This window comes from Phascolarctos cinereus, unplaced genomic scaffold (genome assembly GCF_003287225.1).
Source record: "Phascolarctos cinereus isolate Bilbo 61053 unplaced genomic scaffold, phaCin_HiC Scaffold_4;HRSCAF=312, whole genome shotgun sequence".
NCBI classification, from domain to species: domain Eukaryota; kingdom Metazoa; phylum Chordata; class Mammalia; order Diprotodontia; family Phascolarctidae; genus Phascolarctos; species Phascolarctos cinereus.
This window is the reverse complement of record NW_027555847.1, coordinates 666,670,934-666,743,022: the sequence shown is the minus strand read 5'-3', so window position 1 is coordinate 666,743,022 and position 72,089 is coordinate 666,670,934. Positions and strand designations below refer to the sequence as shown.

Sequence of the window (72,089 nt, the reverse complement as noted above, 5' to 3'; positions counted from 1 at the left end):
ACTCCAGGTTCCTCACTGCTACTTCTGGCAGTCCTCTTTCCATTGACCTGTACTATCTCGGCAGAGGCCATTGCCTGGGAATTTACTGACAAAAAAGAAGCCATTTGATGTGAGGTCCCTCTTCCACCCTACTCCTCTGAACCCTTGACATCACTCCCCCATTCTCTCCTTTTCAGTCCAGTCTGTGAGGAAGGCCTCCTCGGCAGGGTTTCTCCCTGCCCTGCCCACTCTCCCCTAACCTTGTAACCTCAATCCCATTCCCTTCCCTATTCTCCAGGAGGTTTTCCTCACAATCCTTCCCTTTCTACCAGCTTCTTCCTTGCTGCCTACAACTATGCTCCAGTCTCCCCATATAAACCACAACCACATCCCTCACTTGACCTTACCATTTTTATGTCTATTTTTTTTTTTTGCTTAGGCAGTTGGGGTTAAGTGACTTGCCCAGGGTCACACAATTAGTAAGTGTCAAGCATTTGATCTGAGGCCGGATTTGAACTCAGGTCCTCCTGACTTCAGGGCCGGTGCTCTATCCACTGAGCCACCAAGCTGCCCCTCTTATGTCTATACTGAGACAGTTGGGTGATGTGGGTGGGTAGAGTGTAAGACGTAGTGAGGAAAACTTGAGCTAAAATATACCCTCAGATACTAGGTGTGTGACTCTGGGCAGCTTATCCGATGCCCTGCCTCAGTTTCCCCTCTATCTCCTGTTTACCATGAAAAATTTAGTGAATATAACTCAAAATATCGTTTGTCAGAACATTCATGCTGCTATTAACCAATGAAGAGAAAGCAAGTGAAATTACAGCTATGCGAATTGATCATATAGCACCCAGGACATCCCCCTCATATGTGCCCCCCCCCAAAAGCCACATTGTGAATCAGCATTCATTGAAAACCATAGCCCATGAACCTTCATAGCAGTTGCCCTGAGGACACAGTTCTATATCAAGGATATTTAAATAAAGCATCCTGGGAAATAAGCTGACCAAAAAAAAAAAGATTCCTTAAGCAAAATGAGGCACATGCTCCAAAAGGTTACCATAAATACCAGTGGGAAAAGATACACATTCAGGAAACATTTGTAGCCAGGGGACATGTGTGGAGAGTACATTAATCAGGCTATACAACAGGAAGCCAGATGGCCAACCATTGGTCAACCATGTCAAATCCTGCAGAGAGTTCAAGAACAATGAGGAATGAGAAATGGTCTTTGGATTGAATAATAAAGAAATCATTGTTACTTTGGGAGGAGCGGTTTCAGGTTCCCTGTGGGACCAGACAGGGCCATTGCTCCTGGTCTAGCAGGGAAGTTGGGTGTTTTAGAAAGCAGAGACCACTTGAAGATGTGGCTATCACTTTACGTCGGAGGAATAGAAACATCTGAACCCTATTCTAGGTCACACCTACTAACCATGGGTATCCCCAGGGCTCTGCTCTGGGCCCTCTTCTCTTCTCCTTCTATACTATTTCACTTGATGATCTCATCAGCTAGATTCAATTATCATCTCTATATTGGTGATTTTCTAATCTACTTGTCCAGCCCAATCTCTCTGCTATTTACATGTGAAAACTAAGGTAAATTGAGAGACAATTTGGAGAATGATCAATGTATTGGTTAGGTTAGCAATAACCAATAAATTGGGTCAATGGCCTCTCTCAATGACCAAAGACCCCAAGGCAAGACTTACTAGCTTTCATATGGTTTTGGGAAGTAAAGAACAAAGAACAGAGTTGGGTGGGTGGGAAAAAGAATGCAATTGCTTACAGGGTTGGCATGCATCATGGGGGGGAGGACAACATCCACCCATATGGGTCTAGTAGCCACTCCTGTCATAGAGCAATGCTAGATTGAGTTATAGGACCCATGTGCATCCTGAGGCTATTGATAGTGGACCAGGGATAGCAGACTCCCTGTCTCCTAGGAGGGAGGTAAGACCTTCCTTAGTTGTACATGGAAAGGCAAAGATGGAAAATATATTTTGTAAAAATATACCAGGTCAGCTTGTAGGCCTTCAAAGACAGCAAACAGATGTCACAAAATTTTTCATAAGCTGAAGGTATAAGGGATAACAAGTTTTCTTTTAACTAATTCAGAAGGGGAACTGAATTCCTGTAACTAAGAAATGTTCATTGTTTGAGTCTACCTGTAAGGTTAGAGATAGTGGACCAGACTCCCTGTTGTCCACTTGTATCTCTCAAAGGTAACAGATTTCCTTGAGGGGATTAGCAGAAGTGAACTTCTAAACTTAGTTCATAGGCAAAGAGACAAAGAAATGTGGCTTGAGCAATCGTACAAAATCGGGGCAGTAGTACAGAAGAGGATCAATTACAAAATAGAATCAATTATAAGATAATACAGAATCAATTTAATTTCTTCACTGCTGACCTCTGGTCTTTCATCTCCAACTGCCTATCGCACATTTGGAACTATATATCTTGTAAGACATCTTAAATTCAATATTTCTAAAACTGAATTCATGATGTTTTCCTTCAAATCCTCCCTTTTTCTTAACTTCCCTGTTACTGTCATGGGTGCTAGGTTTGAAACCTAGGTGTTCTTTTCTTTTCTTTTCTTTTCATTTTTACAATCTGTTTTCAATTTTTTAAAAATTTTATTTGTTTTAGTTTTCAGCATTCACTTCTAGAAGATTTTCTCCCCCTTCCTCTGCTCCTCCCAACCCAGGATGACATTCAATATAACATAGGTTATACATGTATAATCATATTAAACATATTTCCACATTAGTCATGTTGTAAAGAAGAATTAGAACCAAAGGCAAAAACCATGAGAAAGAAGAAAGAGAAGAGGAGAGAGAGAGAGAGAGAGAGAGAGAGAGAGAGAGAGAGAGAGAGAGAGAGAGAGAGATGCTTTCCCCTGTGATCAGGCTCCAGAATTCTCTCTCTGGCTGTGGATAGCATTTTCAAACACCATTAGTCTTTTAGAATTATCTTGGATCATTGTATTGCTGAGAAGGTAAATCTATCAAAGTTGATCATCACACAATATTGCTGTTACCATGTACAATGTTCTCCTGTTTCTGTTCACTTCCCTCAACATCAATTCATGTAAGTCTTTCAAGGTTTTTCTGAAACCCACCCGCTTATAATTTTTTATGGAATAATAGTATTCTAATACATTCAAATACCATAACTTGTTCAGCCATTCTCCAGTTGATGGACATCCCCTCAACTTCCAATTCTTGGCCACCAAAGAAAGAGCTGCTATAAATATTTTTATACATGTGGGTCCTTTTCCCTTTTATGATCACTTTGGGATACAGACCTAGAAGTGTATTGCTGGGTCAAAGTTTTATAGCCCTTTGGGCATAGTTCCAAATTGCTCTCCAGAATGGTTCGATCAGTTTACAACTCCACCAACAATGCATTAGTGTTCCAATTTTCCCACATCTTCTCCAACATTTATTATTTTCCTGTTTTGTCATGTTAGCCAATCTGATAGGTGTGATGTAGTACCTCAGAGTTGTTTTGATTTGCGTTTCTCTAATCAATAGTGATTTAGAACATTTTTTCATATGAATATAGATAGCTTTAATTTTTTCATCTGAAAACTGCCTGTTCATATCCTTTGGCCATTTATCAACTGGTAAATTTATCATTTATCAAATTTGTATTCTTATAAATTTGACTCAGTTCTCTATATGTTTTAGAAATGAGGCTTTTATCATAGACACTAGCTACAAAAATTGTTTCCCAGCTTTTTGATTTCCTTCTAATCTTGGTTGCATTAGCTTTGTTTGTGCAAAAACTTTTTAGTGTTCTTGGAAGAAATTTAAAATGAAATAAGAGAGATCAAGGAAAAATTAGGGAAAAAAATAAGGGCAATCCAAGAAAATCAAGAAAATTACGAAAAGTCATTCAATGGGAAAAGGACTTTCAAAAACTTAGGAAAATAATTCCAGTCTGAAATTAGGCTGAGTGAGGCAGTTCTGGCATATGTGGTGAGCCAGGAAGGACACCTTCTGAGTGGGAACCCTTGGAACCACTCCTCTGTGACTGAATGTCAGTGTGGGACCTAGTCAGTCTCTTGTCAGAATAGATACTGAATGATGTACTTGGTGGGAGGGGGCAAAAGTGAATTAGTATCAGCTGAGTTAGGGTGATGGTAATGGGTTTCCAAAAGACATCTCAAATTCCTGGATTGGGATCCCCCAAAAGGTCTGATGCCAGAGCTGGTGAAATTTAGTGCTCTACTGAGACTTCAAGCCTATAGTGTATACACATTGAGTCCTAATGCCAATTCCTACAAACCAATTTCAGCATATGATGATAAGCCCTCTACTGATTCTATTTTACAAATTCCATAAATTGTGAGTCCTGTGATCTCCAGAGAGTATTAAGAATGCTAAGGGAAAAATTATAGGAACTCAGAGGAGTGGGAAGTGTTCATAGTCAGATTACAAGAATGTCTGAATTCCTGAAATATCTCTTCCCTATCCTCTGGTACCCTAGAGATTGTCCTCCAAATCCTTAGTAGAATTCTCTCTACTGGGTAGTAAATCCCATCTTCGTAAAGCCACATTTGGGTACTCTGCAACCCTGACCAATCACAGTTATTGAATCATAAAGCAGGAAGGAACCTTTGAAATTATGTAGCCCAGATCTATTCTAGAATGAGGGCATGCCCTTTGTATGTCTAATATTCTGGTGCACAAGAGGATCCCTTAAATCCTTGGTCATTTATAAACTGAAAGGTCTGTTAGAAGTCCTGCCATTCTGCCCCAGGAAAGGTTAGGCACAGAATTGTCCAATATAAATTATTCTACCCCAGAGAAAAACTTAAGTTTTTGGTATTCTTGTTGGACAGAATGACATTTAATATTTTTTTAATGGCATGAATTTACTGCCAAAAGGTGAAATGATGTGTAATGAAGAAGGTTGGGGGTGGAGAAACTAGTGTCCATCTAAATGTGCAAACACACAGGCATGACCTATATACACATACACACAATCTTCATGGCCTTGCAAACTCATACATGTGCAAAATCTACAAAAAACAATCTATATAGTCATACACACAACATCAACACTTTTCTCCCAGTCTATACTTGCACAAAACAATCTATGACATACAACCTGATTTTAATACACATGCATACAATTTATACACACAAAACTACCTACCAAAGGCACAATCTTCACACTCAGACATCAATCTACTCAGTCAAAATCTATATACTTATGTTCTACACATACTAAGTAATCTGCTCTAAATCCTACACATATTAACAGAGGCATACTGGAAACCTACATACAGAAGTAGATACATGCCATCTAAAAAGGGCGGGGGGGAAATCTGGCTTGTTTAATCACACAGTAAATGGTGGAAGTGAGGCTGAAACCTTTTTTCCGACTCAATCTTGCACTTTTAATGTACTAATTGTCTTGTTTTCAATAGATTGGGAAACTGAAGCAAAGAAAGGGAAATCAACTTGTTGTCCATTTATGAATCCAAATCGGTTGACAGGAGTTACAGGAAGAACCACTCTCTCATATATACAAACCACCTAGGCTAGTCTGGGCCTGGTTCTCTCACCGTAATTCTGAGGTGAGTACCAGTTCCTCTCTTTCTTCTCCCTCTCCCAAATCACTTAACTGGCTCAGACTATTACCCGGTTCTCTTCCTTCAAGTCAATATGGAGGAAAGTCTCTAGTTTAGTGTCCTAGTGGTTTGGTCTTACAGTGTTCAACATTTTATCAATGTCTTAGCTAAAGGAATGGCCAGCTTACTTATCAAATCTGTAAATGACAGAAAGCTGGAAGCTACGTCTGGGTGACAGAGTCAGGTTTCAAAAAGATTCCAACAGATTAGAACCCGAGGCAAAGTCTAGTAAGATTACATTTAATAGAGGTAAAAGAAAAGTCTACCTCCATTTGAGTTTAAAAAACAAAACAAAAAAACACAGCTGCTTAGGTACTTGATGGAAGATGAATGGCTAGACAAATTTGTATGAAAAAGATCATATTGCAAGTTTAACATTAAGGAACCTCAGGGCAAGAAGCTCCAACCCCTACTCAACCAGAACTTTCTCTACAACATATTCAATGAGTAGCATTCCAACTTTAGCTTAAAGACCTTGGAGCTCTTAAGACATTACGTTCCACTTATGGTTACCTCTAATTGTTAGGAAGGTCTTCCTTAAATAAAGCTTAAATTGGCCTCTTTGCAACTTCTCCCCATTGTACCTAATTCTGACCTTTAGGAAGCAAAGTAATTTTCTCTTCCATGTGACAGCAATCATTGTTGAGGGCCGATCTTAAGAGTCTGATAAGGGTTTAAGATCCAAGGCAGAGTCTGACCTCTGCTCAGGCTTTCACCCCAAAGGGCTCAAGGATTAAGTGGTACGGCTCCCCAAATTCCTTCCTGATAAAGAGGTCTCTGAGATATCCCTTCTCTCTCTTTGAACCTTAGATTTACATATTTACTCCTCTATGCAGGTGGCGCCAAGGCGCCTGGGAAAACCTTGGAATCTACAGCCCAATCTAGGAACCCTGATAAGGAGGAAATTCATGATTGTTACATCCTTAGCAGATGTTCTGGGGAGTATCTCACGGGGAGGACTCTTTGAAATTAGGCTAGATCTTCCCTATATATTCTGTGCCTTCAGATGAATAAACTGAGTCAGTAATTCTACTCCGCCTGGCCCATGTCATAAGTTATTTCACGCCTCTCCGTTCAGTGTACAATCTGGTTGCGGGCAACAAATCATGTTTCTGCCCTAAGCTTTCTCCAGTTCCTTCAGCACCTCCAGTTCCATCAACCAATCTTCACATGGTATGGCCTGAACACCCTTCACTATCTTGTGTGCTTTCCTCTGGATATTCTCCATTTTTTCAATGTCCCATCAAAAGCATGGTGCCTAGAATTAAACACATTATTTCAGAATGTGGTCTGACCAGGAGATGAGTATATGAGAACTATGATCTCCCTAGTCCTCGATACTGTATCTTTTTTAATGCAGCCTCCAACTAAATTAGCTTTTTTTTTGGGGGGGGCACTGCCTTAATTGCACTAACTTATATTGATGTCGCAGTTCACTAAAGCCATCAGATCTTTTTTGAATGAACTGTCCAGTCACATCTTCCCCATTTTGAACTAGTGAAATCAATTGTTTTTAACCCAAGTATAATTTCTCTATTAAATTTTGTCTTATATTCAACTCAATGTTCTAATATGCCAAGACTTTTTGGGATCCAATCATCCAGTATATTAGGTATCCCTTCCACTTTTGTCATTTGAATAATTGATAATCACATTATGTGCCTTTATCCAAATAACTGACAAAAACATTAAACACCACAGGACCAAGTATATATGCCTGGGGTACCCTGGAGAGCTCTTGCCAAGTTAACCTGGAAGTATTATTGACTGCACATGGAGACTAGCCATCAACAAAGTTATGAATTCATCCAATTATATTACCATCCAGCTCATCTCTCTCCATCCTTTCCACAAGAATGAGAAAATTTGCCACTCAGTAAAAGTCTACACCATATTTACAATATTCTTCTGCTCTACTTATTTAGTAACCCTATAGAAAAAGGAAATAAGACATCATATGGCAGCTTAAAAAGCTGCATTAATCTAGCTACAATCCAAGATGAGGTAGTGTCATTGTACTTAACACTGTTTAGATCATATCTGCAGTATTATGTTGAATTCAGGGCATCAGTTTAGGGCAGGGGTGGGGAACCTGTGGCCTTCTAGGTCCTTGGGTTCAGCCTTTGGCTGAGTCCAAATTTTGCAGAACAAATTCTTTTTTTTAATTAATTTTTAGTTTTCAACATTTGCTTTTATAAGATTTTGAGTTCTAAATCCCACCCCCCACTCTCTTTTGCTCAACACTGCATGCAATCTGATATAGGCTATACATGTATGATCATAAACAAATCCTTTTATTAAGGGGATTTGTTCTGTGGAGTTTGGATTCAGTCAAAGGGCTGGACCCAAGGACCTAGAGGGCCACATGAGGCCTTGAGACTGCAGGTTCCCCACCCTTGGTTTAGGGATCTATATTGATATATTAAGGATTGTCTAGAGGAGGGGAACTAGGATGGTGAGGCTAGATAGCATGCAATTCAATGATCATTGGAAACAACTGGAAATGCTTAAATATGGAGAAGACATGATAACTGTATTCAACTACTTGAAATGCTGTTATGTAAAATGAGCTTAGATACATCCTTTTTGGTCCCAGAAGACAAAAAATGGAAACAGTAAATGGAAATTGTAGAGGTAGAGTCAAATTTGATGTGATACTTAGAGGTGTCCAACAGCAGTTAAGTGCTCTCAGGAGACAGGCTTCCTATCATTAGAGGTTTTCAAGTAGAAGCTGAACTCATCAGGTCTGCTTTACAGAAAGATTACTAATCAAGTTCAAGTAGTACTAGGTAAGGTCTGGAGGAGGGAATCCTCAAATACTAGGACTCTGAAGGCCAGCTCTTCTATTGCAATGTGACCTTGAGTTGGTCACTCAAACTCTGGACCTGTTTTTTCCCTTTGTAAACTCGGCATGATAGACTAGATAATTTCCCTTCTAGCTTCAAATTCTATGTAACTATTCCATACAAAGACTAGAGAGGAGGCCAGCACAGTTTCCTGTTCTTCAGAGATACAGAAGACAAAGTCCACCTTCCTAGGATCAGTTCCTGAGAGAAGCGCTTCTGGGAAATACACTAATACATAAGGATCAGGTTTAGCTGGCCACCAAACAAGACAGAGGTGAAGGCCCTTTTAAGGTACTAGGTCCTACCTGGATTCTCATATTCTATTCAAACAACACACCATTAGTCTTAATGACTTCAAAACAAGGGAATGGGAAAATGGCAATCAGAATCACCAAGAGCTAGAAATCCCCAATACGGCCATACACAAATGTCAGATACTGCTTTCTAGACTGTGGGTATAATTTGCTGCTCCTGTGCCCATAAATGAGTCGAGAAACAGTAGTCAGTTACAGGTGTTCCTTACTGACAGCATGGGTAAAATGAAGATAGTTGGAAAGGGGTAGGGGAAATTGTGCAAAAGGTCTTTTGTTGTTCAAACCTGTGATTTCACAGACATGAGGAACTCCTAGTATGGAAAATAGAATTAATAAGTTGCTTGGCAGTTCTGAGATGTTGAGTGACTTACTCATTTTATACTGCTAGTGTGTCAGAGGCAGAATCTGAATCCAGGTTTTCCTGAATCCAAAGTCAGTTCTCAATCTATATCACTATGATGTTTCTTAAGCAATGTCATAGAGTTGGGGAATTACTGGATTGTCCATCTAGGTGACCTGCTTACACTTCCAACTCAACATGTCCGAAACTGAACTCATTATCTTTCCTGCAAAACTGTCCCCTTAGGAATTTTTTTTAAAAGTAACATCATCATCTTCTTGGTTACTCTTGGGATCATCTCTTCCTTCTCCTTCATTCACCATTATCTAATCTGTTGTCAATCCTGTAGGTTCTATATTCCCAACAACTCTCTCATCCGTCCTCTCCCAGTGCAACCTCACAGTTCAGGTCCTCATCTCTTTTCTTCCTGATTACCATAATGGTCTATCTAGTCTACCTATCTTCAGTCTGTCCTCTCCAATACATTTTTCTCAACAAATCCCACCTCAGACACTTGTTAGATGTGTGACTCTGAGCAAGACACTTTGGGCTGTAGTTTCCTCAGCTATAAATTGAGATGATTGCACCTGATGGATTCTAAGGTCCCCTCCAGCTCTAAATCTATGATACTAGAATCTTCTTAATGGATTTCTCTATCCTTCCATGCAAAAACTTCAGTGGTTATCTATTGCCTATTGAATAAAGCGCACACCTTGTTTCACAATACTCTCTTTCAAATATTTCATGACCCACTCAAACTGTATTACTCACTGCTCCCCATTCTCATTCTATCCTCTTTTTCATTTTTTAAATTTTTTTTTAGGCAATTGGGGTTAAGTGACTTGCCCAGAGTCACACAGCTATTAAGTGTCAAGCATTTGGTCTGAGGCCAGATTTGAACTCAGGTTCTCCTGACTTCAGGGCCCCTCTCTTCTGTCTTTTTCAATGTCCTTCCCAATGCCTTGAAATGACTCCTTGACTTGCTATCTTCAGCTGTTAAAGTCCTTTTTCTTCCGTCAAGAATAATTCCATTCTACCTTCTCTACCTTCCATGAAGGCTTCCCTAAAACCCCAGAGATAGAAGGTTCTGTTATCTCTCCCCAAATTTCCCACAGATCTCTCCTCGACACTTATTATGCCTTACATCACTGTTACTTGTGTTTGGCTTATCTCTCATTCCATTTGATTGTGGGCTCTTTGACAGTAAACTGCCATCTTTGTATTCTCAATGACTAGAGAATATGGCTATATAGATACACATATTTATATGTGTGTGTATGTATCTTCTACTACATATAGTACACAAATTCATCAAATTGAATCTAATTCTAACAGACACCCTTTCTTCAACACAGCCCCATTTGAAAAATGGGGGAAAAACACCTGAGGCACAAGAGCAATGAGGTGGGTTACTTCAGGTCACATAGTGAATGAATGGTGAAGTCAGAGCATAAACTCAGGTCTTCTGACTCCATATCCAGTGTTCTTCCATTAGGTTATATCAGAACTAACCACATCCACACATCAGCAATATTCTTTTCACCATTTATTCTCTTTAAATAAGTGAATAAGTATAACTGAACATTTTCTGCATGCATCACATTCATAATACCTTTTTTCCCATGTGAATTCTCTCGTGTCTTTTAAGGCTTTTGCTCAAGAAAAAGGATTTTCCACATTCACCGCATACAAAAGATTTCTTTCCCATATGAATGAACTGATGTTCAATAAGAGATGAGTTATGAGGGAAGATTTTCCCACATACTTTACACTCATAAAGTTTCTTCCTATCATGAATAAACTGATGATAAATAAGGCAAGAATTCCGACTGAAGGCTTTCCCACATTCATTACATATATAGTTGTTCCCTTCAGGATGCATTCTCTGGTGGTAAGTAAGACCAGATTTCTGAATGAAGGCCTTCCTACATTCATGACATTCATAGGGCTTCTCTCCAGTATGAATTCTCTGGTGTTTATTAAGCTGTGTTCTCTGACTGAAGGCCTTCCCACACTCCTTACATTCATAGGGTTTCTCTCCAGTATGAATTCTCTGATGTTGACTAAGGGATGATCGGTCACTGAAGGATTTCTCACATTTGCTACATTCATAAGGTTTCTCCCCAGTGTGGATTCTTAGATGTTGAGTAAGATGTGTGCGCCTACAGAAGGCCTTCCCACATTCTGTACATTTATAGGGTTTTTCTCCAGTATGAATTCTTTGATGTTGAGTAAGAGATGAACTTCGGCTGAAAGCTTTCCCACATTCATGGCATTCATAGGGTTTTTCTCCAGTATGTATCCGACAGTGTTCAATCAGGTGTGCTTCAATACTGAAGGCTTTTCCACAATCATTACATTTGTACCCATTCTCTCCATGGTGAATTACCTGATGGTGAATAAGACTAGACCTCTGACTGAAGGTCTTCCCACATTCATGACACTCATAGGGTCTCTCTCCAGTATGAATTCGCTCATGAACAGTAAGGTTCGTTTTCCTACTGAAGGCTTTCCTACATTCCTTACATTCATAAGGCTTCTCTCCAGTATGAATTCGCTGATGGTTAATAAGGGATGAGCTATCTCTAAAAGCTTTCTCACATTCATTACATTCATAGGGCTTCTCACCAGTATGAATTCTTTGATGGGGAGTAAGGCGTGCTCTCTTACTGAAAGACTTTCCACAATCTGTACATTTATAGGGTTTCTCCCCAGTATGAATTCTTTGATGTTCAATCAGGGATGAGCTATCACTCAAGGCCTTCCCACATTCTCTGCATTCATAGGGCTTTTCTCCAGTATGAAATCTCTCATGTCTATTAAGTTGTGTTCGGGTCCTGAAGGTCTTCCCACATTCATTACATTTATGAGGTTTCTCACCTGTATGAATTTTCTGATGTTGAATAAGATATGGTTTGTGGCTAAATGTTTTCCCACATTCACTGCATTCATAGCGTTTCTCTCCAGTATGCTTTCGGTAATGTTCAATGAGGCTTCCGCCAGTATTGAAGGCCTTTCCACATTTGTTACCTTTATATGGGCTCCCTCCAGGATGAATTTTCTGGTGGTGAATAACACTAGACCTCTCACTGAAGGACCTCCAACACTCATGACATTCATGGGGTTTCTCTCCAGTGTGAATTCTCTGATGTATAGTGATGTTTGCTCTCTGATTTAATGCTTTACCATATTCTTTATATTCACAGGATTTCTCTCCAGTACTAATTCTCTGTGGTTTTATAAGAAATGAGCTGTGGCTAAAGCCCTTCTCATATTCACTGCAGTCATAAGGTTTCTCTCCAGCATGTATTTGGTAATGTTCACCAAGTCTTACATTAATATTGAAAGATAGCCCACATTCCTCACATTGGTAGAGTTTCTCTTTTCCATTTAGTGTCTGAGGTTGAATAAGAGCTCTGTGATAACTAAAAAGATTCTCACATTCACTGTGATTCCAATATTTTGTCTGTTTGTAGATGCCGTGATCGAAGGTTCCATCAAATTCATTGTATTCATGGCCTTTCTGTACAGTGAAGTTTTTTTGGTTAGAGACTTTCACTGGTAGGAAATCATTTTCCTGGGAATAAGATTTCCTTTGAGTTTCCTCTGCAAAGTTCTCCTTTTGGCTCAAAGACCTGCCCCCCTGTTTATGAGCTTTTCCAAACATGCATTTCTGGTGGAAAACTTCTCTGCTGAGTGCCTCCTCTAATCTCTCTGGTTGACCTACTTCTTCAATAAAGTCCTGCTTTTGAGGTGACTTTTGGGTCTGGCACTTAGCTTTCCAGTCTGAAAAAAAAATTGGGAATACAAATCATAAGAATTCTGATGTTGTAGTGGGTAGAAGGAAGGATTTCAGAAACTTAATCCAATCCTTATGGAAAGAAGTAATCCTTCATTTGTAACATGGAGTTCATAGTCATTTGAATGGGAAAGACTTCTAGAGATTATCTAGTTCAAATAATACAAGTAGGTTCATGGCTATCTTTGTATTTTCAGTGCCTAAAACAAGACACTATACATATTCATTTTACAGATAGGGAAACAGGCCCAGGGAGGTGACCTGACTTACCTAAGGCCACATATTGAGTTACCTTGTGCCTTCTGGTAGCGAAGAGCCTACTGGGGGAATATTCATCCTCCTCCCCTGACACAAAGGTCACAGAATCCTAAGTAAAGACTGTTCTTATTTAGAGAAGCCAAAACCCAAACCTTTGCCCATCAAGCACATCCAATATATCAAAGATGGTCACATTTCAATGAATAGGTAGGCTGGTAATTGAGTGACTCACCTGGACAGGTGCCCTCTAAGACCACTCCTTTTTCAGTTTCTTGGGGATAAGGCATTTGAAACTCTTCTCCCCACTCCAACCAGGAAATCATGACTGGTTTGGAATCCATAAGTCCTATTTGTAGGGAAAGAAACAAGAGAACTTTGTATACGTAAAAAGTAGAAAATAAAAGGATTCTGGATTGTGTTTCAAAGTGGGATGGTGGGTCCATGTGGCAGTGCTGCACAATGGTGAGAGCTCTGCCCTAGAACTTAGAAAACCTGGCTTTGAGTCCTCGCTCTATCACCAGCTCAATGTGCTACCTAGACAAATCAAAGAATAATACAATCTTTGGAAAGTGGAAGGGGCATGAGAGGTTCACTCATTCAAAACTGCCCTGAAACATGAATTCCACCAAACCACATATCACAAGCAGCTAATCTACCTTCTACTTGAAGACTCCTAATAATTGAAAGTTGAAATGGGCACAGAGCCCATATCCTCATATTTGTTAGGGGCATGGTGTAGTAGAAGGGATACTGGACACAGGTTTGAATCCCAATTCTACACTGACTCACTGTATGACTTTCTTCTCCCCTTGGGCTTCAACTTTCATATCAGATTAAATTATCTCAAAGTGCCTTTCTAATTCTAAGATTCTATGATTGCTAAGGTATTACAAAGAAATTGAGGTTGCCTTTTCTAGCCACAAGGATAAGATTCTCTATCTTACAGAGAATTCTGTACTGGAGCCTTGCCTGAAAGTCCCTTGCTGTCTTGGGATAAGGAATGGCCAGAAAGAGAAGTTGCAGGTTTCCAAGTCTATTCTGGGATCCCTTTTACTTGGTAACAAGGATCCGGTATCACTGTCTCTGTCTACAAAGACGATTAGGATTCTTGGAAGACTGAATTGCTTTGGCTAAGCACAGTGGAAGCCCAAAAACATTTAATAACAGGTACCCTCAAAGGAAGACCTGATTCACAAGGGGAAGATAACCTTACCTAGGGAGACCAGGTTCCTATAGTTCTCCAACATCACATCCTTGTAGAGGTCTCTCTGAAGAGGGTCCAGGCGCTCCCACTCCTCTCGGGTAAAGTCCACAGTCACCTCCTTGAATGTCACTGCTTCCTGAAACACCAGATTTCTGCTGGCCCAGGGGCCATCCCCCAACATGCCCCTAGTGGGGTAGGCTGGAGTTAGCAGGACTCCCCTGGGTCAGGGGAGGTAGATGTAATATAATATGGTATAGTGGAAAGAGTTCTGGGGCTTGGAGGCAGGAGACATCTGATTTTGAATTCCACCTCTGATACATCCTACATGTGCAACCATGGGCAAGTATTTAATCTGAGTCTGTAAAATGGTGATAATATCTCAAATGCCTATTTCATAGAGGTTCAAATGAAATGACATATGTAAATGCTTTGCTAACCTTACAAGCTTGTGTAAGCATCAGTCACTATTATTATTTCTATGAGATGGATAAGAACTAGATCTAAAAGTGTTTAGAAGGGAAGAGTGACCTGAGGCAAGTTATGACTGGCAGGATTGTAAACTCTTTCAAGAAAATCAAGTTCTACCACTGACTTATAGGGTAAACTTAGGCAAGTCATTTGACTTACTCTGCCTTAGTTATTAACTCATCGATAAAATAAGGGTGTTGAACTAGAAAGCTCTTCCACGTTCTCTGATAGAAATAGAAGTGGGGCTCAGAGTCACATTCTCAGACAGGCATCTAGGCAGGTAGTGTGGGCCCAATCTTATCCAAATCCTTTGCTCAAAGTAGCTAACATGCCAGAACACCTGCTTGCCTTCTGCTCCCTCCTACCGCCCTCAGACATACAATGTACAACATCAATTCTATATTCGAGACCTAGGCTGCCTCTCAGAGATCATTTACTGTAATTCAACCTCTCTTATTTTTACAAAGAAGAAAAGTGTAGTCTAGAGAGAGGGAAAGTGACTTACTCAGGGTCACATAGCTTGACAATGACGGCACTGAACTCTGGTCTCCTGGCTCCCAAGTCCTAGACTTTTTCCATCAAAACATGCTGTCTCCCATGGAGACTAATGTTCATTAGGATAAGCCTAGTCTCCCCAAGCTGAGGACAAAGATTTGGGACTCAGGAACTTGGATGGGACTCAGGAACTTGGGAAAAGACACTCAAGAATGAAGAAGGGAAACATGTCTATGCTTGAGGATCTGGGATATTGTTCCAGGAGAGATGATGGAGAACCCAACTTACCCAGGAAGTGACAGACCTAGCAGCCACTGCTTCCTCTTCTGTGTTCCACTTTTGGAGAAGGGAAGACTTCAGAGGCCATGGAGCTATTGGAGAGAAAAGTTATAGTGAGGGTGAGTACTCTAGCCTTATGCCTCCAGATTTCCCAGGGCAGAAATCCCCGCAAACCTATTTGTAACCCATCCCTTGGCTCCTCCAGGTCAGAAATGAGGCCCACAGTCACTGTGACCTGGAGTTCTGGTTTTGTCCCTGGGGTCCCAGTAGGTTCAATCTATTACTATTTATTCAATTCAAGTCACTCAACAAATATTCACAAAAAGGACTATGGCATGAAAAGCACTGTGTTATGCATCACAGTCTAGTAAGAAAGACAAGACAGGGAAAGAAATTGCTTAGAAACCAGAATATGAAACATGCAGAGAAGTCAAATAAACATGAAAGAATTAAGAGAAAAACTCCATTCAGGGACATCAGGGAAGGCTTCCTGAAAGTGGTAGCATCCAAACTGGGTCAAGAAAAAAAGAAATAAAAGACTCCAACAAGCAGATATGGAAGGGGAAGAGAGGGTATGTGATACATAGTGAGTGGTGTGAATAAAGGTGGGAAGGCAAGAAAGGATAAGAAGGCACCTGGGGATAGTGAGTCTCCAATCCGGGTCAAACAAAACATGAGTGAGTATGTGGGGTGGGGGTGAGGGCAGAGGGGGAAGCTGGGTGATGGTAAGGGGGAAGGTTATAAAGTGTGAGACTGCTGTAGAAGAAAGCCGATATGACAGTGGAAACCTGGCCTTGGGTGAGAACTGTGGCACATTGAGAAGATGCATATGAGACATTAAGGGATAAATTAGAGGAATGGGAGACGGTTTAGATAGCGACACTATTAACACAGAGAGACTGGGGTGGGGTAGGCTTTGGAAGATAATGAGCTCAGTTTGAGACATTCAGCTGAAGATATATAGAAGGTAATGGGAAATCCACGCATGGAGCATACGGTAGAAGTTGACAGTGAAGATACAGATTTGAGAATCATCTGTAAGGTGGTGGTAACTGAATACATGGAAATGAATGAGATCACCAGGGAAGAATATAGAGAAACAGACCAAAAACTTAACTTTGCAAGCTACCTACATTTAAATAAGTAGGAAGAGGACGAGTCACAGGCTGACAATTTTTCAGTGACAATAATTCAGGAAAGCTGTAGACTAAGGCATAGAGAAGTGTCAGCAAAGGATGGAAGGAATGAATGGTCAGCAATGCAGTATGATCCACTTGGTAACAGTTACAAAATAGTAAACAAGATCAATGGAACGGACTAGACAAAGATAACTGAATTAAAAAGCCCAATGCCTGATAAACCCCAAAACATCAAATAATTATGAAAGAACTCTCTATTAGATAAAGAATTGCTGGGATAATTGGAAAATGGACTTGCAGAAATTAAGTTTACAACAATATCTTAAACCATATTTCACAATAAGTTCAAAATGGATAGATAATCTGAAAACCTAGAATAACAAAATACATAAAATTAGAAGAAAAACAGGTCATATACTGTTCAGAGGTATGGATAAACAAGGGTTAGAGGGAAGTAAAAAAGATAAAGTAGATATTTTGAGTACATGAAATTGAAAAGCTTTTGCAGAAACAAAATTAACACATCTAGGATAAGAAGGGAAAGAGTAAATTATGCAAAAATCTTTGAATCAAATGTCTCTGAAAAGGATTTGATATATCAGCTATAGAGACAACAAACAGAAATATATAAGACCAAAGGTCATTTTCCAAAAGAGAAGTGATCAGGGGATATGAACAAACAGTTCTCAAAAGAATTGCAAACTAATTACATCCATATAAAAAAATGTTCCAAATCACTAATAAGAGAAAAGCAAATAAAAATGCACCCGATCCATTCAGTCAACAAGTCAAAGCACCTATTATTTGCCAGACACTGTGTTAAGCTCCAGGAATAATAAAAAAAAAAATTTTTTTAAAGAGGTAAAACATGGTCCTTGCCATCAGGGAGCTCAGATTCTAATGAAATGTGAAATGAGGTGAATTGTGAAAAAACATACAAATAACTTGTTGAAAGAGGGCATAACTGACTCCATTTGGTTCCATAGTAGCCATTTTGCTGTGTATGACCCTGCGTGAACTGCAGGACGAGTTGCAACAGCTGGTTCTCTTTACCATCTTCTTTCCTTCTGCAATCGGTACAAAAATACTTAATTGCTGAAAAGGAGGATTTCAACATCTTAAAGAATGTTCCTTCTCCTTATGTAGTCTGACAGGTGATGCCTGATTTAATCCAACTAGCTATAGTAACAAGGGCATATCTTTTCTCAATCTCCTGTAGCTAACGATATACATTCTCCTCAATGAGCACACTTCAAAAAATTTCTGTATGACTGGCTGCACTATAATGAGCAGCCAGCTTTCCTTTGTCTCATGCAATGTATAAATAATATTAGCTGAGTTGTGAAAGACATACTCTTTTTTTTTGGTGAGGCAATTGGGGTTAAGTGACTTGCCCAGGGTCACACAGCTGGTAACTGTTAAATGTCTGAAGCTGCATCTGAACTCAGGTCCTCCTGACTCCAAGGCCGGACCTCTATCCACTGTGCCACCTAGCCGCCCCAAGACGTACATTTCTATCGACTGCTGGTGGACAGTGTCACACTAAGTGCATAAACTGCAGTCGTATCTGTTTCTGACTCATGCTGGCTTATTGACAGTGGCTAGTCAAATAGTATATGCAACAAACTATGCATAAAAGGTAATCTTAGATAAAAGTCCCCCTGTAGAAGCTGAGATATCGGCTCGATCTCAAAGGCAGCCAGGGAAGCCAAGAGGTGATGGCGAAAGGGCATTCCAGGCACAGGGGCAGCCGCTTGAAAAGCACCGAGCCAAGAGACGTTTCGTCCCATGGAAGGAACATCAAGGCCCTGTCCTGGACTGTACAATAGACGGGTGGGAGTAAAGCGCGAGAAGCCTGGAAAGGTAATAAGGGGCCGGGCTGTGAAAACTGGGATTTCATACTTGATCCTAGAGGTGATAGGGAGGTGCTGGAGTTGAGAGGGGGTAACATGGTCAGGTGTATGCTTTAGGAAAATCACTTTATCAACTGAGTGGAGGACGGACTGGAGCAGGGAGAGATTGGAAGCCAAAGGCCATTGCAATAGTCTAAGAGTAAGGTGCTGAAGACCTGACACAGGATTGTGGTTGTATGACTGGAAAAAAGGGAACATAGAGAAGAGATAATGAAGATAGAAAAGACTTCACGAGAGAATGGATATACGGGGTAAGTGCAAAAGGAGTTGAGAATAATACTTAGGTTGGGAGCCTGAGTGACTAGGAGGATGGTGGTATCCTTGATGGTAATAAAAGAGAAAGGAAGAGGGGAGGGTTTGGGGTAGGGGAAAAATAATGGAGTTCTGCTTTGGAAATGTTGAGTTTGACATGCTTATAGGACATCCAGTTCAAGGTGTTCAAAAGGCAGTTGGTGATGGGAGACTAGCTTAAGGGAAAGACTAGGGCTGAATATGTAGATTTGAATCTATAGATCTGCGCTGAGATGATAATGGAACTCACGGGAAGTGATGAGATCACAGGTGAAAGAATATAGAGAAAGAAGAAAAAAAAAAGACCAGAACAGACTCTTGGGGACACCTATGGTTAGTGGATATGACCTAGGTGGAAATGAAGATGAAAAGGATGGTTGGATAGGTACAAGGAGAATTAGGAGAGAGAAGTGTCTCAAAAACCTAGAGCAGAAAGTGTTCAGGAGAAGAGGGCGACCAACAAGAGGGTTTCATCTTGCAGTCAGTAAATGTGCAAAGATGAAAGCTGGGAATAGTCAATATCTGAAGAGCTGCAAAAAAACAGATATACTAATGCATTGTTGGTGGAGCTGTGAATCTATAATCACTTTGGAAAGCAATTTGGAATTATGCAAATAAAGCGGTCAAAATGTCAATATCTTTTGCTCCAGAGATTCCACTGTTAGGTATATACTTCAAGAAGTTCATTGACACAGAGAAAGGCTCCATGTACCCTAAAATATGGAGCAACTAGTTGGCACAGTGGATAGAATACTAGGCCTACAGTCAGGAAAACCTGAGTCCAAATCTGGCCTCAGACATTTACTAGCTGTGTGACTCTGGGCAAGTCACTTAATCCTGTTTACCTCAGTTTCCACATCCATAAAATGAGCCGGAGAAGGACATGGTAAACCATCGCAGTATCTTTACCAAAACCCCCCCAAAGAGTCAGAAGTGACTGAACAACAACAACAACAACAACAAAAAAACCCCCAACAAACCCAAACACTAAAATATGTACAGTAGCACCTTTTTGGTGTGGTAGCAAAGAGTCAGAAATAAAGCAGAACATCAGATGGGGAAATGGCTAAATAAATTGTGGTATACGAATGTAATGGATTATTACTGTGCTATTAGAAGAAATGGACATGATGAATATAGAGAAGTGTGAAATTTTGTACGAAGTAATACAAACTGATTTAGGCAAAGAATTTAGGCAAAACCTAAACAGAGCCAGGAAAACAAGATACACAGTGACTACAACAATGTAAATGGAAAGAACCATCACCACTTAGTGGCAAGGAGGTCACTGGTGACCTAGTTTCATAGGATCACAGATTCTGAAGAGACTGAAGAAGCCATTCGGTCCAATCCCCACATTTTGCAGGCAAGGAAACTGAGGCCCAGGGCAGTCAAGTGAATTGATCAAAGTTACACATAGTAAGCATCAAAGGTAGGATTTCAGTCCTGGTCCTCCAAAGCCAATGTTCTTTACAGTGGTGGGAATAGGAGCCACATTGCAAGAAGCTAAGGATTGGAGGTGGTGAGGCAATGGAAGCAGCAAGTGGAAATCATTCTTTTTAGAATTAGAGCAGTGGAGAAGGGAGAAATAGGCCAACAACTTGAAGAGATGGTGGGGCCCAGTAAAAGGGCTTTTTGGATAGGAAAAGAGAAGGTATGGCTTGGATATGTTTGTAGGCTTGAGGGAAGGACACAACAGAGAAGGAAAGATTGAAAATTAATAAGAGAGGGTGTGACTGATAAACAAGCTCACAGAGGTGATGGAAGAAGAAAACATTGATCATAGAGCTGAAAGGGTTAGTTTCGCAAAGAGGGACATCACTTTCACTGAGACTAGGGGGAAGGGGAGATTAGTAAGGACAATACGTATAGGATCACAGAGATGGGGAGCTGAGGGAATTAACATCTGAGAGCATCAATCTTCTCAGTAAAGAAAGAAACATAATCATCAGCTAAAAGTAAGGTGACAGGGAACAGAGAAGGTGCAGGAACAGCTGTTGTGGAGAGTGTGATCTAGAATCAATAAGAGATGAATAACTACCATGAGGCAGTGAAAGCCTAGTTCATATTAGATAGCATAAATATTAGTAAAATCAGTCAACTGACCAGAATTTCTTCTGGGGGTATTCTGCAACTTTTGCATAGGAGGTAAATGCTTGTAGGTAACAAGTGTGGAAGGTCAATAGGGTGGAAGACGAGGTAATAGATTTGGTTGTATAGAGGGTATCAGTGAAGTAATTAATAATGTAAAGTATGATTAAAGACAGAATCATAACTCTTGGAGGTGGAAGGAGCTAGATGGATTATCTAGCTTTCATTTTATAGAAAAGGAAGGCAAGGCCAACAAAGAAGTGATTTGCTTTAGGTTTTATATTGAGTCAGTGGCAAAACCTAGCCAGGAACTCAAGTCTCCCGATTTCTGGTCTACGAATACTTTCTCTCAATATCATTGTTTCATTATACACAAAGTAGCTAGATGCATTTCCTTGTTAACAAAAATGTATAGGGCCCTCCTCATATATCCCAAATATAAGGCACATACACAAAAACACATTTATCCAGAAAGGTACACACACAAACACATTAGAGCCCTGAATATAGAAGGCAACAATAAATGTCTGTTGAATGAATCAATCAACAAGCATTTATTAAGTATCTACCATGTGTTAGTCACTTGGGATACAAGTATACAGAATGAAACAATCCCTACTGGCAAGGAGCTTCCATTCCAAACAAAAGTTTCAAATGGTAATAATTCATGTTTAGAATACTTTATCTACATCTGTATCTATGTAAGACAGTTTCACAGATATAAAAAGACATACAAGAAGTACACAAAGACTGACAGCTATGCACTATCATATCAATAAACAAAGATACATGTACAAATGCACACTCATTAACAAATAAAGTCACATGGCTAAACAAAGTTTCATAAAGACCTACACAAAGGAAGTGACCGCCCCAGGTCACAGGCAGATCAGGAGCCAAGAAATCTAGGCATCACCGTATCCATCCTGGGGCCCTCATCCCTTCCTTCTTTCTCCTCCCTGGGCCCCCACCCTCCCATTAGGAAGGGCAAAAGGGAAGAGGAAGGAAGGGCTGTAATAAGAAGACTGTGAGTGTTTGGGGAAAGGGAAGAAAAAGGTTGTGGAGAAGGGAGGCTAAAAGAAGAACACACAGGGACAGCTAGGTGGTGAGTGGATAGGGCACTGGCCCTGAAGTCAGGAGGACCTGAGCTCAAATCCGGCCTCAGACACTTACCAGCTAGCTGTGTGACTCTGGGCAAGTCACTTAACCCCCACTGCCTCAAAAAAAAAAAAAGAACAACAACACATAGTAGGGCTATGTAGGGTCCACTTTGCCCCTTACCCACAAGTAAAGGCCTATGCAAGCAGATGCCTTCTCTAAGGCCTCTGAGAGAGGCTTTGGTCAGGATCATGGTATGAGTCAGTGACAGCCAAAGATTCTGATTCTATGCAGTACCCTTTTCAAGCTACCCTAGGGACCTCCAGCCCAGGAGCCTTTCTTTATACCTACTTTGTTGCATACGATAGAGCCAAATGGGAAAGTCTAGAAGATGCAGGAAGAGAGGCCCCAGTAGAGCTTCCAAACCTTGTCACTGAGCCTACCACATCAGGAAGATCTTTATCTTCCCTCATGGGTTCAGTTCCTTCTGCCCCACCCAAGACGATTACACTTTCCTTTCCCTACACCTGTAATTCTCACCTCTGTCCAGAAGAATAGGAATCTTATCCTCCATAGTCATTCCTCTTTGATATTCATCTGATCTCTTGACGTCACTGAAGTCCTGATCTCCTGGGACAGGAATTACTTCAGCACCAGTAGCTCCCTGATTTTCTCCTTCTTGTGCTCCCATAGTTCTGAAGAGAAGTCCTGGGGAACAGCAAGCTTTCTCTTGGGGAGGATTCTGACTCCCCGGAGGCTCTCTCTTCCAATTCCACTCTATTTTCTTCTCCATTCCAATTCTACTTTCTGAGGAATCTGGTCTGATCTGTGGAGCCAGGATGCGGGGCCTCAGTGGCAGTGACTCTTCAACTGGGAGCTTTTCTGAGGTTCTAATCTCAGTCTGAACCATAGGAAGTCCTCTCTCAGAAGCCTTAGCCTGTGCTCTAGAGGACTGGAGGCCACTATGAGGCAGAGACCAGATGAAATCAGCTTGTCCTGTAGACCAATGCCCAGGGCTCTTGGAAGAAGGCTGGAACCCTGGAACAAAGAAATACTCCACAATGTAACATGGTACTGTGAAGTGGAAAAAGCCCTCATCTGGAAGGCTGCAGACCTGGGATCTGGTCCTGACTCTGCTGTGTGGTATTGGGTAAGATACTGCCATTCAGACTTTGAACTAGATATTTTAGTTCTGTTTTGATAAAGCTATGTCACCCAGGGCAAGTTTCTTCCCCTCTCTAAGCCTCAGATTTCTCATCAGTAAAAATTAGGGGGTTGTGTCTATACTTTAACAATTAGAACTGTCCAAAGAGGTCTTTAAACAAAGGCTATGTGAGTCCTTGTTGGGTATACTATAGAGGGGTAACTTTCAGGTAAAGGTGAGATTATTATTATGCCTCTGGGGCCATTTCTGAATTTAAGATTCTATTTTGAATTGTTGTTTAACATTTGTATTATTATTTGACTTTTCATTTGTTTGCAAGATGTGATTCATTAAATGTTAGGGCTAGAAATTATCATACAGATCGTTTAAGATAATGCTCAGAGAGGGGAAGTGATTTGTCTAAGGGATCTATAGGGAACTTCCAACATGGAAACTCTTTCCACAGATACAGATTGTCAAGTCTTTTGTAACTTACACTTTTAGAGGGGCACTAAGGGGCTTAAATGGCTTACCCAAAGTCATAGAGCTAGAATATGCCAGAGGCAGACCTTAAACTCAAGTCTACAGATGAAATGCTTGTCCTGTATTCACTATGTCACATTACCCTTCATTGTATTATATGATGTTGCATCAACATGTAGAGGTTGAAATCAGCTAAACTGGAGAATTTTCAGCAATCCTGGAGCAGGAGCAGAAAAGTAAGATGACTAGTTATCTAAAGGGGGTGAGGGATTCTAGGGCGGTAGCTAGTGAAACATTAAACATTAATATTGGGAGGCAAACGGGAGTAACAGGCAAAAAAATAAAAATAAAATACTGCACTAGGAGTCAGACGACTTGGGTTCAAAAGCCCTGCTCAAACAGGGGAAATCATTCCACTTTCCTGTGCCTGTTTCCCTATCTGTATCTCAATGACTACTTGCTCATAAAGGTAGATGTAACCAGTTATTTTTCCCCTCCGAAATACACACACTAGGAGAAAAGACTTAGTATGATAGGAGGTAGGGGGAGGAAGAGCACAGAGGATGAAGGAACAACAGGATAGATAGGAAATTGAGAAAGGAGTCCAAATAGAAGACCGTAATAGCTTCAGCACCATCCTCACCCCCTGTTTTCTATACATTGTCTCCCAACTAAGCCACAGGACTTGGAATCAAGAGAGACATAGGCTAGAATTATTATTATTCTAATTAAAGGAGTTAATATACATAATGCACTTAGTAAAAAGGGTTATTTATATGACAGCAATTATCACTGTATGCCTCTGACACTTACCCTCTGAGCCCCAATTTCTTCACTTACACAATGTGATATCACAAGATCATGTCACAAATCTGGAGATGGAAGGGACTTTAGGGATAATCTAATCGATGCCTTGGTCCCCCATTTTACAGACAAGGAAACTGAAGCCCAGAAAGATTATGTGACTTACCAAAGGATAACATAATAAGTGGCAGAGCCAGTATTTTGAGCCCAGGTCATTTACGTTTAAGTGCAGCATCCAAATTTGGCTCTTTTTCCATTGCATCTAATACCACCCACTCTACCTATCTCAGAGGTGTTCATAGGATTATGTGACATTTAAACTATACGCTACGCTGTACTACATAGTTTATACTGCGCTATGTAAACGTGAGTTGCTATTACTAGCAGAGAGGCATCGTGGCATAACGGAGAGGCTGCTGGCCTTGCTTGGCGCCACAAAGACCTGGGGTCAAGTGCTACCTCTGACACACCTTGGCAAGTAAATCACTGAATCTCTTAGCGCTCTAGGCACCTCGGCCTCTAAGTTGCAGAAATGGTAACAATCTCCATTAGTAGCGGGAGTTCCCTCCCATGGGAGTTACCAATAGCAACGGAATCACAGGTCACGTCCCAATCCCAGTTAGTATTGCTGGAGCTGTTATTTAATTACACTCTCCCGTCCCTTTTCGGCTCACCTCACAGTCCCTCCTCCAGACTCCTCTTACTCCTCCTTTCAGAGCCGAGCTCCATCTCTCCCATGGATCTGCCCCACTCCCCGTCTCCCCGAAGCTTCGTTTCCCCGCCAGACTCACCCCTGCCTACACTTGCAGCCGCTCCCAGCTAGCAGGACAAAGCACCCGTGCATCAGAGCCAGGCCTGAGAGCAAATGCTCATGCGCAACAGGGGCCGTCAGCCTACGTTTCCCGAAGGCCTCGGCGGTTAGCCGTGCTTGCGCCCTGCTCTCCATGGGATTCGGTGGGGTAGAAGGGATTGTGGGAAATGGAATTCTCTGCAGAGACTGGCTGAGGAGGACCTTCGAGTGCGCAGGCGCTCTGACTCTAGCCTAGTGGCTAAGCTGAGTGTATAGGAGGAGCAGATATTATCATGTTTCTCCCTCTCAAACCTAGGAGACAGAATCCGGAGATCTCGGAAACAAACAATCTTAAACATAAAAGGAGGTGGGGCTCTCATGCTCCTCTGTTTGACATTTAAGGTTTCTGCCCAGTGTCTGGAGACAGGCTTTTCTGCTGGTCAAAGTATAGCACCAAAAATATTGGAGGGAAAAAGATGGGAGAGAGAAAAGGAGGGGGAAGAAACAAGTATGTATTAAGCACCTACTATGTGCCAGGCACTGTGTTAAGCACTATGCAAATATTTTCTCATTGGATGTACACAACAATCCTGGGATGTAGGTGCTATTATTATCCCCATTTTACAGTTGAGGAAACTGAGGCAAGCAGAGGTTTAGGTGACTTGCTCAGGGTCACACAGAAGTATCTGAGGCTGGATTTAAACTTGTCTTGCTGATTCCAGGTCTAACTATTGGGCCACCAAACTGGCAATGGAGGTTTGTAGCTGACAGATATGTATAATAAAGGCAAGACCTTGGCCTAGGTGGGTGCAAAATAACCTTGTCTCCTTAGATTTTTGTTTTCTTACAATTTTATGTTCAGGCAAAGCCAAAGGGTATCTTGAGAATGTTAGGAGCATTCTGATTTTTGAGTAAGCAGAGTCTGGAAGGGAAAAAAAAAAAGACAATCTTAGCTTTAGGGTACTCTGCCTTCTTCTGTTAGCTGGGTGTGGTGGTTTTGACTAAACAGGATTCAAACCCTAGCACCCTAGGTACTAGTCACTAGATGATAGGAGGCTGGAGCTAAGGTGGCCAATGAAGGGATTAACTCAGAATCTGGAAGAGCAGGGATCAGCAGCCAGCAGAGAGTAGGCATCTGTTGCCAGTGGCTACCAGGACACCTGCAGAGCAACTCCTGTCAGGATACTAGTGGAGCAATGCTGAAAGTGCCACAGACATCACTGAGCAAACTCCATGAGACCAAAGCCATGATATCACATCTGTGACACTGTATCATCAAAGGCATGGGTTGTCCTTTTATGTGTGTGCCCTGGTCGTGTTATTGTTGAGTGATTTCAGTGGTATCCGACTCTTTGTGACCCCATCTGGGGTATTCTTGGCAAAGATGCTGGAGTGGTTTGCCATTTCCTTCTCCGGGTCACTTTGCAGATGAGGAAACTGAGGCAAACAGGGGTAAGTAACTTGCCCAGGGTTACACAGACAGTAAATGTATGAGGCCGGATTTGAACTCAAGAAGATGAGTCTTCCTAATTTCAGGCTCAGTACTCCATCCACTATGCCACCTAGCTGCCCTGGTCATACATGTTCCTTATGTACATACCCCTTCTGTATGATCCCTATGCATGACCACCTTCCCCACCAATGGAGTATATATTTGTGGGAGAGTATGACCTAGGTTTATGAGAGGAATGTTCTGAATTGTTTTTTTTCCTTGCAATACTATTTCATGAAATGCCTTTGCTTTGAAGTACTTAATGTTCTCTGGCCGGCTAGTGATAAAGGCAATACATCAGTGAGGACTTGAATTATAGTTTATAGTGAATTTGGACCTAGAAAGTACCTTGAGCTTGGACTGGTAATTCTGAGGGCCCATGTAAGAGGGACATTTTCAGGTTTTTTGCATTTTTTCCCCCTTCCTATCCTCTACATTCCAGCTAAACTTGTCTACTTGCTCTCCCCTATGTCTGCAAGTTATCCATCCTCAGCTTAATGTTTTAGGATCCCTAACTTCCTCAAAGCTCAGCTCAAAGCATGCCTAACGTAAAAAGCCTATGCTGAGTCCCCAGTTACTAGCACCTCTATCTCAATTATTGCAGGCTGTGGACATAGTCATATAGACCCTTAGCAGTGACTACCCACAGGGCTATGTACATGCAGGGCTGCACTGACTCTAATGTCCACATCTTCATAACAAACCCACTACCTTGCTTCACCCTAGTCCTCTTTCCTAACTATGCTGAAAGTGAGGAAAGTTCTGTGTCCCTGAGAAGCCCTGAGCTAAGACCTGCCCCATCTCTCATTTAAAGCTATTTCCTAGCTGGAATTCACTGCTTTACCACCTTGAAATCCCTACCTCCTTTCAAGCCTCAATTGAAGTGCCATCTGCTTTAAGAGCCCTTCCCCCAATAATTAGTGCTCCTTCCTTCCATTCCATTACTTTGTATATTCTCATTTGTTGTACGTGTTGTTTTTCCCTAGCAGAACCTAAGTTCCTAGAGAGCAGGAGCTGTTTTGCTTTGACTTAATACATACTGCCTAGCGAAAGAATTGAATTGACACAGTTGCAGATGTTTGGAAAGGAAAGCCGCGAAGGCCTCTGGGATATAGTTAGGGGCCGGACTCTAAGGCAGTCCCGTAATGTCCCGTAATGTCGCAAGAGGAGGTTTGTTCCGGGCTGGGCATGCCGTAAGCGCTCAAGTAATTAATCAAACTCAATTGCTTGAGTCATTAAGAGCGCGCTTGCCCACAGTAACCTCTGGACTCCATTTCCCAGAACACTCTGAGACAGCTCCTGCTCACATCACCAGTACCAATCTTCATTTTCTAGATGCCCTCCATAAATATATGCACACTTAAATTGTCTTCGAGCGCGATGAATTCTGGGAATCGTAGTTCAGCGGCATAGTCTGCACAGGCGCAGTAGTCCGTGGATCCAGAGCTCGGCTCTTTGTTCTTCTGGCGACTGGAAGGTGAGTCTTGTCCCTGGTCCTGGCTCCTCTTGCTTGCTTGGTTCGTAGCGTCCATCCCAGGAGTTACCGGCCTGGAGACAGACATGGCCCGGGAAGATTTTGGATGAGGGGGTTCTTCAGGGATGTGTGGGTGTGGAGGGGGATTCCCGGGGGGGGGCGAGGGAAGGGGGGTAAATCAGAGTAGGTCTGACGTCAGCCCTCCTGCTGTGAAGGGACTTCGGAGAAGGGCGGGGCCTACGGGGCTGGGAGGGCCTGACGTCAGAGGCCAGGCTGGTCCTGGGAAGGGATGCTGGCCCCTGGGCTTCACCTGGCTGCCTGTACCTTCCTGAACAGGCTTTGGGAGGAGCTGCTTCAGCCTCTGGGGCTGAGTGTAAGCGTCCTGTGCTCATGTGCCTCTGTATATTTGACTATCATTTATCTGGAGTCCTGGGTTCGGTTCTAGGTGCCATATTTTAGGAAGGGCGTTGATAAACTGGAGTAGGTCCAGAGAAGGGTAACCAGGATGGGGATGGAGATCATGGTATTGGACGAGCAGTTTATGGGACTGGGAATGTTTAGCCTTGAGAAGAAAAGATGGAGGGAAATAGGATAGCTGGCTTTAAGTATTTAAAAGGGTTGGCATTCAAAGCCCTTCCTAACTTAGCGTCGCCTCCCCTCTCCTTTTCAGTCTTCTCACACTTACACCCCACCCGATTTTCGGTCCAGTGACACTGCCCTCCTTGCTGTTCCTCCAACAAGACACTCCATCGCTTGACTCCAGGCATTTTCACCGGCTGTGCCTGGAGCCCTCTCTTTGCTCATGTCCTTCTCTTAGCTTCCCTTTGTTCAAGTCCCACCTAAAATCTCCCCTTCTACGGGAAACCTTTCCTGATCCTTCTTAATACTGATAACTTCCTTCTATTGATTATCTCCTATTTATCTGTAAATAGCTTGTTTGTACATCGTTGTATGCATAATTTATCTCTTCCATTAGAAGGCAGGAACTGTCTTTTCCCTCTCTTATCCACAGGGCTTGTAACTCAGTAGGCACTTAATAAATACTTATTGACTCACTGACTATGGACCAAAGCCTCTTAGGATCCTTAAGTTGCCTTCAAAACAGCTCAAATGACATCTACATAAGACCTTGACAGATGTCCACAGATGCTAATAGCCACTCTCTATTATTTTGTATTTGTGTTACATATATTTTATATTTATTTACATGTAAACATATTATTTCCTAAGCCCTGTGCTTATCAGTCAACCTACAAGCATTTTTAAAGTGTTTACTATGTGCCAGTAACTGTGCTTGGCATGGGGGTTACAGAGGAAGGCGAGAGACAATCTCTGCCCTCAAGGAGCTCACAGTCTAATAGAAGGGACAATATATAAACAACAATGTGCAAGGATAAATACTGGATAAACTGGAGATATTCAATCAATAAACATTTATTAAATGCCTTCTCTATATCAGACACTGTGCTAAACATTGGGGATATAAAAAGAGAAAAAAGACAGTCCCTGCCCCCAAGGAGCTTACAATTCAGTCGGGGAGACAACATGCAAACAAATATGCAAAGCAAGAGGTATACAGGATAAATAGGAAATAATTAACAGAGGGAAGGTGGTCAGATTAAGAGGGGTTGGGGAAGGCTTGCAGAGCAGAAAATGGGGAGAGTTCTAGGTATGGAGGGATAGTTGGGAAAAATACTGGAGATGGAATGCCTTCTAGGAACAACTAGGAGACTCAAGTGACTGGTTGGAATATCTTGTAGGGTATAAGTTGTAAGAAGACTGAAAAGGGAAGGGGTGGCAAGATTGTGAAGGGCTTTGGATGCCAAATAGAGCATTATCATAGGGGGAAGGTACTAGCAGTGAGGAAGCTCAGGAAAGACTTCTTTTAGAAGGTGGGCTTTTTTCTGAGACATGAAAGAAGTCAGAGAAACCAGGAGGCAGAGAGAAGGAGGAAAAAAAATGCCTGGAGTTGCAAGATAGAGTTCCTCCTTATGTGCAGGACAGCAAGGAGGCCATTGTCACTGGATCGAAGAATACATGGGATGTGAGAGAGGAGGGGAAGGAAGGTTTAAGAAGACTGGAAAGGTCTGAAAAGGGACTAGGTAACCAAGTGCTTTAGAAGCCAAACAGAAGATTTGATACTGGAGGTAATAGGAGGCCACTGAGTGTATTGAATATAGGGGTGAGATGGTCAGACTTGTTGCTTTAGGAAGATCAGTTTGACAGCTGAGTGGAAGCCGGACTGAAGTAGGGAGAGACTTAAGGCAGGGAGACCAACAGGCTATTTCAGTAATCCAGGTGGGAGGTGATAAGGGCCTGTAGTGGAGACGCAACAGTGTTAGAGGAGAGGAAATACTGAGAAATATTATAAAGGTGGAAACAACAAGACTTGGCAACAAATCATATACGAAAGGGAAGAGTTGAGAGTGGTGCCTAAGTTATGAGTTCACTCCTAGATGTTTTATACATTTTGTAGTAGTTGTGAATGGAATATCTCTTATTGTTGTCTCCTAAGCCTAGAACATAAGTACTTAACAAATGCTTGCCTGCTCATTCTTTCTATCTATCTATCTATCTATCTATCTATCTATCTATCTATCTATCTGTCCTTCCATCCTGGTTATTCTCAGAACTTTATAAAAATATTGATGATTTTTGTAGATTTATTTTGTATTTCTACTACTTTACTCAAGCCATTAACTGTCGATAAGTTTCTTTTCTTCTTCTCTGCAGTTTCCTAAGTAAACCATTATGTGATCAGTATATAAGGATAATCTTGTATATATTTTGTGTTTATATGTATTAATAATAATAATAGCTAACATTTATAGAATGCTTACTATGTGCCAGGTACTGTGCTAAGTGCTTTACAATTATTATCTCATTTGATCCTCACAACAACCCAGGGAGGTAGGTGCTATTATTATACCCACTTTACAGATGAAGAAACTGAGGCAAAAAGAGGTAAAGTGACTTGCCTAGGCTGACACAGCACACAAATAGTAAGTGTCTGAATCAGATTTAAACTTGGGTCTTTCTGATTCTAAGCCTACAGCTCTGCTCATAGCACCGCTTAACCACTCCATTTACACATTGTTTCTTTGATAGAATGTATGCTTCTAGAGGGCAGGAACTGTTTTGTTTTGGTCTTTGTATCTCCAGCACCTAGCACACCATCTTTCAGATAGTAAGTGTTTGATAAATGTCTGTTGATTGACTAAGGATTAGATGTGTTCTGCATGGACTCAGGGAGCAGAACTCATAGGGGGCAATTTCAGTTTCATGTAAGAGGAAAAAACCAAAACATTTTCTAATAATTAGAGTTGTCCAAAAATGAAAAGGGGTGCCTCGGCTGATTGTGGGCTCCCCTTCCTCAGAGTTTTTCAAATAAACCTAGATTGCCTCTTAGGACCATCGATCTGAAACTTGAAAAGCCCTCATTTTATCCAAACCCTTCATTTTACAGATGAGGAAATTGAGGTCCAGAGAAGTTAAATGACTTAACCAGTGTCACAGGTGCATGTCAGAGGCAGGATTTAAACCCAGGTCCCCTGACTCTAGAATCAGTGCTCCTTCCCTTGTACCATCCGGAATCTTCTTCATGTGTGGATTAGATGATGGTCACTGAGGCCTCTTCCAATTCTGAGAACCCAAACTCAATTTGTGCTGTTCAGCCATAGCGCCATATTGTAGGTCAAGGTCTTCAACCTGTTAAAGGAAGATAGGAACTAGACTTGTGATTTCATTGGTATAGGGAACTCCCAGGTGAAGAAACTCCACCTTACAATGCAGATTGGCACCTTCTCTGCAATTTATAGTGAGTACTTAGTGAGTACCCTTTGTGAGTACTGAGAGGTCAAATGACTTGCCCATAGTCACATAGTCTGGCAAGACTTACATCTAAGTCTTGAACTTGAAGGTCTCTTTGGCTTTGAGGCTAGCTCTCTATCCACTGTGCCATTCTGTTTCTGTTAAAAGAGATGATTTATTTATAGAATCATAGGATTGTAATTCTAAGATGTGAGGTCATCTAGGCCAAACTCCTCATTTTACAGATAAGGAAACTGAGGCCCAGAAGATTTAAGTGACTTCCCCAGGCTCATGCAGATTGTAAACAGCAGAGCTGGCACTCAACCAGAGGATCTCAGACTCCCATTCCCCAGTACTGTTTCTACCACATCACACAGTTATTTGTAATGTTCTTTGAACATAACTTTGTTAGAAGTTTTCCTATAGCTTTTTGTTTTTACAGCACAACATCAGTCATTTCTGTATATAGGTTCTTCCTTTTTCCCTCCTATATCACCTTCTCCCTGTCAAAAGAAAAAAGTTAAGCAAAATAACCTCTCCTGAGATCTATCTAGCTGTCGTGGTTCCCTTGCTGTCTGCTATCAGCAGGGAGGTGTCTTATCTGATCTCTGGGACCGAGACTGGTTTTTTAGCTATTCAGAGACTGACTTCCTTCTAGTGCTGCATTTATTTATATTGTTGTAAACATTATGTATGTCATTCTCCTGGTTCTGCTTATTTAACTGTGCATCATTTCATAGAAACCTTCCCATGTTTGTCTGAATTTTCATATTCATAAGAACCTACCGGTAGAGCTGGAAGAGATCTGAGAGTATCTTGTAGGTGCCTAGCTATGTATCCCAGCCCTCCCATTTTATAGATGAGGAGCCTGAGGCCTGTGGATGTTAAGTGACTTGCCGAAGGCCTCACTGATACCAAGCATATATCAGAGACAGAATTTGAACCCAGGGCCTCTGAATCTAGGGCCAGTACTATTTATTCATTATTCTCGCAACAATATTCTGTTATATTCCTATAACACAGTGTGTTCACCCGTTCTCCAGTCAATAGACATCCACTATATTTCCAGTTCTTTACTTCCACAAAACTGATATACATTGAAGCTTTCTGTTGTTTTTAAAATAGATGTTTATCGATATCATTTGTTTTTAAATCACCTAGAGTTCCCCCTGCATCTCTTCTTTTTCCTCTCCTGGAGAGCTATCTCTTATAATAAATAATTTTTTCTTAAAAGAAAAAAGGAAGAAGAATAAAATTTCAGCAAAGCTGATCAATATACTAAAAAACAATGACATTATATATAATACCTGTGACCCTCCCACTCCTGCAGAGGAACAGGGGAGGTGTCTTCTCATCTCTCTGAACCTTTCTGTTTTGGAGCCCTTTGAGAAACATCTGTATGCCTAGGAGTGGTGTCACTGGATCGAAGACAATAGGAAGTTTACTGGCTTTTCTTGCCACTAGACTAAAATTCCAAATTGTTTTCCAGAATAGGTGGACCGATACACAGCTTTGCCAACAGTGAAGCTAAGCAGTGTGCTTCTCTTCCCATTGCCCTTCCAATATTCATGGTTTTTGTCTTGTGTCATCTTTGCCAGTTTTCTGGGAGTGATTTGCATTTCTCCTATTACTAGTGATCTGGAACATACTTTCATGTGGTCGTTGTTAACTTACAAGCATTACTAATCTGGTCAGGCTTCCACTACTCACCTGGACTGTGCTGCATGTCTGTTGTCTGAAAGAGTAGGGATACTGGATTTAGAGGCTGAGTACCTGGGTTTGAATCTTGCCTTTACTTCTGACTTGGGGCAAATTGCTTCATAGAATCACATAATCTCAGAGTTGAGAGGGATTTTAAAGTCTACTCTGTTCAGCCTCTATCTGAAAAAGAATTTTTTCTACAACAACCGAGGATCCATGGACTTCTTAAAAAAAGATTTCAATCACTGTATTTCAATATTCTTGGTTTCCTTTGTAGTCCTCTGCATTTTATCCCATGCTGTTTAAAACCATTCTGAGAAGAGGTCCATAGGTTTCATCAATTTCCCACGGGGATCCATGGCACACACACACAAAAAAGGATGAGAACCCTAGTTCTACAACATACCCAAGAAATGGTCACTCAGCTTTGGCCTAAAGATGTCCAAGGATGTGTTGGTGGTGAGGGGCACTACCCTTACAAAAAGGTATCCATTCCATGCTTTAATAATTAATTGTTAGGGGGGAGCTAGATGGCGCAGTGGATAGAGCACCAGCCCTGAAGTCAGGAGGACCTGTGTTCAAATCCGGCATCAGACCAAACACTTGACACTTACTAGCTGTGTGACCCTGGGCAAGTCACTTAACCCCAATTGCCTAAAAGCAAAAAAAAAAAAATTAACTGTTAGGAAATGTTGAGTTTCCTAACTCACATCAAGTTGAAATCTTCCTCTGCCACTTTTACCTGTTGCTTATAGGCAGCTAGGTAGTGTGCTGGATAGAGTGCTGGGTCCAGAGTCAGAAAGACCTGAGATCTAATCTGACCTCAGTCCTTTATTAGCTGTATGATCTTGGGCAAGTCACTTAACCTCTGTTTTCCTTATTTTCCTCAACAGTAAAATGGGGATAATAACAAGAGCTATGCTACAAAGTTGTTGTGACATACAGTAGGCACTACTTAAATGCCTATTTATATTTTATTTATTATATTTATTTATTCATAATAAATATTTGTTATATTTATTATTTATATTTATTTATCCCTGTTCCCTTTTCCTTCTAGTTCTGCCCTCTGGGGCCAAACCGAATAGTCTAATCCAGGAATGGGGAACCTTATTCACATGAAATCCCTTCAAATACTTAAAAACTGTTGTGTCTCCTATGTCTTCTGTCCTTCAGGCTAAACATGCTTGGTTCCTTCAGTTAGCCCTCCTATGGCAAACTTTCCAGGTTCTTTGTCATCCTGTTCTCCCTCTTGTGGATATTCTGCAATTTAACAATGTTTTTCCTAAAATGCTATGCCCAGAACTGAATCCAATTCTACAGAAAAACTGTATAGTCATATACACACAAGACTTTTCTCGGACACACACCAGGTTGGGTTCCCACCTTAGCCCTAACCTGCTAGGGCTTCCTTTTTCTCATCTGTAAAAAGACAGGATTTGATAATCTCTAAGGCCCTTCGAGCTCTAAATCCTATGATGCTATGGAATATTTATTGAATGGACCAAACTCATCATGTGCTCATTTGTATGTCTAGGAGGTCTACCTGTCTCTGTAGAGCCCAGGTTTGGACTGTGTGATGGTGCTGCCAGGCCCCTCCTGCTGACACTGACCTATCCCTGCAGATCATGCATACCAAGAAGTCTTTGGTAGGCTCTGTAGTGACTTAGTCTGGGGGCACCAGAGACAGAGAAGAGATATTATCTGTGTTGGGGAGACAGATCTGAGCGCCAGGGAGAAAGTCCCAGTTAAAGTGATCCTGTATTGGGTGTCACCCATCCTGCCCCTTCTCCTCAGTTTAAGCCCTGCAGGAAGGTGAAGGTGGAAGAGGATTCCCTGGGGATCAAGAATCTATCCAAGAAGATCCAACACCAATTTTCTGAGCTTCCAGGCAGAGACTGATAGATAGGAGCAGATACTGGAACTGTTGGGGCAGGAACAAGTTTTGATCATCTTGTGTGGGGAAGCAGTTCTTGGGCAAAATCAGAACACTCAGGAAACATCAAGGGCTAACTATGGAAGACTCGGCTTTGACTTTTTTGCTGGAAGAGAGAGGTGAGGATTACAAAGACAGGGTGGGATGGGTGTGAATATGTCCAGTATGGGAGAAGAAAACCACACAGGGCAGTCGGTATATGTGAAAGAACAATATAAACAGGGAACTTAATCTTTCCCTTCCTGTTCCTCTCCTCCCTGAATATGTATCCTTATACGCCTGACCAGTGATTGGTCCCATAGCCATAACCACATTGGTTACTAATGGTACTCTGATTTCCAGTTTTTGTCATGCCCAAGGTGTGGAAACATCTCTTTTTTCTTAGTTAAACTGAGACAAGATTAGTTTTTCAAGGGGGTATTTGTACTATAAAGCTAAGAGGGAAAAACCTAACTTTTATTATCATCCAAACAGAAACATAAACTTGGTAGCTTTTTTGGATGCCAGGCAATTGTTGAGTTTGCCGTTCGTTAAAACATTAGGTCTTTCTCCCATGAGCTGTCAGATACATCACCTCCAACTTGTGCAGTTGATTTTTTTGAACCAGAGTACATGATTTCACAGGGCAGTTAGATGGTGCAGTAGACAGAGTACTGAGCCTGGAGTCAGGCATCAGGAAGCCTCGTCTTCTTGATGTGTGACCCTGGACAAGTCACTTAACCATGTTTACCTCAGTGTCTTCATCTATAAAATGAGCTGGAGAAGGAAATGGCAAACCACTTCAGTATCTTTGCCAAGAAAACCCTAAATGGGGTCACAAAGAGTTGGACGAGGCTGAAATGCCTGAACAGTAACAGCAACAACATGATTTCATGTCTGTCTCTATTTAATTTCATCTCTCTCCATAAAATCTACTTTGATGCCTCATCATGGCTCATTAATAGAATGTTAGTCACTTGGTAATGACTTCTTTGATGTCAGCCTCGTATGAAGCAGAAAGAAATGCTCTGGTTCTGTGCAACTCCTTCCCTCCCACTGTCAGAAAAGGTGGCAGAGGGTGCTAAGGACTGTACCATTTTCTACAGATATCATAATTATTGGTATCCTGGGACCAGAAGACATAAAGAAGTTGCATATAAACAGAAAGATGGCTCATATTCTCCCATGGGAGAAAGAATGAAAAAAGTGGTGGAGTTGGTTTCATTGTGCATGATTTCATGGGGCAATTTTTTATCTTGCCTTGCCAAGCTAATGATGAGCATACATGCAGTGTGGGGACCACTATGACGATAGTTACAGCTTATGCACCAATGTCTGTTACAGAGGATGAGAATGTAGAGAAATTCTAACAATAACTTGGTAAGATCCTCCAAACCAAGTCAAACACATACCTTGATATTGGTGATTTCAGCGTGATATGGGGCTCAGGTGAGGACAGCAAAAAAATGTTGGGAAGTATGGTTTGTATTTAAGACATGAAATAAGCCAGTGGCTTATAGTTTACTCAGAAGCCTCATGCCTATAGATCATGAATACTTCTTCAAGAAAAGGTTCAAAAGGCTAAATGGATATGAAGAACACCAAGCAAACAATGAAACTGACTGTTTTATCAGGTAGTATATAAATCAGTGGTCATCAATTAAGCAATAGCTGTCTGCATGTAGTCATATCATTAATTGGTTAGATTAAATATAAAAATCAATACCAAATTAGAATAAAGGATAAATATGAGAAGACAATGATGAGATCTCCAGTATGACCTACTAAAAATCTCTTGACTCCAAAAAATTAGAAAAGGACAAAAGTAAAGACATTAGTCTGATTATTTCTTAGAGAAGTTTAATCAATATAAAGTCATTGCCAGAACATGGAGGCTGAAGGGGCCTAGGACCTGCCTCAGTCGGGAAAGACACTTGCCAAATGGACAGGCATGGAGTCTAAAGGCCAAACCAGTTTAGAGTTCAATTCCATTTGCAGAAAATTCTGTAAGCCACTAATAGTTATAAGCAATATCCTTGCAATTGACACAAAGTTTTGAGAGATAGCTAACAACTGTGTGATGTGGTCAGAATCTTCACAGGCTAGACTATTGAACTAAATATGATATGATGAAATTAAGGAGACATAAATGTAAAGCATACTTGGGTTCAAAAAAGTCATGACATATAGGATCATTTAGATTTGGAAGGGACCTTAGAGGTTTCTTAGTCTGCTCTATATTTTACATGTGAGAGAACTGATTTAAATAACTTGCCTGGGGTCATACGTGAGGCAAGTAGCAGTGTTGAGCTTTGAACCTCTGGAGCTTTGGACATGTCCTTTGGTTCCATATTCAACTCTGTTTCCACATGCTGCCTGTCAATTTCCTGAGTACAACTGGGAGAGGCTTGCAAGTTAGTGTTTTCTCTGAAAAAGATCTATGGGTTTTAGCGTACCACAAGTTCTAAAAACCTCTGTTTAGTGTCTACTGTATATCTTGTCCTGTGCTAGGTATGGGAGGAAATACAAAGTTTACATGACATAGTCCCTGCCCTCATTTACTTTGTTCACGAAGAAGACAAAAACACAGATAAGTTCACTAGAGAATTACAGAACGGGTAACTGTGAGGTCTGAAGGGGAAGTTAGTGATGGATTAGGGCATCACAAAAGGACAGTCATGGGCAATGAGCTTGTCCTGGATTTGTATTGGAGAATAAAGAATGGGATATATTACATTTTGGAAATCCATGTAATGCTTTCAGGGATCCCAAATTACTTAATTATGTGCAAGTCCATTATTCAACACCCATAATTTCTCTGTGATGCTATAGGGGGTATAAATCATGGAATATTATGATCTTAAAGGAGAATCAAAATTATTTGTGATCCAAAGTCTATTGTAGAAGCATATGAAAAATATATATCTAATAGCATGTTGACAGAAATGACTTATGTGGGAAAAGGGATATGTAAGACTTTAAAGACATGCATGATTGGAAAATGGAGTGCCTATGTGCTAAATGTAAGGAATAATAGACTCCCTTTCCTTCCCTTCTCCCTGCCAAGTATTGCACTAGTATCCATGGAATGTGAAAGGCTTCTAGCATAGTGACTGGTTCTTCTATGTAGAAATATAAGAAAACATGGATAAGAATCACAGAGCATATTAAAGTGCAGGTCAGTTTCAGTCTACGTTGGCAGGGGACATTCCCTCATTTAGGAGATTGTGGACCCATTGGAGTGTCTTATGAGATTTGGCTTCTTAGTCTAACTTGTCAAAGCCCTTTGGGATCCTGGTTCTCTAATCCCGCATTGGCTGTCTTGCTCAGTTTCATATCATCTGCAGATCTGATGAACATGCTTTCTCTGCTTCCATCCAAGATGGTGGTAACAATAGACAGAGTTTCCATGGTACTATAGTACTACAGTCTTCTAGGTTGGCATTGCTCCATTAATCTCTGTTCTTTGAGCCTGGTCCTTCAATCAGTTATTAAAACATCTAATTAAAACCTTTCAGTTGATATGTCTCCATTTGTCCATAAGAATATCATGAGAGACAGTCAAATGTTTTGCTATATTCCAGGTATCCTGTGTCCACAGCATTCCCTGTATGGCTCTAGTCTAGTAAGCCTATCAAAAAATAAATGAGGTTAGTCTGGTGTGACTTCTTGTAATCCCTCTCCACCTTTTTTTCTTTGTAAGTGCACAGAGACAGTCCTTTTCATAAAGTGAAGCAGCATCATTCAGTGGATAGAGCCAGATAGCACAATGGAGAATCAGTAAGTCCTGAGTTTGTATTTGGCCTCAAGACACCTATGGGCTGTGTGACCCTGGTCAAGTCACTTAACCGCTGTCTGCCTCAGTTTCCTCACCTGTAAAGTAGGGATAATAATAGCACCTATGGCCTGGCATTGTTGTGAGGATCAAATGAGATAATATTTATGAAGTGTTTAGCACAGTGCCTGGCACATTAGTAGACACTTAATAAATGTTTCCTTCTGTTGTTTCTCTCTAAGACTATAAGCTTTCAGTGCTCCAGGCAAATTAAGACTTTAAATTGTATAGTAGGTACCAGGTTGTTGTTGTTATTGTTGTTGTGTTTGTCTGGAGATGGCCCTGGATATAGTGGGAGACCTTGGCCTTTTAAGCTAAGGTCTTCTCAAGTTCTCACTTTGAGTGAGGCGATGCCCATTCAAGTGAATAGGCCTCTTTAAGGAGTGAGTCAAAAGGGACGGTCCCTTTAATTAAAAAAAAAAAAACAAATCAAACTGGGAGAGGAAGACCCTCAGGATTGCTCACCAAAAGTGAAAGTTTCTATTTACGTTTTCATTGTGAGCCAGGAGGGCCCAAAAAAGAACCATTAAATGGTGCTTAGGCAAGGACCTATTGTTGTCCAATCTATGAGTTCCTGAGTGAATTGGGTTTTAAGGCTCAGTCTTCGACCAAGAAATCTAGTCAGTAAATCCCAAGTTAAGTAGGCAGCTTTTGCCATCAAAGGGGGGAAGGGAGAGGAGAGGAGAAAGGGGAGGAGGTGAGTTGCTCAACTGAAACTGGCCCCCAGCTGGGTCCCCACTCAGGCAGCTGGGATTACTGCAGGTCGTGTTTGTCCTTAGTTCTCAAAGAGGACCATGACATTAGGGAGTTGATGACATGATTTGCAACTGACTTTGATTTGAGAGGGCTGTGCAAGGTCACCAGCCTCACTTTCTCATCAGGACGACTGGAGATGGCCCCCCAGTAGGTACCAATTAGCATTGGTAAAGGGAATTCCTTTTTTGTACTACTGTGATGGAATCGCAGGTCTGATGAAAAAGAATGTATTGTAGAATTTTCCTACTAAGTAAATTCAAACTTTCTAGTCCATCCTCTGAAGACTCTGAATCCACTTTCTGAAAAATCAGGACACTTGTTAATTTCTAGTGCTATTGGACTTTGCCATCATATAATCTTGTCCCAGATTTCCCCTCACAACAGTTTAATTGGGCGATAAGTTAACCTCTTAGCTATGTGCTTTCCCATCGAAACATGACATCAGTAGAAGGGCTGGTTGTTCTGGAGCTTTTTTTTCTTTTTTAAATTTTCTGAGGATGGTAAAAGTCTTTATCATACTGAGTGTCTTATAGGTGCCCTTGAGTAGAACTATATCTTGGTGCCCACTCTCAACCAACTCTTCTGAGGACAGAGGAATGAGAGTAAGGACAGTTGGTATAGATCAGATTAGGGGCTCTGGAATGGATTTGGACCTTAGCTTCTCAATCACTTACTTTTCCAGAGCATCTGCCAGAATCACATGGGCCAATACGGAGCCCCATGAACATTCCCACCTCACCATAATGAAGACACAAGGGGAGCAAGGCCTTGGCCTCAAGGCTGCTACAGTGGTACTCTTGCTCTACTCCTGGGGCAGGCCAGCAAGAATAGCAGATACAGTGGGGCACACTGAGGGAGAGACAGGAAGTATTTGCCAAGCAAGTCAAACCACCCCCACCATTTTGACTACTAGCTCCCTCCTTGGGAAGAGCAGTGATTCCCAGACCACCAGACCTGCTTCCCTCTAACCCCCTTGCCATCATTGAAGGGAGAAATTGTAGAGTGGGGGTCCACCTTCTTTATCACCACAAGCAATAACTGCTGACCAATTGCCACTAACAAGCAGATGAGCACAAGGGCCTTGGAAGTGGTAGCACCTTGAGACCACACTGGTCCTACTTACAACCCAGCCTTCACAGTCATCATCTGGGGAAGCAACTCCTGTGCAGAAGGGGCCAGTCAACTACCACCTACAGGGCAGGCAAATCTGCCTTGCTGAAGCAGCACCCTGAAGGCAAGGCAGGAGGCAGCATGTGCTGGGCAGATCAAACTACCATCACCACCTTGACCACCATCTCCCTTTAGACATCATCTTAGGAAGCAAGCTCTGCAGAGGTGCAGCCTGGCTACTGCTTCTGCAGATACTGAAGCCACAGCTACTGAGGACCTTGGCACTGTCAAATGGCTCAACATCTGACACTGATATGAATTTTATCAGTGGAAATTACATTAAAGAAGAAGCACGCCCATCTGCATTGCTGCTGTACCCTAAAGACCTTTGGATCTTTCCATCTGACTTCCAGTTAAAACCAATATGTGTTATCTCCTCCATTAAAATTCGAGCTCCTTTGTCTTCTATTTGTATCCCCTGCACTTAGCACAGTGTTTTGCACGAAGTAAGTGCTTAATAAATATTTTTGTTCATTCATTCTTTCATTCACTTATTCCCAGTCTCAGATGACCTCCCTGCCCACTCATGGTGAGCTCTGCACATCAGTGCATGCTCTGGTTATAGGTAGTGATGCTTCAGCTCCATTTCCATGATCTGACTCCAAGGGGAGTTCCAGTGTATTCTACCCATAACCCCATTCAGCTGTTCCCCATGACTGTGGGAAATTTTTTCCATAAGCACAGAGAGGTTGAATTGAATGCCCTATATCACATAGCACATAAAGGACATGGTTGTGAGTTCAATCTGTGTCTTAATTCCCAGACTACAGATCTGGGCAAAACCTGAAACCTTCTCTGGCCACAGAGATAGTGTTAGGAGTCTTGGGAATTAATGTCCCCTGACCTCTCTCTTTGCTGCTAAGAAGAGGTAGAGCAACTTCTGTGACCCTTTTGATCTCTTACTCTGTAGATATCGTCCTGGAGGTGTGTGGGCAATTTATCCTGGTAAGTTTGGAAGCTAAAAGGCAGGACTGGTCTCTCTCATGATTCCTTTCTCCTTCCCCAGCTCTGCTTTCTGAAGACTCTGCTTTTTCCCAAGAAAAGAGTCTAGAGGAAGAAGAAGTAATGACTTCTGGGTTTCTGACAGCCAGGATGCAGGTGAGTTAGGGCTCCCTCTCTTTTGAAATGCCATTTCGGTTTTCAAGTGTGATGCCATTTTCTTCCTTTGCTCATCCTCCCTTCTCTCATGTAAGGTCTATGGGTGAACCTGAGCATTGATTACTTTTACCCATCCTATTCTGTTGGATGGTGCAGAGCTGGCATTTAAGCAGGGCAGGAAGCTTAGGGATCCTCTGGATGCAACAGATCTTAACCTGTGACTTATGGACTGGTTTTTTAGAAAAATATTTTGATATTGTATTTAGATGTACTGTGTCTCCATATATTATTATATCCTGCATATTTTATTTTATGTATTTGAAGACATTATTCTGAAAGGGCTTCATAGACACCACCTGGCTGCCAAAATGGTCCATGACACTGAAGAAGTTAAACATCCCTGATCTATTTTATCTATTCTTTTGTTTTACACATGAGGAAATCAAGGAGCTACTAGAATCAGAATGAGTTTCAGAGATTCGTTGTGCCTTATCTCTTATTATTGTTTAGTTGTTTTTCAGTCATGTCTGACTCTTCACAACCCCATGTGGGATTTTTTTTACTTTTTATTTATTTTTAAATTTATTTTTCCCATATGCTTTTGAGTTGAAAATTTTTCTCCCTTTTCCTCCCCCCCCCCCAAGACGGCACACAATCTGATATAGGCTTTTTACATTTACATACCCATTAAACTATATTTTCACATTAGTGAAGTTGTAAGTAAAAATTAAAACCAATATGAGGAACCATCAGAAAGATGAAACAAAACTCAACAGAAGGTAACAATAAGTGATAGAGATTCGACTTCCATAGTTCTTTCTTTGAATGTGAACAGCATTATCCATCCCAAGGCCTCTGGAAATGTCTTAGATCCTCATAATGCTGAGAAAGGTTCCATTTAACAATCTTAGTCATTGCATAATGCGGCTGTTATTGTGTACAAAGTCCTCTTGGTTCTGCTCACTTCATTCACCATCAGACCATATAAGTCTTTCCAGGTTTTTCTGAAGTCAGCCTGTTCATCATTTCTTACAGCACAATAGTATTCCATTACATTCATATACCACAACTTGCTCAGCCATTCCCCAATTGATGGGCATCCTCTCAATTTCCAATTCTTTGCCACCACAAAAAGAGCTGCTATGAATATTTTAGTACATGTGGGTCCTTTTCCCATTTGTTTCATCTCTTTGGGATATAGCCCTAGAAGTGCTATTGCTGGATCAAAGGGTATGCACATTTTTGTAGCCCTTTGGGCATAGTTCCAAATTGTTCTCCAAAATGGTTGGATCATTTCACAACTCCACCAACAATGTATTAGCGTTCCAATTTTCCCACATCCTCTCCAACATTTATCATTTTCCTGTTTTGTCATGTTGGCCAATCTGATAGGTGTGATGTGGTACCTCAGAGTTGTTTTGATTTGCATTTCTCTAATCAATAACGATTTAGAGCATTTTTTCATATGACTATAGATGGCTTTAATTTCTTCATCTGAGAACTGTCTGTTCATATCCTTTGACCATTTATCAATTGGGGAATGGCTTGTGTTCTTATAAATTTGTCTTAATTCTCTCTATATTTTAGAAATGAGGCCTTTATCAGAAAGACTGGTTGTAAAAATTCTTTCCCAATTTTCTACCTTCCTTCTAATCTTAGTTGCATTGGCTTTGTTTGTGCAAAAACTTTTCAATTTAATGTAATCAAAATTATCCATTTTGCTTTTCATAATGTTCTCTATCTCCTGTTTGGTCATGAATTCTTCTGTTCTCCATAGATCTGATAGGTAAACTATTCCTTGTTCTCCCAGTTTACTTATGGTATCAGCCTTTATATCTAAGTTGTGAACCCATTTTGACTTTATTTTGGTATATGGTGTGAGATTTGGGTCTATGCCTAGTTTCTGCCATACTCTTTTTCAGTTTTCCCAGCAGTTTTTTTCAAAGAGTGGGTTCTTATCCCAGAAGCTGGGGTCTTTGCGTTTATCAAATAATAAATTACTATAGTCATTGACTACTGTGTCTTGCATATTTAACCTATTCCCCATGTGGGGTTTTCTTGGCAGAGATACTGGAGTGTTTTACCATTTTCTTCTCCAGCCCATTTTACAGATGAGGAAACTGAGGCAAGCAGGGTTAAGAGACTTGCCCAGGGTCCCCAAGCTCGTAAGTGTCTGAGGCCAGATTTGAATTCAGGAAGAGGAGTCTTCCTGACTTCAGGCCCAGCACTACTCAGCTACCCTATTTCTTATTACCTGTTATTTTTCTTATTCAGTCCCAGATTAGGCCTTTAAACTCCTTGATGTATTTTATCTAGCCACGGTTTTCCAGGCCTATCTCGTTCTAGCGTGACTGTCTTTGTGCTAGGCAGTCTGGGACTAGATTTTTTTTTATATGTATTTCTTATGTATAGAGGCAGCTAGATGGCATAGTGGAATGAGTACTAGGTCTGGAATCAGGAACACCTGGGTTCAAATCCAGCTTTGGACACTTTCTTAGTTGTGTGACCCTGGGCAAGTCACTCAACCTTTTTCTGCCTCAGTTTCCTCAGTTGTAGAATGGGGATAATAATAACACCTGTCTCCCAGGATTGTTATAAGGATCAAATGAGGTGATATTTGTAGTCCTTAGCACAATGTCTGGCACATAGTAGGTCCTTAATAAATTCTTCCTTCCTTTCCTCCCTCTTTTCCTCCTTACTATTAACTACCCTCAACCTAGTGTATAATTTCTGAATTTGTATGTTTTTTCCTCGTAGTAGAAAATATGCTTGTTGTCTGTAATGTGCAGAGATAAGGGAAGAACCAAGAGAAGGGAAATAGATCCCAGAACTGGGCATCAAGATGACATGATCGTGGCAGAACGGGGAGCATTTGTAATTAGGGGTGATGGGGAGCAACTGATCACTAGAACCAAGGAAAGTCAGAAGTCTTAGTGCCTTGAGTCTGAGGGTCAGTAAATACCAAAGTGTTAGAAAGTAGTGGAAAGTGAACGTGAATGTGTCCTAAGAAGTTGGCTTTGTTCTGCTAGTCCCAAAGCTCAGAACTAATCCCTCAGAGCCCTCAGTGTCCCAAAATGTGCAGGCAGCGCATCGAAATACAACTTGACTCTATTACCAGTTTTATCTGAAATCTACTGCGATAATTATATTAACTGGATGTTCAATAAAGTAATCTTTTATTTTGCTCTTCTTGGCACTGTGGGTGAGACAGATGCCAAACAAAACACAGTCTGCTCTCATTGAGCTTATTATTATTTTACTTTCCTTTACCTTCCTTTAATCTTTGGTGGAATAATTGAGAGGGCTCAAGTCATTCTCTTCCTTTTTCTATTTAATCAATTTTACAATAAAAATATTTATAATCCAAACAATTATGTTAAACATACAATTTTTCTTACTTTCAATTTTTAAATGATTAAAAATAGATAATCCAGATTGTTTGGTTTTTTTAATACAATATGGCACAAGATGTGAATCTACAACTGGTTTTTTTTTTCATGCAGCTGCATGATTTTCCCAAAAGTTTTTCTTAATGAATTTTTTTACTTTTTTACTTACTATTTTTTGGTCATTAGGTTTATCAAGCCTGAATTTGGTTTAAGTATGTTAGGCTATATATCTGGTTTCTGTGTTCTGTTCCACTGGTTATCCATGTTTTTAATGTGTTTTTAATATGACCTGAGTTTTATGATGAACCCAGTAAGATAACAAACTGTGACTCCCTAAGCAATCAGTCAGTAAAGATTTATTATTAAGTGCCTTTGTGCTGGAAAATACTGAGACAAAGATAAAATTACCCTTACCTTCAAGGAGTTAATATTCTATCAGAGGAATCAAAATGCGTGTATGTTTATATTCACATAGATATGCATTTATGTATACACATATATGGAACAAGGTAACTAATAATTGCTAAGAAAACAATCTGAGCATGGATGATTTATTGGTTAAGCATTCAAATCCCTAGTTAGTCCAAATACCCTAAATCCAGAGTAAAGCAGACTTTTATGCCCAAAAAATAAATAAATCCAAAAAGTCCAGTTAATTATAACAAAAACAATTAACCAGGATGCAAAATTAGGTCATCTGTTTCTAGTTGGAGGAAAGTTTAGGGGCTTTCCAAGTTGGGGGGAGGATGAGTACATTTTGGGTTCCTCTATTCATAAAATGAAAAAATATTGATTAATTACACTCACCTGCAGGTATGAAACAATAAATGGCTTATATAATCTAATTTCCCATGGTTGAATAACCAAAAAAAATACCCCAACAAAATGAAGGAAAATACATGTAGCAGCACAAGATGGAGTCAGTGTTCAAAGGTAGAATCTGATTGGTTCTAATTCTCACACTAAACTAACTGCATTTTGTACATGATCTTCATTTTATTTTATCATATACCACATTATATACTATATTTATATATGGTAACATATAGCTCATTTATATATAGTAATATATAAATGTAGTATATGATAAGATTAAATGAAGACCATGTACAAAATGGTCTCTTCCCTTGCTCTCTCACCCCACCTTCCCTTGAACCAGCAGATCTGGAGTTTCTAAATAAGGACTACCACTATGTACAATTCAGATTCTTTTAGGGTCCTAGGGACATCCTTGTTGTATGGGGATTATACTCCCACTACTTGCCTTTCTAGCTCCTGAGACTTCATTGTTGTGCTTCCCATTTATACAAAATTAGTCACACCATTAACTCTTGAACACAAAATGATTACCTAACAGTAAGGTAAAGTCAAGAATAATGATAACATCACAGGTAATATAAAGCCGTGCTGGAATGATTATGAATATATATGATACAGATATATCACAGTCCCCCCATAAACCTGGACCGATACACACAATGTCTGTGGACACACAGAGGAATCTAGCATGGGGCACAAGAGTGGGAAAACCCATGTATCAAGAGCAACTTTCCTTTGACCTACAGGCCTTGATGTCCTTGGTCCTTTCAGGAACAAGCTGCTCTACTCAAAGCTGCTTCTCTTCTAGCTGCTTCGTTTTAGGTCCCTATCACTGTCCTGCTGGGCAAAGCCTCTTCTCTTCTGTCCTTGAACTGATGAAGCAGTGCTAAACTTTTAACTTACAGTCATCCTTAACAAAGTGATGAAGTGTTATGCTATCATAGTGTCCAGCGGTTCCCATAAACCATAGAACTGCAGAGTTCCTCATGGGCAGTACATGAAAGCCCAACCAGTTCTTTGCCTAGTAGGTTTCTGTTTTATTTAATCACCCCTTAGCCTCTTTATAGCAAGCAGAGTAGAATTCACAGCAAAACTCAGGTTGGCTCTCTGGGCACCGTAGATAAGCCCAGCCAGCTATTCACTCAATGGGATTCGGCTTTGGTCAATGAGCTCCAGGTCTCTTATAACAAAGTAGTTGCAAAGCCTGTCTTTTCTCCCCATTCCTCCTTTTCAAAGCAAAGTGGACAGTAGAGCACAACCAGGCACCTTAGACAGGTTTTAACCATTCGTGTTATAGGTCAAGCTGGAGGGCAATAGTTTAAATTGCATCCAAATTCAGCTCTTTTCCAGTGAGCTTACAGGCTTTCTTGCCAGCTTCAGAGCCAGGAAGACCTTGGTTCAAGTCCTGTCACTAACACCTACTGACTGGGTGACCTTGGGCAAGTTACTTAACCTCCTAGTGTTTTAAGCAACTTTTAAAGATAATGAGATGCCCAGAAGGTGCCAACCTGCACTGGCAAAGGGGATTTCCTCACAAAGGAAAGCTCTTTACTAGTGAAATCATAGGTATATCCCTATACCTATGTTATAAAATAATGCAGTGTAGCTCTATTTCAAGCATCTGTGATTTCATCATTGACCAACTCCTTCCCATCTTAGTAGATGGCATCATGAGAATTCTTGTGACTAACAAGGGTGATAGGAGGGGCAGGATGGTAAAGCAAAATATGAACCAAAATCTGAACTCCTAGCAAGGCAGAAGTGGTTTCTGAGAGGTGGTTGGTGATAGCAAAAATCTGTAGAGGGCAGAAATATTCCCTAAGCCTATCCTTAGGGAATGGCACTTTCTTAGAATGAAGAGAAGTAGTGAGAGGTTGGTGGATCAGGGAGTCACAGAACCTCAGAATTAGAAGAGAGCTCTGACACCATTCAGTCCAACCCATACCTGAACAAGAATCCCCTAGTCTGGAGCAGAGAACCAGGAGCAGGCTGACCATTCTACTACCCTTCCTTTTCAATGAGAGGAGGTGAAACTTTCAGAGAAGAAGCTAGAAGGGCATGAGGTGAAGTTCAGGGAAAGGCAAGTTTTTGTTATGGGGAGGAGCTGGAAGAGGGGTGGTGTTTTCTCCAGTGGATTGGGGGTTCCCTGGGGGTACTAACAGTACTAAGCAGGTGTACATTGGACAGGGCCTCTATTACAACTGGCTCAACAATTGTGTGCAGTCCCTCATTACCATCTCCTTGGACTTTCATGAAAATCTAATCATTTTTCCTTTCTCCATTATCTTTCCTACTCTAACCTGGCCTTCAGATTGCTCCTAGATTCATCTTTCTTGTGATAAGATCTTACCATTCCAGCTTGAAAAACCTTCATTAGCTCCCTATTACTAACCAAAGAGGAAAAAGAAAGGGAATAAGTATTTATATAACACCTATGATATGCCAGGCACTGTGCTAATTCCTTTCATAAATCTTATCTCATTTGATCCTCACAACAACTTTGGGAGGTAGATGGTATTATTATCTCCATTTTAGAGCTGAGGAAACAGGCAAACAGAGGCTCAGTGACTTGCCCAAGATCCCACAGCTAGAAAGTATCTGAGACTGGATTTGAAATCAGGTCTTCCTGACTCCAGACCCAGTGTTCCATCCACTGCACCATCAGCTACCTCTCAAGTAAAGTTCTAACTCCGTAACTTGGTATTCAGTCCATAATTTGGCACCACCCTACTTTTCTACCTTCATCTCTCAGTATGCCTCACGTTGTACTGTCCACTTGACTTTGTAATGACCTTCCTATTCTCACTTCTGCCTATTGAAATCCTGCCCATCCATTAAGGCTCAGAAGAAAGACTACCTCCTCCCTCATTTACCCCTAACCCTCCAGCTGGTATTGGTCTTTCCCCACCTTTGACCTTCAGAGCACTTTCTTTTACCTTCCTTTTACATGTTTATTATCTATTGGTTTGTATTATAGTTATTTATATATGTCTTCATTTGGTGCCCCACCCCTTCCATTCCCCTTCCAGTTGTGGCCCATATAAGGACAAAGGCCATTTTATTTAGTTTTTGTGTTCCTTCCAGTACCTAACATAGTGCTTTGTATGAAGTAACTATGGAGATCTGGGATGAATGAATCAGTGGTTTGGAAGAGAGAAGATCTGGCTTTGATTTCAGCTTCCACCACTGTTTCACCTTGGGCAAGTTAGGTAACCCCTCTAGCTCTTAGTTTCCTCATCTGTGAAATGATAGGGCTAGACTAGTTTATCCCTGGTCCAGGGTCCCTTCTGGCTCTAAATTCTAGGATTGTGTGTGATCATATTAATAGTGTGGTTCAGACTTTAAAAGAAAAGTGCTTGGGGGCCCTTTTGGAATTTAATTTGTGAGCATGTTTTTGAGGAATGGATTAAAACTATCTAGCCATATGCCCTCAGGGTCTACTACAAAGTGATCAGATATTTAAAATTTGAACTTGAGTCATTCAAAAACCTAAACACTATGGGACCAACCCCCTCTACTGTGATGCTATTCACTTCATGTCTCCCCAGGGTCCATATTAGGGGTTGTCCCAGGCTAAGCAGTATTGTGCTTGGTATTTCAGGAATCTGTGACATTCAAGGATGTAGCTGTGGACTTCACCCAGGAGGAGTGGAAGCAACTAGATCCTGCACAGAGGGACTTATATAGGGATGTGATGTTGGAGAATTACAGAAATTTGGTCTCACTGGGTAAGGACATCATTCAACTCTCATCTCAGAATTTGATTGAAGTGTTTTGATTTGAGGAATTTACCTGGGTTTTGGCTTGATGTGTAGAAATAGTCAGCAATAACTTGGCATAGGGGGAGATCCAGCATGACGTAGTGCCATAGAGCATAAGCCTGGAAACAGGAAGACCTGGGTTCAAATCCTGTCTTAGAAGCTTACTAGCACTGTGAACCCAGGCAAGCCACTTAATCTTTCCTCATCTGAAAACTGAGGGGGTTTGACTTGATAGCCTCTGAGACCTCTTCTAGCTCTGGATCCATGAACTTGTGATCGTGTGGTAAATTAGTACTATGATCTTGTGATCCATTTAAGGTCAACAATTACATATTTTCAGAGTTGGAGAAGACCTTAGAAGTCATCTAGTCCAACCCTTACCTGAACAAGAACTCCTTTACATCATCCCTGGCCAATGGCCATCCAGCCTTTGCTTGAAGGCACCTCCAGTGAGGTGGAGCCCACTAGTTCCCAGAGCAGGAACTAGTTCTCATTATACAGGAACAAGGTGGAAGGTCTTTGTTTTTTACATCGGGAAATCACAGCTTCATTCTACTGCCCCTGAGGAGGCTATACATTCTCTACCCTAAATAGTCTCCCCTAAAATCCCAGTGCAGATGGGATTTTACCTGGAGACATAAAAGATTCCCATCCTTTTAGCAGGAAGCATGTCATGTGAATTATTTTCGTTCTGAGCTCAAATCAATTCTGGATCCAATTATCCCCATATTTCCCAGTACCTAGTACAGTGCTTGGAATATTGAAGTCTTGTAAAAAAAATTCTTGTCACATTAAATTGAATGCAGTTCACATCCCCTTTCAAAAGTCCACCGTCAGCGTTATACCACCCTTTGAGACTTCCTAGTATATCTTCTTTTCTCTCAAGAGAAACAGGATAGGATAGAATCCTCAGATGGCTCTCTGTCCCCAAAACCTGCTCATTTCTTTCTCCATGATCAGGACTTCCAGTTTTTAAGCCTGATGTGATTTCCCAGCTGGAGAAAGGAGAAGCCCCATGGACTCCAGAAGTCCCAAGAAGCACTTGTTCAGGTGAGGCATTGAAAACCTGGGAGTAATTGTTAAGGAATACTTCATCTGATCACTTAGTGGACGGCATCTTTAAATGTTGAACAGGGAGTTCTCAGAGACTGTAGACCCTGTGGAGAAAGGCTGTGTCTACTAAGCATATTTGTCATGTATCTTCATCTTTCACTTAAATAAACCACTTTCCTACTTTCATTTCTTCCCTCCTGTTTTCTTCTAGTCCAAGATAAAACTTATTTTTTTCTTTTTTCTTTTTTTTTTTTTTAAAGAAAACTAGCTTGATAATGTCAGTTCCATAATTTTCTCAGAGTTTGACATTAGGTTTATTAATCTGTCATTTACAGAAATAACCTGTTTTCCCTTTCTAAAAAGCAAGATGTTTCCCCAAAGATTACCAATTCTGCTTTTCCAGTAATATCAACGAGTTCTCCCAGTGTAATTTAGTAACTGGGCAGCTCTGTGTGTTAATTCTATCTTCTCTCCTATCTTGGACTCCAGTTGTCTTTTAATAATGTTTATTTTACCCTTTTTAGATTTATGATCATTCTTCTTAATCCAGAATTCTGGAAACTAGGATGTATCATAAAGCAATTTGCTTTCTCAGAGAGAACAGGGGCCATTGACATTTTTCTTTTTGTTTCAGGTTCTTTTAGTCAGGAGGCTAAGTGGGAAAACAAAGACTCAACTCCAAAGCCTGGGTTTTGTATGGGAGAGCCATCTAAGGAACTTCAACTCCCACAAGACGGGTACTGGGATTTCAAGTTGGGATCATCTTGGGAATATGATGTAAGGTTAGAGGAGGATACAGACGATCAGGAAAGACAATCTAGGCAAGTGATATTCATCCCCAGAAAAGCTTCTAGTAAGGTGAATGTTAATGAAGGTAATACATATGGTTTCAGTCTGGGGTCAATTCTTGATCCACAACAGCTGTTTGCTACAGGAAAAAGTCTACATCAATGTGATGTGCTTGAAAAAAGCTTCAAACAGTTTTCAGAGCTAATTAAATGGAATAGAATTTCCTTAGGGAAGAAGCTTTTTAAGTATAATAAATGTAGGAAGCCCACCAGTTACCACTTAGACTTGGTTCAGTATGATGGAATACATATTGGAGAGAAACTTTATGAATGTCATGAATGTGGGAAAGCCTTCAACTGGATTACACACCTTACTGAACATCAGAGAATCCATGCTGTAGAGAAGCCCTATAAATGTAATGAATGTGGGAAAGCATTCAGCAAACACTCCTACCTTAATCAACATCAGAATGTTCATACTGGAAAGAAACCTCATAAATGTAATGAATGTGGGAAAAATTTCAGCCAGAGGGGACACCTCACTGAACATCAGAGAATTCATTCTGGAGAGAAACCTTATAAGTGTAATGAATGTGGAAAAGCCTTTGGCCAGAAGGCACACCTTACTGAGCATCTGAGAATTCATACTGGTGAGAAACCTTATCAATGCAATCAGTGTAGAAAAGCTTTTAGCCAGAACTCATCTCTCATTCTACATCGGAGAATTCATACTGGAGAGAGACCTTTTGAGTGTAATGAATGTGGAAAAGCCTTCAGCCAGAAGGGACATCTTACACAACACAGGAGAATTCACACTGGAGAGAAACTCTTTGAATGCAATGAATGTGGGAAATCTTTCAGTCATGGATCATCCTTTACTTATCATCAGAGAATTCATACTGGTGAGAAGCCATATGAATGTAATGAATGTGGGAAAGCCTTTAGCCAGAATTCATCCCTCACTCTACATTATAGAATTCATACTGGAGAGAAACCCTTTGAATGTAATGAATGTGGAAAAGCCTTTAGGCAGAGGGGAAATCTTACTGAACATATGAGAACTCATATGGGAGGGAAATCCTTTTAGTGTTCTGAGTGTGAGAAAGCCTTCAGCCACAGAGGTGATACCTGTGGAGAATTCACACCTGTGAAGAACCTCAATGAAAGATTAAGGGAGGGTCTTCACATCAGCTGTCAGTCCATTTGAAACATCAGATAATTCATACTGAAGAGGGAGCCCTGTGAATGTTTTGACCATGGGAAAACCTTTAGGATCGTTCGTGCTGGAGCTTAACTCCACATAGGGATGCTATAAGGAAAACATTATGAAGACTTGACACTTGTTCAGTAGGGGATGGGGATTGGATCTATGATTTCATCTGTATGATGAACTCCTCTATGATTCAAGTCAGCAGCTCCTCTGCAACTTACAGTCTTTGCTGGTTTCCAAGGGTACTGAAAGGTTAGGTGATTTGCCTGGGGTCACAAAGCCAGTATGTATCTGGGGTGGGACTAGAACCCGGGTCTTCCTGGCTTCAAGGCCAAAACTCATCTATACACTACACCACACAGGGAGGGTAAAGATTTCATTGTTTTTCACTGTCTGTATTTGTTGGTCATCTGAAGGGAAAGATAACCCTGTCTTTTCTTGTCTCGCTCTCTTCTGTCAGCCACATCAGTTGTCATCAGGTGGCTACAGAGTGATCTATGGAGAATACAGCATGTGTGCTGGTTTAAGGACTGTAGTCATGCCTAAATCATTATAATGTTCTTTAGGAGACTGATTAAACTTTACTAACTTGTTAGAACAAAACAGGAATAACCTAAGGTGGCTTTCTTGCTTGAGGAGGTATCTTTGTATTGGGGGTATATGTGTGTGTCTTTGTATGTGTGCACATTTGTGTTTGTGTGTGTATGTATGGGGAGAAAATGCTTAGAGACAGCTTATAGGAGAGTCCCTCTGAGATGAAAATGTATTCTTCCTGAGCCTTAGATGGGTCCAGTTTAAGCCTGCTGTCTTGCCCTGAAGCATCTAGTGTCAGAACTGGAAAGGCCTTTAAATTAGATCAATGTTACCTGTACCGACTAAGAATAGGGCTGAGAACAAGAAAGGAGGTCTTGTGTTCCACTTCCTGAAGGTAGGACAGGTGGAAGTTTCAAGGAGAAATCGGTGTGAGAGAGAATCTATGAACTTTAAGCATAACTGACTGAGAATGGGATCTATGTTTAGGAGATTTGTAATGATTGTGGGTCTGCAGTTAATCTCTGGTATGTTCAAGGCCACTCTAACTATATCAAGGCATAGACAGACGTATTGGGTTCAGTTTTTGGTGGGCAAGGGACTTTTATTAGTCACCTGTATACCTGGTTGTGGTACCTGATAGACTTCAGTGGGCTTGCAAATCTGCAGCAGAAGCAAAACCTTATTATAGAATTCTATCATGCTACCCACTTGCCTTCCCTCTGATTTTTCCTTAAGTTCCTCCCTAACTCCACTCCATATTCTTTCCACCCACCCAGCCCCATGTGCCCCATTGTACCCTTGCACTTTTGGGTCTTGACCTTAGAAGAGGTCCCTATACCCAAATAACACTTTTGCTCTAGTTTCCCCTCTTTTTTCTTATACCCCCCATATCCACAGCAGTAGTGGTAAGAATAACTGATATTAATGTAGTGCTATAAAATGTTTAAAGAGCTTTGCACACATCATCTCATATGAGCCTCACAACACCACCACGATGGTAGACTCTCTCCCAACAGGCATATCCTCAACCCCTAAGCAGTAATCAAAATACAATAAAGCCATCACATTATCCCCTTTGAGTTTACAACTTTTTAATAAAGCAAGCCAGCAGCAGCAGACAGAACAATCTGTGGCCTAATGTAAGATCTGTTGAACATCCTGAAAAGTGTTGCCCAGTAAATATTGTTTTTCTCCCCCACAGCTTTCACTGTCCTTGTCTGATTTGATCTTTAGGTAAATTTCAGCAGTCCCCAAGAGTGCCGCCCTGTCCTACACATGGATTCATTAGGGATGTAGATCGAATAGCATCCCTCTGACCACTTGGTGCCAGTGGGAAGAGTCCAAGCATGAAATGAAGTAAACAGGAACAGTATTTGTTATTAAACTGAGTGGCTACCTTCTGTGAGGAGTCTAGTTCCCCAGATGATCCAGAAATGGAGATCTTTGGAAGTTAATGTTACTTGCTTTTTTCCTTAGCACTGGATTTGAAGTCAGAGGTTTTCTTTGAATTCCATCCCTGCTATTTATAACCTGTATGACTTTGAGCAAGATACTTAACCTCAATGGGCCTCACCTTCCTCACGTGAAAAATGAGGGAGTTGGCGATCAGGGCTCCTTGAACTTTTTCCACTTGGGACCCATTTTCATGTATCAGCAGTGTTCTTTGGTGTTTCATGGCCTGAGGGCATGTGCAGTGCAAAGTGAATGAGCTTTGTGTTCAGATCCAAGGCTGCAGTGAAGTTGCACAATGCAGCACAGGCAAGTGCTGCCAGAAACACCTCAGATTCATTGTGCATTTGATTTTTAATTAATTTTTTGTCATTGCATATTCAAAAACCTTTTACCAAAATTTACCCAAAAATTTTACCAAAATTTTTGAGACCCCATATGGTGTCTTGACCCACAGTTTAAGAAGTGCTGGCATAGATGATCTTTAAGCTCCCAATTCTAAATCCGTGATTGTATGAAGCTTTTCATTTTTATTCTATCAGCCCCTCAGGTAAGTTGGAGGATAGAAAGGCATTGGGGTCACTGCCTCTCAGCAGACTTCAGCATAAACCCTTGGAGGGGAAGGATCCGAAGGGTACTGTTACCAAATGTCTTTTGTGTCTTCCTGGCATAGTTCCACCAGCTCAAACCAGGCTCATGTCTGCCTGCCTAAGGACCCTTGGGGAATCTTCCCTAAGCCTCACCATTATATATTCCTCACCTTTCCACCATATGGATACAGTATGCCTTTCTAAGACAAGATCTCATCCATTGTTATCCATCTATCTACCTGGAGATGCTTGTGGTACAATATCACTACCATTCCCTTTTTTGATAATATATTTCCCCTGCTTTTTTGGCTTCTTAATCTCTGCTTTTTCTCTTTTTCTCATATACTTTCCACTTAATAGTCCTGATTCCATTGGGCATCTTCATTATTCTGTTTTTCTTTTCCTTTTCACCTTTAGTTCATAACTTCTGGAATTTTTCTTTTTCTTTAGATTTGAGAAAAATGACTACCCTCACTACACTATCTTTATGAAGATAGTGACTACTCTAATTTTATTTCTAATTCTTCTTTGGCTTATAATTCTTCCGCCACCTGAAACAACTACTGCTACTCATTCAGCTGCCATTAAAGTTTATCCAGCCCTCTTTCCCCAGGATACATACTCTCAGACTGTCAAGGAGATGGGGTCTGATTCCATCCCCCCTTCCTTGGAACAAGCCTTTCTCTGCTACAACCAAGTTAGGATGATGGGCTTGATGGTTTCTTCACATCAGCATTCCATTTAGACTTTTGTTATTGGTGTGTATTTTCCAAGCTTCTGCTTACTTGGTTGGTATTCCCCTTACGTTATGGTTAGCCAAGCCCAATTTCCTGCTCTGTTAATTGCTGTCATTCAGAACCATTGTATTTTCTGGTAGAAATCTCTTTCCCCCTGCTGCTTCTTCCTGACACTGTTTCCTTTCTAGATCAATGCAACACCCATCCCTATCTAGCCATTTCTGGTTTTCCCCTCAGCTATGCCATTGGTAACCCAGTACCATTTGACCTGTATTTCTTATACACACCTACCAGTAATTGAAATCTGACTTTGTTCCGTACACACTATCCTTGCCGCTCTTTCTAATCTTGATCACTCCTCTTTGGGCTACACTGCTCCCCACCAGCCTCCAAACTCACAGTACTAGGAGGAATGGTTGGCATGTGATGCTACCACCGGATTCACTTTTCTACCATCATTCAACCTTTCTTTTTGAACTTCATTAGATCCAATTGTATGACTGCCTTGCTCATTGTTACTATCTACAGATCTCATCTCCACACCATCCTCCCATTCCTATCAGTCACTCAGTAAGCCTTTATTAAGTACTACTGTGTGCCAGGCAGTGTGCTAAGTTCTAGGTATACAAAGAATGTCAAAAGTCAGTTCCTGCTCTCAAGGAGCTCACAGTCTAATGAAGGAGACAACATGAACACAATTATGTACAAACAAGGATAAATTGGAGATAATCAGTAGAGGGAAGGCACTAGCATTCATTGGGTTTTTTTTTTTTGGCAAGGCAATCGGGGTTAAGTGACTTGCCCAGGGTCACACAGCTAGAAAGTTGTCAAGTATCTGTCCTGAGAAAGGATTTGAACTCAGGTCCTCCTGACTTCAGGGCCAGTGCTCTATCCACTGCGCCACCTAGCTGCCCCAAGAAAGACTTTTTATAGAAGGTGAGATTTTATCTGAGGCTTGAAAGGAGTTAGGCAAATGAGAAGGTGAGATGAAGGAGAGTAATCCAGACATTAGGGACAGTGAAGATGATACTGCTCTCATTCTCTTCCCATAATATCTTATACCTTTTCCCTCCTCTTCATATTGCCACTATTTATGAGACTCTCTTTACCCCTTGCCTGGACTGCTATAATTAGCTTTCTTTCTGGTCTCTGTTTCTAGTCTAACTTCTTTCCAATGCATCCTTTATGCAACTGCTTTGACCTTTCTTATGCACAAGTCTGACCATGACAGTGTCCTGGGCAAAAACCATCATTGGCTTTCCATTATCTATATGAGATTCAGAACTCAGATTTTTCACCCTCTTCAGTCTGACTCCAGCTCCATTTCCAGCCATATTTCGTGTTACTTACCTTTGCATACTGTGTTACCACAAGATTGTTCTATTGACTGTTCCCAAATCTTGTCCTGTCCTTTCACACCTCTGGACATTTCTGTAGACTTCTCTGCATGCCTGAAATACCTGCTGTATCCCTTACCTTTGGAATTGCCTCTTCCTTAAAGGCCTAGATCAGGTACCACCTTCTCCATGAAAGCTTCTCTAATCTGCCCCATCAGAAAGTGGCCTCTCAGCCCTCTGCCTAGATCCTGCCTTTGCCCTCACCACATTCTACCTTATATATTTATTAATATACATATTGTCTCACCCCTTTAGATTATAAATTCATTGCATGCTGTTTTTGCTTTTTTGTATTCCAGTTCCTAACACAAGGCTTTGTACAGACACTTAATAAATTGCTCTTGAATTGAATTATTCTGGAGTGATCATTCTGATTATTTTTCTAGTGGGTCATGAGCGTGTGTGTGTGTGTGTGTGTGTGTGTGTGTGAGAGAGAGAGAGAGAGAGAGAAAGACCTGTATCCTACATGAAGCAGGTTGGCCAATTGAAATAAACCAAAAGCTTACCAAAGGAAGAGGGTTTTTTTTTTGGGGGGGGAATGGTGGGGTGCTTATCTGCCTCACCAGTATGGCACACTCCTTTTTATTTACAGTATATATCACAGGGGTATGTGTGTGTGCATACTTATGCCCTCAAATAAACTAATTCAGATGACTAATGGCTTCAGTAAATTAACAGGGTACAGAATAAATCAACAATAATTGCCAGCATTTCTATGTAACAATAATAAAAGTCGAAGGGAATGATAGAATGAGAAACACCACTAAAATAACTGCATAATGCACAAAATAACTGGGAATGAACTGATGAAGACACTCTCAAGACTTCCAATGTGATTACAAAACCTACTTACAGAAATAGAACAAGACTTAAAACAATTGGTGGGATATTAATTGCTAATGGTTGGATTGTACCAATATAATAAAAATGAAGATATTTCCAAAATTAATTTACAGCTTGTGTACTATACCAATCAAGCTACTAAGATGATACTTTGTAGAACTAGACAAAATAACAATTCATTTGAAGAAGAAATGTTTAGAATCTTAAGGGAAAAAGAATGAAGGGGGAATAGTACTTCTAGATTAAAAGCTATTATAAAATAGTAATTATAAAAACTCTAGATCAGTGGAACAGACTAGATAAACAAGTACCAAGGGGAAAAAAATGCAGACTGATTGCCTGTTTGTTTTAGCCATTTTGAAAAACCATTTGGAATTATAGAAGAAAAGTTATTTAGCTTATCCTTAGAGATCTTACTGCTGAGCACAGATCTTACCCCAAAGAGATAAAGGCCCATAGGTACACATATGTATAAACCTAGGATCATAGCTCTAGAGATGAGGGCAACCTAGTCTAACACATTTACTTTTTATTTAATTCTGGAGCAGGCCTATGGTTTTGTTGGTCTAGCTGCTGGTGAAAGACTTCTATCAAAGCAAATTGGCACCTTCTCTACAAGTTATAGTCTTAGAGATTTGTCTGAGGGCACTCGTGGGTTAAGTGATTTGCACAGACCATATAGCTAGTATGTGACAGCAGTGGGATTTGAACCCAGGTGTTTCTGATTGTGGCCAGCTATTTATCCGCTATTCCCAGCTGCCTCTCCACCCTCCTCATTTTATAGATGAGGAAATTCATCTTCCCAGGGAAGTTAAGTGACTTGCCCAACATCACAGAGGCAGCCAATTCCACTCTTCACATCCCCCTGACCTCAGAGCACACTGAAATCACAGTGAGCTGTAAAACTTGCCAAATCCTTCCCTTTCTTTCACCTTCTTCTGCCGGCTGGTAGGAGGCCTGGGACTTGGGAAGAAGAGCCATCCAAGTTATGCCAAATCTCCAAGTTTGCCGTCTGTGGGTTTTCATGGTTTTATTTTGTGTGGGCATGCTAATGCTCTTTTTAGTTCCCTACGGTGTCTTAATAAATTACATGGCCATTAAAGAAAAAAGTAAACTGTCGAATCCTATGAATGAGGGGATATGAATAAGAAGGGAAGTTTCCAAATATTGAAAAGAAATATTAAGGGCAAAGATGAGAGTTTTTTTACTCGTCTCCCTGCCTCTGTTTCTGCCCCTGTTCACATCACTGGAGTGGGGTGTACGTGTATATGATTTGGCCACTAGATGGTGATCTGACAACACAAAAAACGGCCTAACTCAAGCTCACTGCATCTGACTTCCATTCTCCATCAGTCAGTCAACAAATATTTATTGAGTGCCTACCCTGTGCTAGGCACTGTGCCAAGAGCTAGAGTATAAAGAAAGGAAAATAAAAAGGCCCCTGTTCTCAAGAAGCTCAGTCTAAAGCTGTATGTATGTGTGTGTGTATGTGTATGTATCTATATCTATATATAGATATAGATATAGATATAGATATATATAGTGTGTGTATAGAGATATGTGTGTTTGTGTGTGTGTATATATATATATATATATATATATTCTCTATAGTATAGAGAAGATAAATTAGGGGTAATCTCAGAAAGAAGGCATAAGCATGAAGGGGATTGAGAAAGCCTTCTTGTGTTGTGGTACTTTAGCTGAAACTTGAAGGAAGCCAGGAGGTGGAGATGGGGTAGAGAGGGAAAAGAAGGGGATGGAGAAAGCATTCCAGGCGTAGGAGACACTCAGTGAAAAAGCTCAGAGGCTGGGAATGGATGCATGTAAGGAACAGCAAGGAAGCCAGTGTCACTGGATTGAAGTGAAGGGTGCAAAATAGAACGGGGCAGGCTTTGAAAACAAACAGAAGATTTCATATTTGATCCTGGAAGTAATAGGAAGCCATTGGAGTTTATTGAATAGGAGATGATGTGGTCAGATTTGTGTTTAAGGAAGATCAATTTCACAGCTATATAGAGAATGGACTGGAGTAGAGAGAGACTTGAGGCAAGGAGGCTACTGTAATAATCCAGATGGGAAGTGATTGCCAGCACCAGGGTAGTGGAAGTGTCAGAGGTGATAATTGGGGGTATATGAGAGATGAATTTGGCTACAGATCAAATATGGGGGGGGGTGAGAAAGAATGAACAGTTGAGTTGAACACCTGGGTGATCAGGAGGAATCTAACTCTTGGGGTAGATACATATATATATATATATATATATATATATATGTTTATACACATGTAATTCACTCTAGCAAAGAAATCATTGGTCCAGTTCCTTACACACACACACACACACACACACACACACACGTGCTGAGAGACTGGGAGCTTCTGGAAGCCTTAGGACAGTGGGAGTAGGCCACTTGTGTGTTTTCAGAACATCATCTGGTAACCAAATTATATACTACAGCCCACACTGCTTAATTAATGATGATATATCTTGAATTCTGGACAAAAGAGTTGAAATTGGATCCAAAATACAACGACAGAGAGAGAGAGAGAGAGAGAGAGAGAGAGAGAGAGAGAGAGAGAGAGAGAGAAAGGAGAGAGAGAGAGGGAGGGAGAGGGAGGGAGAGAGAGAGAGAGAGAGAGAGAGAGAGAGAGAGAGAGAGAGAGAGAGAGAGAGAGAGAGATACTTTGCAGAGAGTGGGTGAGATGGAAAAGGTTGTTTATGGAGATGTCTTTAAATTGTGACATGGATCAGCTACATGATCCCTGACTTTTTTACCCAGAGGAGGAGGGGGATGTGCAGATGGGCACGGCTAGATTGATCAATGAATATCCGTGAAAATAGCTCCTGACTCCAAAGGAATTCTGCCAACTTCATGTTTAGCCTTTCTGATGAATTAATGATTAGAGTATTCAAAGCTACTGGAAGTCTATTTACCTCAAGACATGTGCATTAATTGGAGACTCCTGTGCATTTTGTCTATTCCAGTACAAAAATATACAACTTGTAATATCAACAGCCCTTCTAGAATGGATGTGTTACCTTGTGATGAATGAATTCAAAAAAGATATTCTGACCTTGTTCAGTATGCGGACAATTTCTTGTTAATCTTATTCCTAGCTAGATGTTGAAGTACTGTTTATGGTATTTGCTCCCAGGAAGGGCTGGTCACCCTGCAGGAACTGAATATTCATAAATAGGATTGCTCTCTAGGATGTTTTGAGAACAACTCGTTTCCTAGAGATCACGCATTTATTTGGCAAACTGCCTTCTTTCTTGCAAGGAATTACTAAAAAGGCAGGTATTCCTGAGCCATCTTTGGAGTCTTCACCATGGTATGGACACATAGCCTGGGACCTTCCTGTTGGGACTCTGGAGGCTGATCCCAGGACTCCCTAGACATGTGATCCAGATGTACATGATTCCCCTGAAGGTGATGATTGATTGTGGTAAGATTTGATACTGATTGTAACTTACCAATTGAGACTTAAGTTATTATTGATTGAGACTTTCTTATTGAGACATGTTAACTATTGAGACATAACATTATTACTTACTGAGACTTATACTATTGCTTACTTACCTTTATTACTTTTTAATAATAAATACTCATACTACATATATATCTACTAAACTTAAGACTCTGTATCATTTCTAAACCAATGCAAACGGAAACTAAATTAAGTTGCAGCAAATAGGGCTGCTTCACAACACATACCAGCACGGTGCTGACTGCTTGAGCTGAAACTACATGTGTGGTTTCATTTCCTCCAATCAAGACAAAGTGGGGGCCTGGGGTGGCAATAAAGCTAAACACACATTTTTTTACCCCTCTCCAGATAGTTGAATATGTTCCTTATCAGTTCGCATACTATCAATAAACTCTTAAATCAATGTACTGTTTATGGTACTTAAATGTACTTAAATCAATGTTCTGCTTGGTTTTTACTTCACAGAAATGCTCCAAAGAAAAATTCCTGTTCTAATTCTACTTTCAAGTCTGCAACTTTTTACAGATTTAGGGGAATATTCCCTTCTCTGGCTCTTAATGTTTGCTACAATCAAAAGACAGAAAGAAGTTTTGTTTTGTTTTGTTTTTTGCTCTTGCCCTTTAAACTTTAATAGATAACACAACAAAAGGAATGCCTTCAGGCAAAGTCTTTACTAGTCTGGCTAGTTAAGATGTCACCCTGCTTCTCAGCTCTCTGCCTAGCACATTTTGAGCAAATACAGGATAACTTTGCAAATCACACACAGAAAAAAGAAAGACACAAAATGCAAACAGGAACACACAGAGTCTTAGTGACCAGAAATGAAAGTTTAGTTAAATTTACTTTTCCCCCAATTCTTAGATCTGCTCGAGGCAATTTGTTTTTCACTCAAAATAGAAATAGCTTATTATTTCCTTTGCTCAAGGAAATCCTTTACACACACAACTTAATCTGACAGAGATCTACTATCTGATATGTCTTCTCAGAGACCTGAAAATTAAGGCTCCATAATTTTAGAATTTATTTTCTTACAGCAATAACTCAGATTTCCTTTTTGAAACCCTAGTCCAAGCAATTTTGACATACACTGTCTATTATAATACAGGTTGGGGTTTGTAGGTAGGTGTCCCAACATAGCACAAATTTCCCAGGTGGTCCTCCAAATAATTTTGTGTCCAAAAACTATCAGTTAATCTTTATAGCTTACTTAAGGTGAGCTCTTTCAACAGAACACATTCTATTGACACGCTGTCTTATCCCACCCCCTAAAACTATTTAGAGTGAAATTGGAAGCTGAAACACAAAGAAAACACTTAAAACAGACATAAAGTATATAAACTTACCCAGAGAAAATCTAACTACTGGTAATAGGGAGAGATTCACAGTCAGTCAGTCAAGTCACAGCCAGAGTCCTAATGGAAAGTTCCCCCTTGTGAACAAATTTTCTACTTGGGCCCAAAAAGACAGAGGTGAGTTTTCTGATTAGAATCTGGGGCATGAAGCTCTGTTCCCTTCTTGGTCGCCAAACTGTGACAAATTAAAAAACTCCAAGAAACAGAGTTTCTGGGTAATTACTAATCAACTTATTAATTAGAATAGCTAATAATCAATAAATTGATATCAGTTGTTTATCTTGGAGAACCAAAGACCCCTCAATGGAGACAATAAATGAGGAAGTGGATTAGGAGGCTTCAGCAACTCCTGCTTGATCATGAAACTCAACCACCTCCAACAATCTGGACAGGGGAATCCATTTCCACCCAGGCCACTCTGGTTGGTTTTCTCCTTCATGAGCTAAATCATCCTAAATTCTAATGGATGGGTACAAGGACAGGGCTGTTCTCCTTGGGGCAAGAATTCACCCTTCACCGTGACTGGATTCTGTTTATACTTCCCGAATCCTGGTGGGGTGGGGTTAATCTCATCAATCAGCCATGTCCTTCAGAGACTGATTTACCTTCTACAGGGGCTGGGCCCTAAATGAAGAAATAGAGAAAGAAAAGGCCTGCATTCCAATTTAATAATTGCTTATTAATATAAGAGAAAAAATTTCTCTCATATAGACATACTTTCAGACTCTAGGCAACCTATTCATCAATAGTGAATCTAAAGAAAAACCTGTGGGTATAAGATGTGCACCTTCACAGATTATAAGTCATTTTTCCCAAATTGAACTGAAGTTGACTACTCTGCTTTCTGACCCTAATTATTTCTACATTTCTCCTTCACCTCTTGCAATAATATAGCTCACATTTCTGAGTGCCTTAACTGTAACAATGTTGTGACCATGTTGTTCCTTTTTATGATGTGCAAATTTCATGCCTCTTGGGTGAATCAGAGGGGAGGCAATGCTGTAGAATGATGAAGTAATAGGCCACACTTCCCAGACCTTTAAAAGCTGGTTTAGTTAGTCCAGAAGAGGAATCCATCTCTTGATAAGACATTTAGAAGATGTGGAGCTGGGAAAAGGAAACTTTTTCACCAATTTGGAATCTGTAATCAAGAGAGTATCAGCAACACAACCTCTGTCAAAGACATTCTTCCTGCCTCATCTGCTGGAGCTATCCATTCCCTGACTTTCATCTTGCCTTTCTCCAGCTCCATCTGTATTCCTATTCCTGGACTCACTGGACTTACTGAAATGGGTTTATAGGTATATGGAGTCTTCTAAAGGTCAGGAGGTATCATTCTTCCTCCTACACTTTCTTTCTGATTCAAATGAGATAATATTTGTAAATCACTTAGCACAGTAACTGGAACATACTAAGGCTTAATAAATTCTTGTTCCTTCCCCAAAATTCAATCAAGAGAATAATTAGAGCCTTACAAAGGGATCATCTGGTGTCAGGAATTTTTTACAATTAGTGTAAAACCTCATTAACTCCCTTTTCCCCTGTGATTGGGTCTGTGAAATGCCAGCTGCCTTTTTTTTTTGAGGCAATCAGAGTTGAATGACTTGCCCAGGGTCACACAGCTAAGTGTCTGTGGCCAGATTTGAACTCAGGTCCTCCTGACTCCAGAGCTGGTGCCACCTAACTGCCCTCCTTAGATGGCTTTAAAGCTGTCCTAAGAATTTTGGGACACCCTCTATGATGTCTGTGAGTTAGTGCATAGGCTTATTTGAATCTTACAAAAAATCTGTGATATAGGTACTGCAGGCATTTCTATCTCCATTTTATAGATGAGAAAACTGACACCCAGAGAGGTCTCTTATATTCTAGGCTTATAGGGTCACACATCAAGTTAGTAAAAGAGGCAAGATGTGAACCCAAAATCTCTTGATTCCAAATACAATATTTTAACCATGCTACTTTGAACTTTTCGAGGAAAGATATGTTCACTATTTCCTTTCTATTCCTAGCACTAAAGCTTTATTTGATTTTTCCTTAATTATCTCTTTCCCCTTGTTATAGGAAACCTGTAGGACCTATGAGATATGCATCCCACTTTCTCTCAACTCTTGACAATTATAATGTGCTGCTTTATGAAGAGATGATACCAATGATGCATTCAAAATATTTTTTTTCCCCAATAATGACAATGGGTGACATGGATTCATCCACATTCCTAACTAGCCTGCCTTAGGTCCAATGGCAGGCATTTGTAAGAAAATTAAGGTTAAGTTTGAGGCCATGAGATAGCTCTTTCTTTTGTGAAAGATGATCACCTCATGCAAATCCATCAGTTCAATCGCAAAATCATTACTATGCTCTCTAGTTAATGAGATCACCTACTCCCATGACTTCACGTATCACCTTCAGACAAAAGACTCCCAAGATCTCCATCTCCATCCCCAACCTCTTTTAGTCCTACATTTTTTCTGTAATAAAAACATTTTATCTACTTACTTATATTAAAAACTAGGATAATATCATTCATTCATCCCTTTATACCACTTCTACTAGTTAAATATGTAATTAGATTAACTTTATTAAAGAGTTCTAAATGTTTTGTTAAAAGAAACATAACATGAACCTTCAATGCCACCAACTGAACTTGTTTAGTAACCACTCTCATTTAAAATAATTAATTTCGATGCATAAAATAGTGGATATATGGTGCACTGGGCCTGGAGTAAGGAAGACTTGATCTGGCCTCAGACACTTATTAACTGTGTGACTCTGGGCAAATCATTTCACCTCTTTCACTTCAGTTTCCTCAATTGTAAAATGGAGATAACAATAGTACCTACCTTTTAGGGTTGCAATGAGGACAAAATGAGGGAATATTTTTAAAATTTTTAGCACAGTGCCTGGTACATAGTAGATGCTTAATTAATGCTTGTTGACTTCCTTCATCTCTTCTTTTCCTCCTCTCTCATTTCCCCCTTCCCACCCTCTTTCCTACTTTTTTAAAATTAATTAATTTATTTTTAGTTTTCAATAATCACTTCCATAAGCTTTTGAGTTTTAAATTTTCGCCCCTTTGGGGCAGCTAGGTGGTGCAGTGGGTAGAGCACTGGCCCTGGAGTCAGGAGGACCTGAGTTCAAATCCAGCCTCTCAGGCACTTAATACTTACTAGCTGTGTGACTCTGGGCAAGTCACTTGCCAGCCAAAAAAAAAAAATTCTCCCCTTCCCACCTCCCTCCCCAAGATGGCATGCAATGTGATATAGGCTCTACATATACATTCCTATGAAACATATTTTCACAGTGGTCATGTTGTAAAGAATTAGAACCAATAGGGAGAACCACAAGAAAGAAGAAACAAAATAAAACAGAAGGAAAAAAAAAGAACAAATAGTATGCTTTGATTTGCATTCAAACTCCATAGTTCTTTTTCTAGTGTGAATAGCATTTTCCATCATGAGACTTTTGGAGATGTTTTCGATCTTTGTCATTGCTGAGAAGGGCTAAGTCTATCAAAGTTAGTCATGCACAATGTGGCTGTAACAATATTCTCCTACTTCTGCTCACTTCACTCAGCATCAGTCCATGCAAGTCTTTCCAGGTTTTTTGGAAGTCTGCCTGCTCATCATTTGTTATGGCACAATAGTATTCCATTATATTCATATACCATGACTTGTTCAGCCATTCTCCAATTGATGGGCATCCCCTCAATTTCCAATTTTTTGCCGCCACAGAAGGAGCTGCTATAAATATTTTTGTATATGTGGGTCCTTTTCCCATTCTTATGAACTTTGAGATACAGCCCTAGAAGTGCTATGGCTGGCTCAAAGGGTATGCACATTTTTATAGTCCTTTGGGCATAGTTCCAAATTGTTCTCCAAAATGGTAGGATTAGTTCACAACTCTAGCAACAATGCATTAGTGTTCCAATTTTCCCACATCTTCTCCAACATTTATCATTGTCCTGTCAGCCAATCTGATAGGTGTGATGTGGTACCTCAGAGCTGTTTTGATTTGCATTTCTCTAATCAATAGTGATTTAGAGAATTTTTTCATATGACTGTAGATAGATTTAATTTCTTCATCTGAAAACTGCCTGTTTATATCCTTTGACTATTTATCATTTGAGGAATGACTCTTTCCTACTTTTCTAAGTCCACCTTAGGATGCTTTTTACGTTCATTCTCAGTCAATTTTCTGTGAATCTTTATTTATTATGTACAGCTTGATTTTCCTCAAAAAACAAAACAAACAAAAAGCCATGGCTTTCCCAGTACATGCTTGGAATGTAAGTAAGAATGATACCATGGGTTTTGCTTGTTATTGCCTGGATGAAAGCCACATGTGCCTATTGATATATGCTTTGGAGTTGTCACATTAAAAAGAAAGCATTAGTGACTCCATTTTGCCTTTATCTACCATTTTTGTGAAGCTAAGTTTCAGCTCCTTGTAAGTTACATTATTTTGGAAAAGTCACAAGATTACTCCCCGTCCTGAAGGTCACCCTTTTTAAGGGATGTCACAAAACTACCCTTCTCCCTCTTACCTCAGTGTGTCCCCATTCTCTCTGCCAATAAGAAACTAGGTGTCTGAAGCTCAATAATCCTGTTTTTTCCTGTTTTTCATTCCTTCCAAATTGTATGTTAACTATGTAGAAACCAATGGTCAATATTCTTGGCTATTGAGAGCATTGGACCTGGTTTGTTTCTATAACTGCTAAATAAATTGTCTGGATATCTATTCAGTTTCTATATTCCATAGTAATAGAATTTTAGGAGATGGAGAAGATATAGAGACTCACAAACAGTATATATGTCAGGTTAGAAACCACTTAAAAGAGGCCTACTGTCTTTAGCTCAGAAGTCAGAGAAACAAGCATAAGTGTGATACTTGACTTGAGTTTCTGTCAGTGGATAGAATCTTGCTATGATACTGAATGAACAAAAAAAATTTGGTGTTTACTATATGCCAGGCACTGTGCTAAGCAATGGAAATACAAATATAAAAGTGAGACAGTCTCTGCCCTCAACAAACTTACATCCTAAAAGAAGGAAGTCAACATATACATATATGAGGGTTTGTTGTTTGTCCTTTGTTTTAGAAGAGTACCATCTTGTGATGTCTTGAGTTGCATGTGAATTGGATTTAAGTGAGGCAGAGCTGAGAAAACTCATCATCCTAACTCTTTCTTTCAGAGTCATCAGAGTCCAGTGGCAAGACCAAAGTCAAGACTGGTGATGGTTCAGATGACTGAAAAATGACCGAACAACACAACAGGGAGCCAGTGGAGTTTATTGAGTAGGGATATAATATATATGGAAGTAAGGAAAATGGCAATTTGGCCTGGGTAGACATCTGGATGGAATGTGAAGCATCATTTGATCCGGGGGTAAGCTAGCTGTTGTAGGTTAGGTGTGTATACTCAGTCACACATCAATGAAGCCAGCTCATCCCCAGGGCAGGAGTTTCAGTGGCTAGAAAAAACACAAGCTGGTATGGAGTTATCCCTTATAAAGTAGCTGAACTTTTGTTGAATTTGCTGGTCTACACAACAGCTCCAGAGAATAGTCAGGGCTCAGCAAAGTTGATATACCACAACTACTGGCTGTACATAGGAAAGCTAACCAGACCCCCTTTTGAGTAGGAAGACAGAGGTGATGGAGAGCCAAGGAAATGAATTCTACCAAGGGTCCATCCATTGTCTCTAGGTGAATAGTTGGTGCCAGAAGATGACCCATGTGAAGAGCAAATTAGATCTTGATTCAGGTCATGAGGAAAGTATTTTGGTAAATTCTTGCAGATCAAGAAAGTCTAGCAAGACTACTATAGTCTGAGGGACACCTATTCCTGGACAGAGGGGGAGAACTGAATAGAGAGTTGCTCCTTTCCTGTCTAACATTCCAACTGTGAAACCCCCAAGGAAATGTAGATCATGAATATGTCCTGTATTATTAGGGGATAAAGACAGTGATTTTGTCCTCCTTGGCCCAAGACTGAAACAGCCCCTTATTTTGAAATTCCCTTCTGGCCCCTTCTTTACACAACTTTCTTCCTTTTGTTTAGGAAATAGAAAGACCCTGAGCTCACACATTTCACTGAGAAAGATGTGGAACACTGTGTATACCCTAACTTGAAAGTGTGAACTCAATCCCTAAGGAGAAGCCAGAACCTAGAATGACTCTCACTGTATCCCCCCAAGTGCCCATTACACTATTTAGGGGCCCTTTATTTGACTGTCTTCAATATAGCTAGAATCTCCTAATGGATCAGGAACTGAAACAGACCCAACTCTGAGAAAGGTCATTTTGAGTCAGGTGATGATAGAAAGGATAAGGAGCTACAGTTGGGGGATTTGAAAGCAAGGTATCCTATAAAGACCCAAGATTTGTTTTTCAAGAAGGCTTTCTCAACCATGGGCAAGTCTGAACACCATGATGGTAGGAGATTGTTATGGAAACCACCAATGGTGGCTGTAGAGAACTTTAGACCCTCTCCATAACAAGAGAAATAAAACTTTTAGGTCCATGGTAGAAGATTTTGTTGTTGAATTGCCAGAAAAGTCTATGGACCCACTGTTCTAGGCTAGGCTCCTGTTACACAGCACTGATACAATTAAGACTTAATTAACCTCACCATGTCTAGTTAGAATTGTCTGCTGAAATGCTCCTTTGAGTTGCAATACTGCAGGCCCTTTGTCTGAAAACCCTGGGTAAAATCTGGGTTCCCAGAAGCTCTGTGCCTTCAAATGGTGTATATCCCACTGCTTGTCTGGGCCACACTTCCTTTATGCTGTTCCTGAGACAGTGGGAGCAAGAACCGTTCCCTCACCTTCTCATTTTTCTATTGCCATAATCTCAACCTACATGCTGCCCTTCAATTTCATTTCACCCTTTTGATGAAAAATAGGTTTAGGAAATTGCTATAGCAAACTCCAGGATCAGGCTGATACCTTTTTTTTTTCAAGTTATAGTCTTAGAGAGGGTGCCCCTGAGATGTTAAGTACCTTGCCCAGGTTCATACATCTACTGATTATTAGGGGCAGGATTTTATACAAGCACTCCTACCTGGACTTTTGATAGGTTTTCCACTCTCTGTTCACTGTTTGAGGTGGTCTCATAAGAAAAAGTTAAAAAAAAAAAAAGAAAAGGTTTAGTATTGCCTGAAGACATTAAGAGGGAAAGAAAATACAGATTCACTCTTAATTTGTGGTATTCAGGAGTTTGTTTTTGCCCCACCCACTTCCACTTAATTAGCTTCTTTCTTCAACCTTGATTGAAAAAGTGAGAATAGGTATTTATAGAAGGATTCCAGAGATCTCTCCTCATTTGCCCTTCTTCTTTGGTTTGGCTTAGTTCAACTCACCTCAGCTCAGTTCTACTCACCTCCTGGTTTAACCTCAGAGCAGATTAAAGAAGATTATAATTCCCTGTGGAAACTATGGACTGCTCCAGGACCTCTCTTTCAAACTCAGGTAAGTACCTCTTGATTTTTCAGCTAGTAATAAGTACATAAGTATGGGATGTCAGGATCCCCATGCCAAGACCACCCCTCTCTTTTTACTCCTCTCTTTTACTATTAGGAGACACCCTGTTTTCCAGAGCTAAGGCTCAGTCAGCAAGCTGTGCCCTGAGCTTAACATTGCAATCCTTTGTGCTCGCCCTCTAGATCAACTCTACTGCAGTTAAAGCACAGAATTGGCTAAAGCCAGCCCTAGGTGGTGGCTGAACTTGGACAAGCACCTGCAGGAACCACATTCAGGTCATGAAGCCCTGCTCTGCATAGACTTTTTCCACCAGGCAAACTTATTGCTATTACCCCCTCACTGCTATTGCTGTACCTTACTGCCTGGCTTTTTGTCTAACAATGACTATATATATCAAGGATTAGCCTTGATGCTTTGGGTCTCCTTGGTATTAGAGGAAACTAGTCCCTCCTCCAATGGCAAAAAGACTTTTTGCCTATAAATTCATTTATTTTCAGAGTTTGACAGGGATTTATTACTTTGGAAGGAGGGTCCTGGGACTCCAGAAGGCCAGTGCAAATTGAAGTCAGAATG

At 40.7% G+C, this 72,089-nt stretch overlaps 2 protein-coding genes across 4 annotated transcripts; one reads left to right on the top strand and one right to left on the bottom strand.

The window, feature by feature from the left end:
• Positions 1 to 10,653: 10,653 nt before the first annotated feature.
• Positions 10,654 to 25,499, bottom strand: LOC110196245 (uncharacterized). Of its 3 annotated transcripts, none has more exons than XM_020969419.2 (6): positions 25,378 to 25,499; positions 22,696 to 23,193; positions 15,633 to 15,715; positions 14,391 to 14,517; positions 13,410 to 13,523; positions 10,654 to 12,906 (listed from the first exon to the last, which is right to left on the bottom strand). In XM_020969419.2, exons 2-6 carry the CDS (start codon positions 23,063 to 23,065, stop codon positions 10,724 to 10,726), a joined length of 2,877 nt encoding a protein of 958 aa, XP_020825078.1. In that variant the 5' UTR covers positions 23,066 to 23,193; positions 25,378 to 25,499; the 3' UTR covers positions 10,654 to 10,723. The 3 variants fall into 3 exon arrangements, with proteins under 3 accessions (XP_020825078.1, XP_020825079.1, XP_020825080.1); XM_020969420.2 differs by lacking the exon at positions 25,378 to 25,499 and adding an exon at positions 25,261 to 25,342; XM_020969421.2 differs by lacking the exons at positions 22,696 to 23,193; positions 25,378 to 25,499 and having other exon boundaries at positions 14,391 to 14,566; positions 15,633 to 15,717.
• A 2,495-nt stretch (positions 25,500 to 27,994) lies between these two features.
• LOC110196227 (uncharacterized) lies at positions 27,995 to 58,705 on the top strand. Its single transcript, XM_078154014.1, has 6 exons — positions 27,995 to 28,345; positions 41,042 to 41,975; positions 42,536 to 42,627; positions 50,437 to 50,563; positions 51,557 to 51,646; positions 52,284 to 58,705. The coding sequence occupies exons 3-6, from the start codon at positions 42,595 to 42,597 to the stop codon at positions 53,522 to 53,524; spliced, it is 1,491 nt and encodes a 496-aa protein (XP_078010140.1). The 5' UTR covers positions 27,995 to 28,345; positions 41,042 to 41,975; positions 42,536 to 42,594; the 3' UTR covers positions 53,525 to 58,705.
• The last annotated feature ends 13,384 nt before the right edge of the window (positions 58,706 to 72,089 follow it).

Excerpts from the sequence above, each read along its gene's own strand:
- LOC110196245 (XM_020969419.2), bottom strand. The coding sequence starts at position 23,065 with ATGGTTCAGACTGAGATTAGAACCTCAGAAAAGCTCCCAGTTGAAGAG. Across the intron at positions 15,716-22,695 it reads TCCTATTCTTCTGGACAGAG|CTCCATGGCCTCTGAAGTCT; the intron begins GTGAGAATTACA and ends TCTCTCCAATAG. Across the intron at positions 12,907-13,409 it reads CTTAGAGGGCACCTGTCCAG|ACTGGAAAGCTAAGTGCCAG; the intron begins GTGAGTCACTCA and ends TTTTTTTTTCAG.
- LOC110196227 (XM_078154014.1), top strand. The coding sequence starts at position 42,595 with ATGACTTCTGGGTTTCTGACAGCCAGGATGCAG. Across the intron at positions 50,564-51,556 it reads CAGAAATTTGGTCTCACTGG|GACTTCCAGTTTTTAAGCCT; the intron begins GTAAGGACATCA and ends CTCCATGATCAG. Across the intron at positions 51,647-52,283 it reads CCCAAGAAGCACTTGTTCAG|GTTCTTTTAGTCAGGAGGCT; the intron begins GTGAGGCATTGA and ends TTTTTGTTTCAG.